Source organism: Dasypus novemcinctus, chromosome 27 (genome assembly GCF_030445035.2).
Source record: "Dasypus novemcinctus isolate mDasNov1 chromosome 27, mDasNov1.1.hap2, whole genome shotgun sequence".
Classification (NCBI taxonomy): domain Eukaryota; kingdom Metazoa; phylum Chordata; class Mammalia; order Cingulata; family Dasypodidae; genus Dasypus; species Dasypus novemcinctus.
The window spans coordinates 20,729,406-20,790,353 of record NC_080699.1 but is presented as its reverse complement, the minus strand read 5'-3'; the positions used below and the strand labels follow the sequence as shown (position 1 = coordinate 20,790,353).

General features: G+C 38.6%; 1 pseudogene; it reads left to right on the top strand.

Moving 5' to 3' along the window:
- Window positions 1-14,107: 14,107 nt before the first annotated feature.
- Window positions 14,108-34,005, top strand: LOC101421876 (NXPE family member 4-like; annotated as a pseudogene).
- The last annotated feature ends 26,943 nt before the right edge of the window (window positions 34,006-60,948 follow it).

Here is a 60,948-nt window from a genome sequence, read left to right as displayed (position 1 = left end):
CAATACCTCTTTCCCCCTCCCCTTAGGGACAACAGTGACAGTTAATCTTCATTGCTTGAAGGGCCATGTTCAGAGATATTTGCAACAGTGTTGAGGGCTTGACATGCTCAACTGCCCTAATGCACTGGGAGCCACCATTTCTCTTCAGAGATACAGTTCCCTCTCTTTGATGGCATCAGTCCTCTCCAGGATGTGGGTATACCTTCACTCTCATTATATGGGTCTCTATCCAATGGTATAACCCGCTATGGCAAAATGAGCATTCACATATTCCCTAAGAGCCTGTCCTGCATTAGATTATCTGCTTTAAGCATCTTAAACAGATAACTTTCCTTATTATATTTTTTAAAAGGTTTTCTCAGCATTATACTCTCAACCTAATACCTGACAATCTCCTATGTTTGTATGTTGCCCCACCCTCCCCCCAATTTCTTGGACAATATTACCCATCCTCCCAACCCTAACTGCCCTCAAGCCCGCAAAGCCCCAACTAAAGGTAACCCTATGCCCCCATTTTATCCCTTCCTTGTACAAATACTTACCTCCAGCCTATCGTAGATTTCACCCATGTAGGTGTCAGCTTACATCCTTCCTCTATCCCCCAATTTACTGTAAGCCTATCATCCAGTCTCTAGCTCTCTGAGGCAGCTTGGTTTATTTATTTCATGTCATTGAGGTCATGTAGTATTTGTCCTTCAATGCCTGGGTTGCTTCACTCAACATAGGTTCTCAAGATTCATCCATGTTATCATGTGTGTTTGCAGTGTATTCGTTCTTAAAGCTGAGTAGTATTCCATTGTATGTATATACCACATTTTATTTATCCATTCATCTGTTGATGGGCATTTGGGTTGATTCCAACTTTTGGCAATAGTGAAAAATGCTGCTATGAACATTGGTGTGCATATATCAGTTTGTGTCCTTGTTTCCAGTTCTATTGGGTATATACCCAGAAGTGGAATTGCTGGGTCATATGGAAAGTTTATGGCTAGTTTTTTGAGAAACCGCCAAACTGTCCTCCAGAATGGTTGGATCCTTCTGCATTCCCACCAGCAGTGGATGAGTGTTCCCATTGCTCCACATCCTCTCCAGCATTTGTAGTCTTCTGTTTTTTTCATAGCTGCCAATCTTATGGGAATAAGATGGTATCTCATTGTAGTTTTTATTTGCATTTCCCTGATAGCTAGAGATTTGGAGCATTTTTTCATGTGCTTTTTAGCCATTTGTATTTTTTCTTTGAAGAAGTGTCTGTTTAAATCTTTTTCCCATTTTTTAAATGGGTTGTTTGTCTTTTTATTTTCAAGATATAGGAGTTCTTTATTTATGCAGGTTGTAAGTCTCCTATCAGATATATGGTTACCAAATATTTTCTCGCATTGTGTAGGCTCTCTTTTCACTTTCTTGACAAACTCCTTTGAGGTGCAGAAGGCCTTAATTTTGAGGAGGTCCCATTTATCTATTTGTTCTTTTGCTGCTCGTGCTTTTGGTGTGAAGTTCATGAAGCCATTTCCTATGACAAGGTCTTGTATATGCTTCCCTACGCTGCTTTCCAAAGTCTTTATGGTCTTGGCTCTTATATTTAGGTCTTTAATCCATCTTGAGTTGATTTTTGTATAAGGTGTGAGATGGTAATCCTCTTCCACTCTTTTACATATGGATATCCAGTTCTCTAGGCACCATTTGTTGAATAGGCCATTCTCTCCCAGTTGAGAGGATTTGGTGGCTTTATTGAATATTATATGACTATATACATGAGGATCTATATCAGAACTCTCAGTTCGGTTCCATTGGTCTGTGTGTCTCTACTTGTGCCAATACCATGCTGTTTTCACTACTGTAGCTTTATAGGATGTATTGAAGTCAGGTAGTGTGATTCCTCCAATTTTGTTTTTCTTTTTCAATATGTCTTTGGCTATTCAGGGCCTCTTTCCCCTCCAAATAAATTTCATAGCTAGTTTTTCTAGTTCCTTAAAGAATGCTGTGTTGATTTTTATTGGGATTGCATTGAATGTGTAGATCAGTTTTGGTAGGATAGACATCTTAATAATAATTAGTCTTCCTATCCATGAACAGGGAATATTCTTCCATTTATTTAGGTCTTCTTTGATTTCCTTGAACTGTCTTGTGTAGTTCTCTGTCTATAGGAATTTTACACCTTTAATTAAATTTATTCCTAGGTATTTAATTTTTTTATTTACTATTTTAAATGGTATTTGTTTCTTGATTTCTTCCTGAGTTTGCTCATTATTGGTGTACAGAAATGCTACTGATTTTTGCGCATTGATCTTATAACCTGCGAATTTACTAAACTCATTTATGAGTTCTAGAAGCTTTGTTGTAGACCTCTCAGGGTTTTCTAGGTATAGGATCATGTCATCTGCAAATAATGAAATTTTGACTTCTTCCTTTCCAATTTGAATGCCTTTTGTATCTGGTTCTTGCCTCAGTGCTCTAGCAAGTACTTCTAAGACAATGTTAAATAGAAGAGGTGAGAGTGGGCATCCTTGTCTTGTTCCTGATCTTAGAGGGAAGGATTTTAGGATTTCACCATTGTAAATGATGTAGGCTGTGGGTTTTTCATATATACTCTTTATCATGTGCAAAAATTTCCTTGTATTCCAATCTTTTGCAGTGTTTTTATCAAGAAAAGGTGCTGTATTTTGTCAAATGCTTTTTCTGCATCTATAGATATAATCATGTGATTTTTTTTTCCTTCAATCTGTTCATATGATGTATTACATTGATTGATTTTCTTATGTTGAACCATCCTTGCATACCCAGAATGAATCCCACTTGATCATGGTGTATAATTCATTTAATGTGATGTTGAATATGGTTAGCAAGCATTTTGTTGAGGATTTTTGCGTCTAGGTTCTTTAGTTAAATTTATTCCTAGGTATTTGATTTTTTCATTGACTATTGTAAATGGTATTTGTTTTTTGATATCCTTCTGAGCTTTCTCATTGTTGGTGTACAGACATGCTACTGATTGTGCATTGATCTTATAACCTGCGACTTTACTAAACTCATTTATGAGTTCTAGAAGCTTTGTTGTAGACCTCTCAGGGTTTTCTATGTATAGGATCATGTCATCTGCAAATAATGAAATTTTTACTTCTTCCTTTCCAATCTGAATGCCTTTTATATCTGGTTCTTGCCTCAGTGCTCGAGCAAGTACTTCTAAGACAATGTTAAATAGAAGAGGTGAGAGTGGGCATCCTTGTCTTGTTCCTGATCTTAGAGGGAAGGATTTTAGGATTTCACCATTGTAAACGATGTTGGCTGTGGATTTTTCATATATACTCTTTATCATGTTCAGAAAATTTCCTTGTATTCCAACCTTTTGCCGTGTTTTTATCAAGAAAGGGTGCTGTATTTTGTCAAATGTTTTTTCTGCATCTATAGATACAATCATGTGATTTTTTCCCTTCAATCTCTTTATATGGTGTATTACATTGATTGATTTTCTTATGTTGAACCATCCTTGCATACCCAGAATGAATCCCACTTGGTCATGGTGTATAATTCATTTAATGTTTTGTTAAATACGGTTAGCAAGTATTTTGTTGAGGATTTTTGCATCTAGGCTCATTAGAGAAATTGGTCTGTAATTTTCCTTTCTTGTGGTGTCTTTGTTTGGCTTTGGTACTAGGGTAATGTTGGCATCATAGAATGAGTTAGGTAATGTTCCTTCTGTTTCAATTTTTTGGAAGAGTTTCAGCAGGATTGGTGTTAATTCTTTCCAGAATGTTTTGTAGAATTCACCTGTGAAGCCATCTGGCCTTGGGCTCTTCTTAGTTGGGAGGTTTTTAATGACTGATTCTATCTCTTTACTTGTGATTGGTTTGTTGAGATCATCAGTTTCTTATATTGTCAATATAGGCTGCTTATGTGTTTCTAGGAATTTGTCCATTTCCACTGAATTGTCATTTTTGTTGGAATATACTTTTTCAAAGTATATTCTTATGATAGTTTTTATTTCTGTGGGGTCAGAGGTGATATCTCCTTTCTCATTTCTTATTTTGTGTATTTACATCTTCTCTCTTTTTTTCTTTGTTAGTCTCGCTAAGGGTTTGTCAATTTTATTGAGCTTCTCAAAGAATCATCTCTTGGTTTTGTTTATCTTTTCAAGTGCTTTCGTATTTTCTATTTCATTTAGTTCTGCTCTTATCTTTGTTATTTTTTTCTGTGGGGATACTTTTTTGTTTTATTACTTCATCCTGTGGGGATACTTTTTTGTTTTATTACTAATTCCTCCAAATGTGCAGTTAGTTCTTCAATATTTGCTCTTTCTTCTTTTTTGATGTATGAATTTATGGCCATAAATTTCCCTCTCAGTACTGCTTTTGCCACATGCCATAAATTTTGGTATGTTGTGTTATCATTTTCATTATTTTCAAGGTAGTTATTAATTTCTTTTGAGCTTTCCTCTTTGACCCACTGTTTTTCTAAGAGTGTGCTGTTTAATTTCCATATCTTGGTGTGAAATCTGGGCCTCTGGCCCTTGCAGATTTCCAGCTTCACTCCACTGTGGTCAGAGATATTATTTTGTATGATTTCAATTTTTCTGAATTCATTGAGCCTTTCTTTGTGGCCTAGCATATGGTCTATCTTGGAGAGTGATCCATGTGCACTTGTGAAAAATGTATATCCTGCTGTATTCAGGTGCAATGATCTGTATATGTCTATTACATCCAGCTCCTCTAATCTACTGTTCAAAGTTTTTTTTTCTTTAGTGATCCTCTTTTGAGATGTGTTGTCCAAAATTGATAGTGGTGTATTAAAATCTCCCACTATAATTGTAGAAGCATCTATTCCTTCACTTAGTTTTTCCAATGTTTGCCTCACATACTTGCAGGCACCCTTGTTAGGAGCATAAGTATTTTTGATTGTTTGTTCTTCTTGAGAGATTGTCCCTTTCACTAATATGTAGTATCCTTCTTTGTCTCTCACAATTGTTTCACATTTAAAGTCTATTTTGTCTGATATTAATATAGCTCCTCCTGTCTTTTTTTGGTTATTGTTTGCTTGTAAGATTGTTTTCCAACCATTCACTTTCAACCTCAATGAATCCCTGGGTCTAATATGTGTTTCTTGTAGACAGCATATAGATGGGTCATATTTCCTTATCCAATGTCCCAGTCTGAATCTTTTGATAGGTGAGTTTAATCCGTTGACATTCAGTGTTATTACTTTCAAGAAATTATTTATGTTAGCCATATTTAGATTGGAATTGTGTTTGTCATACTTTGTTTTTTTCCTACTCATTTTGTCTTTTTTGTTGCTCTTACACTCTCCTCCAACTCTGCCTCTCCTTTTTTTTCCTTTCTTCCTGCAGAACTCCCTTTAGTATTTCTTGAAGGGCAGTGTTCTTGTTGGCATACCCTTTCAATTTCTGTTTATCTGTGAATATTTTGAACTCTCCATCATTTTCAAATGCTAGTTTAGCTGGGTAGAGTATTCTTGGTTGGAAATTTTTTTCTTTTAGTACCTTGACTATATCATACCACTGCCTTCTTGCCTCCATGGTTTCAGATGAGAAATCAGCACTTATTCTATGGAGCCTCCCTTGTATGTGATGGATTTCTTTTCTCTTGCTGATTTTCTCTTTGTCTTGAGCATTGGATAATTAGGCAAGTATATGTCTTGGGGTGGGCCTGTTGAGATTTATGATTTTTGGGTTGTGTTGTGCTGCCTGAACAGGTACATCCATCTCTCTCAGTAGATTTGGGAAGTTTTCAGCCATTATTTCCTCCAAAACCCCTTCTGTCCCCTTTCCCTTATCTTCTCCTTCTGGGATGCCTATAATACGTATGTTTGGGCATTTTGCATTGTCATTCAGGTCTCTAAGTCCTAGCTGGATTTTTTCTATCTTTTATCAATCAGTTCTACCATCCGTTTGATTTCAGATGTACTGTCATCCACGTCGCTAATTTTCTCCCCTGCCTCTTCTAATCTTCTGTTATTTGCTGAGAGTGTATTTTTTTTCTTTCTTGAGCTGTGGTGTTCATCCCCATCATATCTGTTATCTTTTTGCGTATGTCTGCAGTTTCCTCTCCAAGTGTTTTCTTCATATTGTTAATCTCTTCCTTTACTTCATTAAGTTGTTCACTAATATACGTTTTGAGATCTCTAATTACTTGTCCAATGGTCTGCTCCCCTTCTTGGCTTTTAGTTTGTTCATTGGATTCAGCCATGTTTTCCTGATTATTGGTTTGGTTTGTAGTCTTTTGTTGCTGTCTGGTCATCATTTTATCTTGACGGGTTTAATCAGTTCCTTAGCTTCTTTGTCTAGTCTTGGGGATTAATTAGTTTTTGTTCTTGCATAAGTATAATGTCTTCTCTTTGTCACTTTGTTCTTCTTACTCTATTTTCTTGTTGCTGGCTAAGTTCAATTTGAAGGAAAATATTAGGGCCAGGGAAAGCAAAATTTTATTCACTGTTGGTGGGAATATAGAATGGCACAACCACTATCAAAGTCTGTTTGGCGGTTCCTAAGGAAGTTAGATATAGATCTAACTATATCTATATCTCAGAAGAACTGAGAGCAGTGACACAAACAGACATCTGTACACCAGTGTTCATAGCAGCGTTACTCACAATTGCCAAAAGATGGAAAGAACCCAGGTGTCCATCAACTGACAAATGGGTAACCTGTGATATATGCACATGATGAAATAATATTCAGCTATAAGAAGAAATCATGTGAAGCATATGACAATGTGGATGAATCTGGAGGACATTATGTTGAGTGAAGCAAACCAGGCACAAAAGGACAAATTTTGTATGATTTTTCTGTTATAAGCTAAATATAATGAACAAACTCATGGAGTTAATAGCCAGAACATAAGTCACCAGAGAAGAGGATGTGGTTAGAGGATAGAAAGCTGAGGTTTATTCGTAAAAAGTTGTTTGAAAATCAATAGAAATGGTGAAAGCACATCATAGGATTTGTAATTAGTAGCACTAACATATGGGTATGATAGGGGTCTGTTTTTTGTTTTCTTTTTTTTGAGTAATGAAAATGCTCTAATATTGATTGACTTTATATATACACAACTCAGTGATTATACCAAATTCCATTGGTTGTACACTTTAGATAAATTGTATGGTTTATGAACAAAAAAAAAATAGGGTGAGTTGGGGGGAAACTACACTAAATGTAAGATGTGGATGATAGTATTAATACCTTGATGATGCTCTTTCATAATTTGTTACAAATGATTCACAACAATGCAAGTTATTTGTGATGGGGTGATGTATGGGAGCCTTTTATGATGTTATGCCTGTTTGGTTTGTAAATTCACAACTTTTACTATACACTATGTATGTTCATGTATGAATGATATACTTCAATAAGTTGTTTTTAAAGTGAAAAAATGAATACATCCTTCAAGACTTCACTCGGAGTTCCTCTCTACTTTACAAAAGTAGATGTTGTCTCTTGTTTAGGAAAGCTGGAATACCTGATTTTCCAGAGGCAGGTGGGAAAGAAAGCAAAATAAAAGCAGTCCTAACAGGAATAGGGAAGGCAATATAGAGTAAGAGCAACAAAGGTTAAAATAATGTTAAAGTTGCCATAAATGAGTATCTACTTGTAGATATTATTTTTCCTTCTAGAATCATAAAAATGTAGTCAGAAGAGAAATAGCGAGGAAAATTAAATCGTCTGTTTCCTGCATAGCAAGATAGTCAAGCTTAGAGGGAAAAATAAAGGTAGCATAAGCTAACTGACAAAACTGCTGCTTCCTTAATCAACCCTGCCTGGAATTTAGCCCTATATAATATGTTTATGATGTTTAAGTTTCTTCTTACATTTCTAATCTTAGATTGTTAAATATAGGAACAGGAACATTATGTTTTAAATTTCCTTTCTCTAAACTTTTTTTTAGGCGGTACCAGGGATTGAAACTGGGACCTCAAACATGGGAAGCAAGTGCTTAACCACTGAGCTACACCCACTCCCATCTCCAAGCACTTTTATAAGTTAGTGTGGGTATATGTACTTCATAGAAACTTTTTTTCAAAATTCCAATCTTTCAACCAGCATTTAATGAAGGCCTAAAATGTGTAAGTCACCATGGGATGATGAATTATACAGCAGTTGAATCTGACACATAGGTTGTAAATTCGCACCTCAGTTATATTTTGTTTACTTAAGATGTTTTTAACTAGAATTTGTCACCAATATTAAAAATTCAGGTTCCACAAAAAGTTAAACATAGAATGACTGCATGGCCTAGCAGTTCTTCTTTTGGTATATCCCCAGAAGAGTTTGATTTAGAAACAAACATTAAACAAATAAACAGCTCAAAAAACTTTCAGGAGATTTCACATAATAATCTGAATTCTGGCTTCTATTGAAAAAATGATGAATTGGCCCTACTGGGCTGCATTCCCAAATGGAATGGGCTGGAGCTGAATGGGATGCCTCTTACAGACCAGGTGTGTTACAGACCAGGCACATGCTTTCCAGTTCACCATGGGTACCACCACTCTGCCAATCTCAGTCTCAAAATTTAGAGCCATTTTTTACTCTTCTTTCTCATACTTTATATTCCATCAGTCAACAAGTCAACTCAGTCTCTACAATAACCTTCACTTCCATCTCCTCTTTTCCTTTCTAACGTCAACTATGATTCCACAGCTTAATTACCTCCTGATGACCTCACAACAGAGCATTGAGACCTATTCCATCATAATCCTCATCTTACAGTTGAGAAAAATGAAGCACTAAAAGCTTAACACACCTGCCCAAGGTTGCACAGTCTACAAGTGGTGGAGTCTGAGTCTACAGACGGTAATCTTACCCTACCAATCATAGCCTCTATAGTTTCAAACTTGGATACAAATAGCTCTAGTGCCCATGAAACCTTTTCAAGTTGAAAGGAATAGATCGTTTTAAGGGACTAATTTCCCACTCTAAATCCTCAACTTCTATAAATCTTCTTTCATAAAACGGATCTCTTGCTAATTCAGCTGAGGTCTAGGAGAATCCCTTATTATTAATTCCCTTCTCTCACCACTTACCCTCACCCATTTTGGTTATTACAATGGGGTATTGCCACAGGGTAAAAACACAGGCAGTGACTATTTGAGACTATGTGAAATATTGATGCAAGTGTTGAGAAAATGAATGATTCTATCCATTGCGTAGCAAAACCTTTTGAAATTCAATTCAGATCCAACTGCCACTTCAACCTGAGATGCAGAAAGGTGGAGTGTCACTGCTACCCTAGCAATCCCCTAATTTTTATTTATTTATTTTTTTGCTATTATTATTTCCAGTGTATCACAAACTTTAATTAGGATAGGGACTGAGATGTGAGTTGGTTTCCCCTCGGTGTTCCTACTTCTTCCTCAGCTCTCAGCCCTTTCTGCAGATCACCAGTCTCCTCCTCCATCAGCAGTAGACTGCTGTTGTTACTTGGTGCTGGGCTGGAGGGGCGGGGGGTGGGGAAGACGTTCTCTGTTTTCCTAGTCCCTCCTCTGAGATAGGCAGGTCCTCTGTGCCTCACAGGAGGCTTTCTCAGAGTTCCTGCTCCACCTTCCCCTGGCAGTCTCCCCTTACCCTGTGTCCATAGTGGGTCTTGGGTGGGAATTGCCTGCCTGCCCCTCTCTATAGTAGCAGACCTCTCCTCAGTATCAGTGTAGAATCATGGATTTCAGGTGGTTTCCTGCCCCTCCCTTATTGGTAGAGGGGTTATCCATTTACCTCTTTCCTTTGCCTGGGCCCTGGGAATGAGAGTGTTTGCTACCCCTCCTCCAGCAATTTAAGGATTTTGTTTAAGGGTAAAGGGAAGGAAGGCCACTGGGCTTTATGCCCAACCCTTAACTGTGGCCAATAGCCTCCTCAAGTCTTCACCAAGCAGGGTGCCCCATTCAGTCTCCTGAACACAAGTAGAGAACACTGGTAACAAACTTCTTAGTGACTGGGAACTCACCCTTTCTCACACCCCAACTGCTCCAAACTGGGACAGTCATCCACATCCAACCTTTAATAACTTTAACATTTTTGCTGGTTTGTTCTTTTCTTTAGCACTTTTCTATAGTGCTCTCTTGCTCCTGTGTTTTGCTAAAGATGAAATGGTTTATGTATTTTTTCTCTTCTTGGAAGGGCCTGTCCCTCTTCAGAATTCAGGTTATTTGGTTGTCTTGTAACTTCAGGTCTCTAAAGTGTTCAAGACATTTAGGCTTTTGTATACTATCTGGGGGAATTGTGGGAAGATGGGCATTGGAGTAGGCAGGCAGGGCCCAACGGGAGGCAGGGCCCAACTCTCTCACAAAAACAATAGAGAAAGAGCCAAAACCTGTCTGAGGGACCTGCTTTATGGGTCAGCAGACCAGGAAATTGCTACACAACTCCCAGGAGGGTGAGGGACAGTGAGACAAAGAACCTGAAACAACAAATATGAGCTACCAAACACCTGAAGCAGCCAGGAAGTCTCCCCTCTCTCACCATCGAGATATTAATATTACACTGGTGTAAACAAAAGAAAACAGAGAAAGAAAGAAAAAAGCTGGTGTAAAACTCCTGGTTCGCTGCAGCTGACTGAGGGGAAAAAACATCTTCCTCCCTGTCAGCTGTTACAAGGGAAAAGGGAGGGGGAGTCGGGAGGCTTCTCTTCATTGAATTTGGGCAGCAGAGCCCACTTTAAATCTTGGCTCTGATGAGACCACAACACAGGAAAGCAGAGACTGAAACACTTCTGTAGAAAGGTGTGCCAACGAGCGCCATCTGCTGGCAAGTCTGGAAATTGCATGGACAAAAACTGCTTTTGGTTCTCTCTGTATCCTAGGAGAAAATCTGCACCTCATTAGTGAGTCCCTAGCCTGATTTTGATAACTTAAGCTGGGCAGTTTTAAAGACTTAGAATAAGTTGAACCAAATATCAAAGAAGAGCTATGAAAAAAACAAACAATAGGCAACAGAGAAATTGGCCATCAGAATAACGTCACCCAAGTATTCAGATGCCTAGACATCAGCAAAAGTTACAAGCCATACTAGGAAACAAGAGGAAATAGCTCAGCCAAAGAAACAAACCAAATATCCTGAAGAGATACAGGATTTAAGATAATTAATCAGTGATAATCACACAACTCTCCTAAATCAATTCAAAGAATTGAAAGAAAATATGACTAAAGAGTTAAAGGATATTAAGAAGACACTGGATGAGCATAAAGGACAGTTTGAAAGCCTGAAAAGAAAAATAACAGAGCTTATGAGAATGAAAGATACAATAGATGGGATTAAGAATATGTTAGAGGGAAGTGGCTGTGGCTCAAGCAATTGAGCTCCCATTTACCATATGGGGGACCCTGGTTTGATCCCTGGGACCTCCTGGTAGAAAAGAGAAAGGAGGGGAGGGGAGGGGAGGGAAGATGTCCCAGGCCTGCGTGGAGAGGTACAGGCCCCGCACAGCAAAGCAAAGCACCAAAAAGATGATAACACAACCAGATAGGAAAAAAAAAAATACATTAGAGGAAGCAGATTCAGCTCAGTGGTTGGGCAGCCCTAAATGCTTATCAGAACATAAATTCTCAGTGGCAGGGGCCCCACCCCCAGGGTGGGTAGAACCACACTCAAGCAGTATAAATTTGTTTCTCTTCTCTGGTGCAAAGTGGGACATGCAAACCTGCCATCCATGGACCCCACCCACAGCAATTTTCAGCCACCCCAGGAGACCAGCTGATGGGACTTCATCCCCTGATCTTCGGACATTATATGCTATATATAAAGGAGATTTACCCTTTCTGGACTCTATTCTGTTCAATAAAGGGATCATATGCTGAAAGTTTCTGTTGTGCCCTGAACCTATGTTCCCATGAGGCACCACTGTAACCACTCATTCCACAACAGGATTATTAGTTCTGTTTAAACAGTCAAAAGTTTTTTAAAGAAACACATTTATCCTTTCTTGTGTTCTTTATTCCTTCCTGCAGATGTAGTATTCATGTGGTATCATATGGCATTATATGGTATCATATTGTATTGTTTCTCTTCTAAAGAACTTCTTTTAGTATTTCTTGGTGTGAGTATCTGCTGGAGATGAATTCTCTCAGCCTTTAGCTGTAAACGGTATAAGCTTTAAGAATATATTTACTAATTATAGACTCCTAGGTTGATAGGTTTTGTTTTCTTTTGCTTTTTGGGTTTTGGGGGGGCTTTTTTGTTTTTGTTTTTGGCGTTTTACAAATGTCATTCCTTTGCCCACTTGCCTCCATTCTTTTTTGTTTTTGTGTGTTTGTTTGTTTGTTTGTTTTCTGATGAGATGTCAAGCATTCATGTCTCAGGGTATTTCTTTGTATTTTAGTATGTCTTTTTTCCTTGGCCTATTTTTAAGATTTCTAATCTGTGTCTGTGATATAGTGACTTGTAGAAGTCTTTGTATTTATTGTTCTAGAGTTCATTGAGCTTTTTAGCCCTTTAGTTGATGTCTTTTATCAATTTTGGGAAATTCCCAATCATGATCTTTTCAAATATATCTTCTGCCTCTCTTTTTTAGCCTCCAATTATTTGTATGCTAGACCAATAGCCATTGTCCTACAAAAATTCTGTTCTTGTTTTTTTTTTTTCACTTTTCTTTTTTGGTTTTGTTTGGATAATTGCTATTAACCTTTTGTCAAGTTTGCTGTTCTTTTCTTTTTCTAGGTCTAGTCTTCCTTGAACCCATTAAATTAATTTTTCATGTCTGCATCATTACTTTTTCCCTTCCTGAATTTCCATTTTGGTTCTTTGTAATAATTTCAATCTCTGCTGAAATTCCCCATCCACATTGTCCAATTTTTCCACTACATCCATTAACATATTTATCACAGTGATTTTAAGGGCTCTGTCTAATAATTTCAACAACTATTCCTTCTACCCAACTTACTTATTCAATTTTTTATTTTTATCTGCATGGAATTATGATTATTTGTTTTATCCTATCGGATATATTCTAAAAATATTATTTATTTTATAGTTCAAATTGTTCCAACCTTGGCTATTGGACCCTTTCAGGTGAGCTTCTATATCATTTTGACATGTTCTTAGCCCATTTTTTAGCGATTCCTAACACCAAAAGGTGCCACAGAATCATCTTGTATTTCACCTTGCCAAAACACTAAAATCAGCCATTTCTCGAAAGAGCTCTTGTTCCTTATAGAGGAGAATGATATTTAGAAACCAACATCTGGGCACTAGTATCATTAATTCTAGGGTCTTTTGGTGGATAGCACTTAGAAATAATATATATGTGTATATATTATTTATATATACTATTGCATTTTTATTTCCACACCTATCTATCTGTATATCTATTAAAAAACAAGAACATGAGTTTCAACTGGTAATTCCATTCCAGTCAAACACAACAAGATTCATTCTACTATTCCCATTTTGTTATTTGTAATTTCTTTTTCCTAAAATACTTGCTATCTGCCTCCTTACAGAAAAGATTGACCCCTAGTTTAGACCATTCAGATTTCATGTGACTTTTCATATATTTAGATTAAAATCTATCTTGATAGCTGTTTTATATTTGTTCCATTTCTTTTTTCTTAACTCTTTCTGTGCCTTTTGTTGGAATAATTGAGCATTTTTATGATTCCACTTAATATTCACTATTTCTTTATGATTTATGCCTCTTTTCAAAGGAATGTTTAGCAGTTGCACTAAAGGGATACATCTTTAATTAATCAGAGTTTATAATCAAATAATATTATACAACTTTACATACAGTGTAATTGTTCAAGTTCCTCCCTTCCACTCTTTGTGCTATTATTGTTAACATTTTACTTTAACATATACTCTAAATACACAATTTAGTTCTAGTAAACTACAATATAGTTCTACTTTTTAGAGCAATTAAAAATATGGTAAATGAATTTTATTATACCTTTGTTTATCATACCTTCATTTATTCCATTTCAGCACTCTATATTTCTTTGTGAGGACCCAAGTTTGTCTCTGGTATATTTCCTTTTGCCTGAAGAACTTCCTTTACTATTTCTTTGAGTGTAGCTCTGCTGTGCTGGTAATGAATTCTCTGTTTTTGTTTATCTAAAAGAATATTTCTACCTCATTTTTCAAATGTATTTTCTCTGGGATAGAATTCTGGATTTGCAGAGATTTTTATTTTTCCTTTTAGGACTTCATGAATTTCACTCCATTGTCTTCTCTTTCCATGGCTTCTGATGAATAGTCTGCTATAATTCTTATTACAGGTAAGTGTCCTTCATCTCTGGCCACCTTCGGGATTTTTCTCTTTTGTCTTTTCAACAGCTTGAATGTGACATGCTTCTGCGTGTGTGTTTATGCATATAAATAGATATAGATGTAGAAGCAGATTAGATTACAGGTAGATATACATGTAGATACAGATATAGATTATAGATATATGTGTAGCTATAGATATAGATGTAGGTTATAGATGGATGTCAATGTAATATAGAGAGATAGAGAGAGAGAGAGAGTATATGTTATTTATTCTGTTAAGTGTTCCCTGAGCTTTTTGAGTCTATAGTTTGATATGTGTCACTGATGTTGGAAAATTCTCAGCCATTATTTCTTTAAATATTACTTCAGATCTGCTCTCTCTCTACTCTTCTTCTGGTATTCCAATTACAAATGTTGGATGATTTGATATTTTCCCATAGTACTTGGGTTGTTTGTTCTGTTTATTCCTCACTCATTTTTTCTCTTTGGGTTTCATATTTTGTCATTTATATTGGCCTATCTTTGAGTTCACTGATTTCTTACCATAACTGTATCTAGTCTCCTGATGAGCCTCCCTAAGGTATTCTTCTCTGTCATTGTGTTTTTCCTTTCTGTCATTTCCATTTTATTCTTCCTCATCCACCACTCTGCTGAAATTACCTATCTGATCTTACATGGTATCCACCCTTTTCGTTAGAACATTTGCCATATTAACCATAGTTATGTTTAAATCTCTGTTAGATAATTCTAATACATGTGTCATGTCTAAGTCTAGTTCTGTTGATTTCCTACCTCATAGAAGCACACCATCTTTTTCTGCCTTTGAGTATGCCTCATAATTTCAAGTTAAAATTTTTTTTTTTTTTTTTTTTAGAGATGTTAGAACTTTTTTTTTTTTATCCACTTCACATCGTATTCTTTTTGTTAGGTGAAATTAACATAACATAAAATTAACAATTTTAACAGTACATTCTGTGGCATTTAGTATATTCACTATGTTGTGCATCAAATTTATCTAGTTTCAGAACATTTTTATCCACTCCAAAGGAACTCTCATAGAACCAAAGGGAGTTACTCCACCTTCCCCACTCCCCTCAACCCCTCCCAGCCATTAATCATCTTTCTGTCTCTCTGTATTTGCATATTATGGTGGGGGTGGAGTATGGAAACCTCTTATATTTTTTTTTTTAATTTTTTAATTTTTTATTGACTTTGTAATAATATTACATTAAAAATATATATGTGAGGTCCCATTCAACCCCACCCCCCCACCCCCCCTCTCCCCCCCCCCAACAACACTCGTTCCCATCATCATGACACATCCATTGGATTTGGTAAGTACATCTTTGGGCACCTCTGCACCTCATATACATTGGTTCACATCATGGCCCATACTCTCCTCTATTCCATCATGTAGGCCCTGTGAGGATTTACAATGTCCGGTGATTACCTCTGAAGCACCATCCAGGGCAGCTCCATGTCCCGAAGACGCCTCCACCTCTCATCTCTTCCTGCCTTTCCCCATACCCTTTGTCCATTATGTCCACTTTTCCCAATCCAATGCCACCTCTTCTATGTGGACACTGGATTGGTTGTGTCCATTGCACCTTTATGTCAAGAGGAGGCTCAGATTCCACCTGGATGCTGGATGCAATCCTCCCATTTTCAGTTGTAATCACTCTAGGCTCCATGGTGTGGTGGTTGTCCTTCTTCACCTCCATCTTAGCTGAGTGTGGTAAGTCCAATAAATCAGATTGTAGGTGCTGGAGTCTGTTGAGGCTCAGGATTCAAGTTAAAATTTTAATATCTTGTGTATAACAGCAAGATCAAGGCAAATATTTTAATGCTTTTCAATAGGAATAGTTTTCCTTTCTTTCTGCTAGACCAATTGGGATAGACATGAAATTTGTTGTTGCTTTGGTTGTCCTCAATATATCAAAAGCTTCAAATTCACGTAGCAATATCTCATGTTTGGAGTGGGACCTGATGTATCATAGGATTTTTCTCAATGTCTATTCCAACCTGAACTTTAGATCTTCCCTTTGTACAGCATCTCATCGAGGGTCTGACTCTTTCACCTTTTTCTGTGGTATTCCATTGTTATTCATTACTCAATTCCTGTTAGCCTGCTAGTAATGGTGGGTATCTAGAGGTGGCTTCTGCTGTTCTGGATAAGTCTCAGGTAAGTTTCATTCCATTTTGCCCTATCTCAAGCACAACTGAATTCTTTGCTTTCAATTTTCCAAGCACAGCTGAGACAAAGCTGTAAATTTCATCTACCATCAGTTCAGAGATAACAGAATGGAATACAAAATGAAAAAATAATTTCTAAATTCTATTAAATGTTGCTATGCTCAAAGACCCTAAGCCCAAAGTAGACTTGTTGCATCCATCACTATCATTCCTAGGAACAACTTATTCTCCAAAATAATGAGATCGCAAGATTCTTCTTAACTTTAACTCCAGGTCAAAGTGACACATAGGGTCCCAGGGAGGTAAGAAAATTACCTACCTCCAAATTCATAATGCCATATTAGTTCTCAGTTCTTATTTTAGAAGTGCTCTCTTTCTAGGATAAATGACAATGGGACATACTCCCATGTAAAATCCAAACCCCATCAACAGGAATCTTAGTTTGTCCCCTGGCTCTTAAGAGGTAATTACACAATGATCTATCTTTAATACATTTCCAATTACTGCTTTATTCAGTAGCAAATAATACCAAGTCATGGCATTCAAGAGCCCAATCTCGTTTCTGCTGAGTCAAAACTAATCCAGTCTTCAAGTCTCTGTTGTGGCCAGAAATGAATGGGGAACCAGGCCTGCATGTCTCTCTTCTGATCATCAAGATCTCTATTCACAATCAACTGTGAACAATTGCTTAAATGAGAACAGAAACAACCCAAAAAGGCAAGCAGTAATTTATGTGCATGGAGCCATTCAACAACATATTGAGAGGTAAGATTACCCCCCAAAGAAATAAGAAGTCCTGTAGAGAAATGATGCAGTTTAATGTCACATCTATTTATTTATGAAATGGAATGCTTTTTCTGAAATATCTGCATTTAGGTTGTTCAACTTCATTCATGTTTTCCTGAAGAACAAGGGATGTATTCTTGCTTTATAATTGTATATCTAAAAAATCTTTGGTGGTAGGGGAATTCCAGATAGTCAACCTTGAAGTGCAAGACCGCTTGCAATTTTAAAGTAAGTTTTTCTTCATTATATGTTTGGAGATAAAGTCTGAGCCAGGCAAAACTGTTACATAGAGTTTGACCAAAAATTTATTGGGATGGATTTATGCTTCATTAATATGTATCAATAAAATTGATTTGTTAAAAAAAAATTGAATGGATGACCAGATGCCCATATTCTCCTGTCAAAGTTGTGCAAATCCAATAAAACTGTTCTGGAAACCAACCACAACCTGTTTAAACAATCATGCTCATTCATCTAAGAAAACACCAGACACCTATTGTTAGCTTTAAGGTGTCAAAATCACATGTGTTTGAACAGATGGTCATGGATTTCTTGTGTTTTATTTTTCTTCTTGATGGATGCTGTTTTGTGCTGGGGTGAACAAAAATGCAGTGACTTATGCTTACAGTTTTTGTAGCTGGGTTCATGGAATGTCAACAGTTTTTCTCATTTTAAAATCCTATATGAAAATTTGGGGATAGATAAAATTCTTCCTCCTACATTCTACAATCCTCCAATGCCTCACGAAGATCTTAAATATTGCTGAAAAACCGGAAGGGTCTATAGGACATGAAGCTGCTCTAGTGATGGGTTTGAGAGCACTTCAAGCAGCAAGCATGAGTCATTGCTGTGCTCCACCACTGCAGGACTCAACCACTTTCTGCCTCTGCTTCTCATACTTTCTCTCTTAACATCTAACTAATCTATACTGTCTCTCTACTTCATAGCTGCATTTACTCTTTTCCTTGTCAGATATTTATTGTAGACTTACCAGAATTAGACTAATAAAAGACCTTAAAATCTTCTAATCTAATACACAGAAGCACTTCTCCTTCCTATTCTGTTTGAACTATTAGCTATGGTTTGTGATCCAGGTCCCTCCTTAAGGTGCAGCTGGCTCAGCTGACATTTTGACCTTAGTTGACACAAGAATAAGGTTATGAAGCTCAGCTAAAAATATCCAGACTGCAGTTTACAGCTCTGATTTGTCTTGGTACAGAGGGCAGGAAAACCAGTCGCATACTTGGCTTCCTAACAAAGCTGCAACACCAGCCTACCATACTTCCTTTGTATGGGATTGAACAAAGACTTTAAATTAGAGGTATGAAAAATTGTAAATTGGGCAGATGGGGGAAGGGGTAACATTTATTCTTGGATTCAGAAACATAAAATACCTGTATATAAGCAGTGGATCCAGGGTAGAAGGTGTTTCTAGGATAGATAAACTTTGAGGGATGGAATGTTTAGAAGGGCAGTAGTCAAGCAGTTTGATTTTTAAAGATAGCTTGAAATCCCAGGACAAAGACCAAAAGTAAGATGTAGACAGAGAAAAAGATTGACAAAGCCTGGAAATTTTATTTTATAAAAAGAAATGTGAGGGAAGCGGCTCAATTGATTGGGCTCCTGTCTACCATATGGGAGGCCCTGGGTTCATGTCCCAGGGCCTCCTTGTGAAGGCTAGCTGGCCTCGCCCACGAAGAGCTGACAGCCCATGCCTGTGGAGAGCTGGTGCAGCAAGATGACGCAACAAAGGGAGACAAGCAGACGCAGAAGAACGCGCAGTGAATGGACAGAGAGAGCAAACAGCAAGCCACAAGGCTGTGGGGGGATAAATAAATAAAAAATAAATCATTAAAAAAAAAGAAATACAAGTTTTAAAATAATTTTTTTCAACCTTGAGGAGTGCTAGAAAGGCTCCACACATTAGGAGACTTTCAAGGAGGAAGCTGGAAAATGGATTTACATTGGAAAAACACTGTCACACTGTGGTTCTCAGTGAAATTATCTGCTGCAAGGTTTTCTGCCTTCTTTTTGTGTTGGAGGGAGGCATAGGTCACATGGAGCCTGGAGATCTCACCGAGACATCCTTGAGCACTCAGCTGCTCAGTTTCTTAGAGCCCACCATGTCTCCATGGCTCGGGCCTCCCTCTTCTGCAGAATGTACAAGCTGGTAGCCAAAAGATGGCCAGAAGATGAGGTTAAAAGAAAAAGGAGGCATAAAATTTTCTTGCTGATAATGACAATTTAAAAAAAAATAGCTCCTGGGTTTTCTCAGAACCAATGCAAAAGCTGGAATCTCTGAGCTAGCGTGGAATCATGCCACAAGCATCCTTTCTGGGAAGTCCCTATCTAGGCGCTCGACCCAGAAAAGCCAAGGAAGCCTCTGGTTAAGCACGTCCAGCCCAATTAAAAATAAACCCCTGCTTACCCTTATCCCACCCCTACAAAACTAACAGGTCCCTGCTCCAATCAACAGATCTTAGCTCATTTCCTTCCCATTTATAGAACTGCCCATACTCTGGAAGCTGCTTTCACTTTTGCAAGTGAATGGTTTCCTTGCTGTAGCAAACTTGGTGTCCCTACTAAAACACTGCAAACTGCAACTTGACTCCAACTTGTCTTTCGGTGGTGTGACCCTGTGTATGTTTTTTTTTTCTGTTTTGTCCTGTTGTGCTGTGTGTTTATTTTTGTCTTGTCTTTTGTAGGATCCTCATCATGAAAATAAGTGCAGCAAATCGCAGAATACTGCTGGTCCTCTTGTTTATACTAGCCTCCTGGATCATTTTTACAGTTTTTCAAAACTCCACAGAGGTAAGAACTGCTTTCCTTCAGTGTTTTATAAAAACCTAGCCTCGCTTGATCTCTCACCTGTTCAACATACAAGACCTGTATATTGTAGGAGGGATGCCAACAGCTGATGCAGGCTTTAAGAGCCAAAGTACCTGTGCATCACTGAAAGCAAATGGGAAAGGGTAATGTTTTATGTGCGTGTAAACACAGGCCTCACAGCTTCCTTTGCCACGTGCACATGTGTTGTAATTATTCTCTCCTAATTTTTAGCTTGGCTTTTCACTTTCTTTAAGGGAGCTTCAGACAAAGCTTTTTCACTTTTATCTAGTAAAATTTTTTTGTCTTTTTATAATTAATGCTTTTTGAGTATTGTTTAAGAAAACATTCCGATCCTTCCCTACTCCAACGTCTGGTTAATTACTGAAATATTTTACAACAACTTTTAAAGTTTGCTTTTGATATATAAAGCTTTCATATATCTGGATTGGGGGAGTTTGGTGGTTTTTCTTTTATTTCGACATGGATAATCACTTTTTCAGGTCATTTTATTTTATAGTCCCTTCTTTCCAAGCTGATTTGCCATGGCACTTGTGCGATATAGTAAACTTCAAATAAACCTGACTCACTTTCTGGGCTCTTTGTTCTAGTCCACTGGTCGATTTGTCTTTCCACTGCCAATACCACATGGCTGCAATTAATATAGTTCTATAATTGGTTCTGAAAACTGACAGATCAAGTTACCATTGCTTATTCTACTTCAGAAGTTTCTTAGGCATTTTACATTTTAGAGTCAGGCTATCAAATTTGATGAAGAGCTCCAGTTAGATTATATGTGCCTTAACTTAACTTTGTATTAATAGATCAAATTGGAAAAATTGATAAGTTTATAGTATTGTTTTTCTCCTTAGCAACCTAAAATTTCCTCTTGCTAAGAAATTGTATGGTCTTTCAATAAATTTCACAATTTTTTTTTGCTATGGGTCTTATGTATCTTTTGTTAAATATATATCTTAGTACTTTTATAGTCTATGTTGCTATTGTAATTGATATAAATGTTGTTGTTTTTTAAATTACATTTTCTGATTGCCCGTTGTTGGTGTAGTGGGATGCAATTGACTTTTGCATATTAAACAGCCAAAATTTAACTTTCCAGGATTTCTAATTCATTATTTAATGGATACAATAACTTCAAGTATCTCTCTGCGATTAGAAAGTATACTTATTCAAAGTTCTATTTTGTCTTCTCTATTAGTTCTGTTCCCTTGGGTGTCTTCTCTTTATTGAAATTGATACCTCTCTTTCATGAATTGGCTTTCATAAAAATTGGTCTAATTCTTGATTGTGTGCACCCCTATATTTGAGATTCCTTTGTAGCCTGTCTGTGAATTCTGTTATCTACTCATTCCAGCTTCTTTGTAATATAGTACAAAAAGCCCTTTGAGGCAATAAATGTTCCCCATATGTCTTATGTGTTGCCCTATCCCACCTCTCCAACCTAAATACTTGTAGGTATTACTCCCATCTTTTACCAATTGCCTTGTCCTGGGCAGGTAAGAAAATAGGGAAGCAACAACCTGCCTGGCTTGTCCTGTGGACTGTCCCTTCACCCAGTCTTGCTCCAGTTATCTGCTTCCTTTAGGCTTGTAGCATTCCTGGAGAGGCTTCTGTCTTCTACAGAACCCTCATCTATCTGTGTTTAGAGTTGTGCTTTTCATTCTTGATCTAATCTCAGCTGTCTTTCATTTTTGAGTGGTCCAATTAAGGTATCTCTTCCTGTTTCCCAGAAAAGTTCAAGATTTTTAAAGTTCTTTCCTGTTTTATTTTGTTTTTTTAAAGATTTATTTATTTATTTATTTATTTATTTATTTATTTCTCTCCCCTTCCCTCCCCCCGCAGTTGTCTGTTCTCTGTGTCTATTTGCTGAGTCTTCTTTTGTCCACTTCTGTTGTTGTCAGCGGCACAGGAATCTGTTTCTTTTTGTTGTGTCATCTTGTTGTGTCAGCTCTCCATGTGTGTGACACCATTCCTGGGCAGGCTGCACTTTCTTTGCGCTGGGCAGCTCTCCTTTCGGGGCGCACTCCTTGCGCATGGGGCTCCCCTATGCGGGGACAGCCCTGCATGACAGGGCACTCCTTGCGCGCATCAGCGCTGCGCATGGGCCAGCTGCACACGGGTCAAGGAGGCCCAGGGTTTGAACTGCGGACCTCCTATGTGGTAGATGGAAGCCCTAACAACTGGGCTAAGTCCGCCGCCTCTTTCCTTTTTGCGACGGCTTGCTCGGTCGGTAGAGGTGGGGTCTGGCTGCGGACGAGGGGTCGGTCCAGCTCAGGATGAGGGGTCGGTCCCACTTGGGACGAGGGGTCGGTCCGGCAGCAGACAAGGGGTCGGTCTCACAGGGGTTGCGCGGTTTGGCTGACGGGGTCGCCCGGCGAAGCCGGCGACCAAGGGGTCGCCCGGAGAAGCAGGCGACGAACTGGGGACAAGGGAGGCCAGGCCCTTGTCGGGGGCTCTCAGGACTGGAGGGCACACGGCAGAAGAACTACCGCGGACACAAGGTAAACACGCAAGTCCACTTTATTGAGGGAGAGGCAACAGTTTTATAGGGGCTGGGGAAGGCTGATTGGTCAAAGCCACGCCCTGTTCTGATTGGTTGCCGGTGAAAGGTCAGTGGGCGGTACTGGACGGGGGAGGGGTGGTGGTTAGGGATTGGCTGTCGCTGTTGCTGGGGAAAGGGGCAGGGTTTAGGGATTGGTGGCTGCTGTTGCTGGGGTGGAGGGCAGACTTGAGTTTCCCGCCCACGCCTGGCTGTTGCTGCTGTGGGGGGGGGGGGGGAAGGGCAGACTGGATTTTTCCGCCCACGCCTGGCTGTTGCTGCTGTCGGGGGAGGGGAAAAGGGCAGACTGGAATTTTCCGCCCTGCGCCTGCGCAGGGAGAAAGAAGAAGAAGGGTGCCGCCCCACAGGCATCGTGTGGCGCCATCCGGGAGGAGGGGCGGCCGCGGAAGCATGGCTGCCGAGAAGGGGAGACCCGAGGGCACTCTGCGCCCATGCCGAGCTTCCTTCAGGGGTGGCGGTGAGTCCGACCAGCCACCCTATTATGGGGGCATCGGAATTAGGCCTACCGCGGCTGCTCCCCCGCCAGGCCAGCAAACCACACTTCAGCCCGAGGGGTGACCGCACCTTTTTTTATAGGATTTGGTGGTGGGAATTTGAGGCTGCAATATGTGCTTAGTCCTCCTTTGGGAGTCAAATTTTTCCTATTATATTTCTATTAAGAATTTTTTGCTGAGAAAATTAATCTTACATTCTAAAAATTATTTAAAATTTTCATTTAATGTTGTAGAAATTGAGAAAACTGGCATTGTAGTGTGGTGTAATAGCTAAAGGTCAATGCTATAAAAGTGTTGTTCAATCCTCTAAGTCCTTCCTGATTTTTCTCTCTAGTTACTGTAGTAACTACTGAAAGAAGAGTTTTTAAATATCCATTGGTAATGGTGGATTTTTTTATTTCTCCCTTTAATTATGCCAAATTTTGCTTCATACATAAGTATATGTGTATGTGGTCACATACACATATGACTGCTGTATTTTCTGACAATTTCATCCTTTCACCATTATGAAATGATCATCTTTATTTCTGGTGATATTCTTTGTGTTAAAATCTAGTTTAAAATTAATATTAGTTTCTTTGTGCTTACATGGTATATCATTTTCTATCCATTTACTTTCAATTTATCTGAATCTCTATACTTAAACTGCATTCCTTATAGACAGAAAATAGTTGGGTCCTACTTTTAAATATCTGCCTTTTAATAAAGAATTCAACCTACTTACATTTAATGTAATTTTTTTTTAATTTATTTTTTATTTATTTAATTCCCCCCCCCTCCCCCAGTTGTCTGTTCTCTGTGTCTATTTGCTGCGTCTTGTTTCTTTGTCCGCTTCTGTTGTCAGCGGCACAGGAAGTGTGGGCGGCACCATTCCTGGGCAGGCTGCACTTTCTTTCATGCTGGGTGGCTCTCCCTACGGGCGCACTCCTTGCACGTGGGGCTCCCCTACGCGTGGGGGACACCTCTGCATGGCGCGGCACTCCTTGCGCACATCAGCACTGCACATGGGCCAGCTCCACACGGGTCAAGGAGGCCCGGGGTTTGAACCGCGGGCCTCCCATGTGGTAGACGGACGCCCTAACCACTGGGCCAAGTCCGTTTCCCAATGTAATTTTTAATATGTGTGGTTTTAGGTTCACCACTTTGTTTTATGTTTGTCTCCTCTGCTTTTTGTTCCTCTGCTCCTCTCCTGCTTTCTTCCGAGTTAATTGAATATTTTTAGAATTTCTTTTTTTTAGCTACAGCTTCTTTTTTAAAAAGTGGTTTCTCCTGAAATTATGACACACATCTGTAAGTTTTAGAGTTAATGTTGTACCCTTTCAAGTAATGTGCAAGAATCCTTCAACCATATAGTTCCATTTACTCCTGACCCCATTCTTTAAGCAATAGTGGTCATATAATTTCAAAATTATAATTATACTTTAAATAATTATATATATTTTTTCAAAAGATTTATTTTCTTTCTTTCTTTCTACCCACTCATTGCTTGCACTCGCTATGTCCATTTGTCTTCTGTGTTTCCTTAGGAAGAACCAGGAATCGAACCCAGGACCTCTAATATGGGAGAGAGGCACTTAATCACTTAAGCCACCTCCACTCCCTGCTTTGCTGTGTCTCTCATTAAGTTTTCCTTCTGTCTCTTGTTGTGTCATCTTGTCGCATCAGCTCTCTGCGTCTGCCCATCACACCAACTCCCTGTCTTCTTTAGGAGGCACTAGGAACTGAACCAGGGACCGCCCATATGGTAGGTGGGAGCCCAATCACTGGAGCCACATCTGCTTCCCCCTAATTATATGCATTTTAAAGAAATTAAAAGTAAAAACAGATAGGCTTTTATATTTATCCAGATATTTACTATTTTCAGTGCTTTATACTCCTTCCTGAAGATCTGTGTTTCCATCTGGAGTAATTTCCTTCAGCCTAGAGAACATTTATTAGCCCTTCTTACAATGAAGCCTATTGCTGGTTCCTCTTCCAGGCAGAGATTCTCTCCAGTTTTTGTCTGCTTTTGATCACTCTCCAGTGCTTTTAGAGCATTGTTTATTAAATTCTTGTCTGGAATTGATCATTATTATCTGCAGGAGAATTGGTCCAATACAAGCTATTCTATCTTTAACAGAAATTCTGAGATATTATTGTGAATAATATTACTATTTGATGATTTGACATATTAAAATATTTTAATGAAAGCACTTATTTATCAAATAATAGAGATAATAAAAAACTCTGAGTATGTGTTAGGTACCATTCTAAATGTTTTTCATATGTTAACCCATTAATCCTCACAATAATTATATGAGGTGTTTATTTTTATGATCCCAAGTTGTATTTGATAAAACTGGGTCATGAGAAGTTAAGAAATTTGACCAAGGTCAAATTTGACCAGGGTAACAGGGCCAGATTTCAATTCCAGGTAGATAATTTTTGAAAATGAGCAACCCAGTGTTGCAAACATACACTATGATTAGGATTCTCATTCAATGCTGGTTTAGTGTAAATTGCCACTACATTTCTAGAAAATAATTTCATATTATATATCAAGGCCTTTGACAATGTTATCACAATTTACAAATAATTCTGTCTTGATCTTCTCAATAAATAATATGAACTACAAAGAAAGATTTATACCAAAAATGTTCTTTATAGGAAAAGCAGAGAGCAATAATATCCAAAAAGATCAGGACAAGTAAATTATTCAGCTATAGGGTGGCAATTATCTGAATCTTTAAAATAAGGTGGAGAGTTTTTAATGACACCATTTAAAAAATCAAACTTCAGTAATAAATATGCAACTTATTCACAATCAAGTAAAATTTAAAAATATATCAACAGTAGTTATCAATGGTTGGTGTGATTATGGGTGTTTAATTTCCTATTATTTTCACCATTTTTATTAATAAAGCAGTGTTCTTTCATTAGAATATAAATAAATACCTTAATAAACATAGCTTCTGCATCTCTTAAGTTTATAAAATCAATCGACAAATTCCAATTTAATTTTATAGAATTTTTAAGCAATGTATAAAGATAAAACTGAAAAAAATAGATGATTCATAGTTCACATAAAGTCTCATGCATTTAAACACTTTCTTAAGGATTTCTTTAAATGACTGAATTTGAGTTTTATGGTAAAAAAAATAATAGAACAATAAATATTGCTTCTATGCTATGCAGTGAAAACATGTTTTCTCAAATGGTCTTCACAATTACCCTGTAAGGTAGATTTTATCACCACCATTTTAAGGAAGAAGATCCTAAGGTTTTTTGAGATTAAATGGTTTGGCCAAAACAAATTAACAGGTGGGAAGTAAAGTTCCATCACCAGAATTTCTCAGAAAAATCATTTTGTCTATGAAACATATATGATCATAAAATCTCAATATCATTTTATTGTATTTTTGTACCTGCCATTTTTCTATAAAAGAAGGAAGATGGCTAACCCTCCAAAAATTAAATAAGAACATTTACTATACCTTCTATTCCTTATCATATCAGTTTTGGACTGCCCTCAAGTTGCCCATCTCCCTCCATCAGTGGAATTTCATCCTAAGTCCCCATGTCCTAAAGCACCACTGAGACCAGTGATATCACCAGGAGAGACTGACCTGAGAATAAAGGAGATCACGCAGAAGCTAGACCAGCTGATCCCGCCCAGACCTTTCGCCCACCTCAACTCCACCACCAGTGCAGTGCACAGCAAAGCCTCCATCCTCAACCCCCGAGACCCCTACTGCAGGGGGGAGCAGCTCGACGTCCTGCTGGAGGTGAGGGACCACTTGGGACGCAGGAAGGACTACGGCGGGGATTTCCTTAGGGCCAGGATGTCTTCCCCAGCCCTGCAGGCAGGCGCTTCAGGAAAGGTGACAGACTTCAACAACGGCACCTACCTGGTCAGCTTCACTCTGTTCTGGGAGGGCCGGGTCTCTCTGTCTGTCCTGCTCATCCACCCCAGCGAAGGGGCGTCAGCCCTCTGGAGGGCAAGGAACCAAGGCTATGACAGGGTCATCTTCACAGGCCAGTTTGCCAGTGGCTCCTCTCATGTCAATATTGATTGTGCCCTGGTCTTAAACACAAGTGCTGAGCTGTGCCAGTACCTAGATGCTCAAGACCAAGAAGCCTTCTACTGCGTGAGGCCTCGGCACACGTCCTGTGCTGCACTGACCCACATGTACTCCAAGAACAAAGAAGTTTCTTATCTTACCAAACAAGAGAGGAGCCTCTTTGAAAGGTAACTATTTCTGGAGACCCAGTGGGCAAATATGGTAGTGATTTGACCTACAAGTCCTTTGAGTATACCAACTTTGGTTGGTATATCCCCAGCCTTTTTGGATATTTAACCCTTATTACTGAAACAAAAAGTATACACAGAAGGAAGACTTTAAAAAGAATAAAAATATATGAGCATGTTTGTGCTCTAATATTATTCTTTCTGCATTTCAATAATACATCTTGCAAACCTGGGTATCTGTATCCTGAATACTAGTAAGTAAAGAAATGAAAATTTAGTAAATGGCCTGAAACTTTGGGCATAGTGGTCAACTTTTCACCAACAAATAACTAAAGCACTGGATAATCTGGTTTCTTACTTTTCCTGGTCTTTTGGGCCACCTGCAGACTAATTTCTGTATTTGTTTATTTAAGGTCAAATGTGGGTGTAGAAATTGTGGAAAACTTCAACACCATTAACGTCTCCACATGCAACAGTAAGTTCTCTTTGTGTCTGATGGGTGGTGCTTGGTACAGGACCTCCTCAAGGGGTTTCGCCTTTCTGCTGGGCTTGTTCACTATTATCAGTCCCACAGGCTCCAGGCCAATATAGCAAGATACAGTTATGTAAGTGAGGGAATGGTTAGAATCATAAGGATATCTTCAATCTGTGTTACTGACTGTGAGTCTCATCATCGATCTATGTATCAGGCAACAGATTATTTACCCATCTAACACAATATCTTTCAAATATTGAAACTCTTTCTCAGTTCTTTGCCTAGTTTCCTACCTACCCACACTGCAGTCATCCCTCGGGCTGAAGTGTGGTTTGCTGGCCTGACGGGGGAGCAGCCGCGGCAGGCCAAGCCGCTGCCCCCATAATAGGGTGGCTGGTCGGACTCACCGCCACCCCTGAAGGAAGCTCGGCATGGGCGCAGAGTGCCCTCGGGTCTCCCCTTCTCGGCAGCCATGCTTCCGCGGCTGCCCCTCCTCCCGGATGGCACCACACGATGCCTGTAGGGCGGCACCCTTCTTCTTCTTTCTCCCTGCGCAGGCGCAGGGCGGAAAATTCCAGTCTGCCCTTTTCCCCTCCCCCGACAGCAGCAACAGCCAGGCGTGGGTGGAAAAATCCAGTCTGCCCTTTTCCCTCCCCCCGACAGCAGCAACAGCCAGGCGTGGGCGGGAAACTCAAGTCTGCCCTCCACCCCAGCAACAGCAGCCACCAATCCCTAAACCCTGCCCCTTCCCCCAGCAACAGCGACAGCCAATCCCTAACCACCACCCCTCCCCCGTCCAGTACCGCCCACTGACCTTTCGCCGGCAACCAATCAGAACAGGGCGTGGCTTCGACCAATCAGCCTTCCCCAGCGCCTATAAAACTGTTGCCTCTCCCTCAATAAAGTGGACTTGCATGTTTACCTTGTCTCCGCAGTAGTTCTTCTGCCGTGCGCCCTCCAGTCCTGAGAGCCCCCGACAAGGGCCTGGCCTCCCTTGTCCCCAGTTTGTCGCCTGCTTCTCCGGGCGACCCCTCGTCGCCGGCTTTGCCGGGCGACCCCGTCAGCCGAACCGCGCAACCCCTGTGAGACCGATCCCTCGTCTGCTGCCGGACCGACCCCTCGTCCCAAGCGGGACCGATCCCTCGTCCCAAGCGGGACCGACCCCTCGTCCTGAGCTGGACCGACCCTTCGTCTGCAGCCAGACCCCACCTCTACCGACCGAGCAAACCGTCGCACCACACCACCACTGCTCGCATTACTAACTCCACCACCACTATCATCACTTCCTCACCATCCCTCCCCACACCATATCAACACCATCACCACTTCCCACATCACTATTGGGCCAAGAATCACCATCTAGAGGCTTCCAATCTGCCATCCAGGAGTTGAGTCATTAAACTTTTCTCCTCGTAGACTTTGCCTACTTTCAGTTTTAACGTACAAAATAGCACTACCACAGTTAAGTTTACAAATTTCTCTTCAATATCTTTGATTCCAAACAGCCCTGGAATTACCCACCTAACATGATTTAAGGTAAGATTTTTTATGACTCTTTTATTTCACCTCTAAATCTTGCTAATCACTAATATTGTCTTCACACTAAACTGTAAATATGAACCTAGAGGTGGAAATGACTTGTTTTCATAAAGAATACATGGGCACACTCATACCAATTGGAAAAATAGTAAACTTGCCTTTGTTTGTCCAAGCTCCCCAAGGGCTCCTTACCATCCTGTCCACATCAGCCCCTTAGAATCTGAAAATCCTCTTAAACCAGTGATACTCAGTTAACACCAGGCACATGTTGGACCTCCAAGACCCTGCTTCAGCCAACAGTCATATCCATGAGAATTGGCCAGTTCCCAAGCCAACTAGTTGTTAATATTTTTTAATATCACCCTGAGTATAACTCAGAAGATTTAGTTTGATGATGGCATTTAAGTGTGGCAGTGTAACAACTTGGGAGTAGAATGGACTAAAATGATAAGATAATTGAGCTTTCATTTCTCTGCAAGAATGGATAACTTGACTTTCATAGGAAGGCGACCAAATATTTTAAATTTGCCCAGGTCTTTTTTTTCTTGGAGAAAACATCTGTTCTTATTAATGGAAACTATTTAGAAAATTAACTTTAGAGGATAATATTACTAAATAATAGGTATTCCATTAAGAGGATGCTTCAATAAGACTTTTCTACCACTGTTATCATCCTCGCCTCCCTATTAAGAGTTACTTATAAAAGACAGTAGGTTCTTAATAACTGTTTTTGGTTAATTTGATGTTTTAGAAGATCCTTCTTGCTTTTTCTTTGGCAGAACAAACAGTTCGAATGAAGAAAAAATGCAAGCTTGGAATGACATCCAAAATACCAAGTGGGCATGTCTGGGAGGACAGCTGGATTCCCACATTCTGTAGTTTAATTCCAATCGAAATGAAAAAGTGCCTGAGTGGAAAGTTCATATATCTAATGGGAGATTCCATGATCCGCCAGTGGATGGAATACTTCATAAAGAATATCAACAGTATGCCTCAGTCTAAACTATTATTTTCGTCCTTTTCAGAAACTTTTTCATTCAAAAAGAAGAAAGAAATAAGGGGAAGTCCTCTTCTTTTTCATATTCTTTAACTGGAACTCACTGAAACTTTTCATGAGACATTCTTATCTTTCTAACAATGCATTTATCTGACTGAGAGGGAGCCAGAGTAGCAAAAGGTTTATCACAACCCTCTCACCACAGAGTCCACATTTCAGTTTTTACCCACCATGCTCAGGAAATCATTGAAATAGCTGAAGGTAATTTAAGAGTTACCAACCCTCTTTAGCTAATTTTTTAAGTTGTGTGTAAGGAAACAACTGTTTTACTTCTTGTCAAAAGTCAAATTCTATGGCAAGTGTGTGTCTCATAGAAGAGAACTGAATTTGGAAGCAGCATGAAGAAAATAGCCCTGCCATTTTCCTCCTCCCTCTCTTGTCCCTTCCATATTCAAGGCTCACTGGGTTAGGATTTCAAATGTAGCCCTTTAATTCTAGAGGGTACGTGCTAGAAAGCATTATTAATCCTTTCCTAAATATCTTCCTCAGAAGTTGTAGCTACAAAGGAGCTGCCCTTGATATTTCTTTAAGAGTCTAATTAGTACAATGAAAAATGGAAGCATTTCATTTTATGCTATTCATTTCATGCTTCTTTTCAGAAGTGTTAACATCTGGTAGACTATTTTCACAAGAATTGGAAAGAACTTCAAGTTAAAATGCTGGTTCTGTCACTTACTAGATGTGTAGTGTTGGGCAGGTCATTTCCTCTTTTGTTTCTCTGTTCTATACCATGCCAATGATGTAATACAATGCTATAGTATAGTAATAATATAGTAATATATATATATATGTAAAAGTAAATCTGTGTGTGTTTCTGTGTGGTATATATATACATACATATATACATATATATGGAGCTTTGAGGTGCTCGTCAAATAAATGCTTTGTCAACTGTGAAATACTTCTCAAATGAATAGTAATACCATTATTATTTTAGGTGATATATTCAGTACCATTCCAGGTACGGGAGTAGCAAATGCAGAAGTATAGAATGTAATCTCACTCATAAGGTGATTTACAGAGTGGTTGGGGAAATAGGCTTACTTGTTTTGATGAATGTAAAGATTTAGCCTCAAAATCGCTTAGTCTACAGTTAGGAATATGTACAAAAATAATACCTGTACACCTGACCTTATCAGCCCTCAATGAAGTTCCCTCAATGACTAGCTTATTCAACTATAAGCTACAAATCTTCTCCTCTATCTTCATGACCAGTCAATCTTTGTAACTCTATTCTCTTTTCATTTTGGGGTTGCACATCCATCATCAACACTGAAGTCAGTGGATCTGCATGAATCTGGAAAACTTTGACACCAACTTGCTGTGGACTTGGATAGGAATATCAACATTCAGTGGCAAAAGCATGGCTATCCCTTGATTGGATCACTGACCTATTCAGTCAAAGAGATTGAGTACATCACCCGAGTCATTGACAGAACTGCAGGGGAAAAAAATACCATCATTGTTATTTCTCTGGGCCAGCATTTCAGACCCTTTCCCATTGATGTTTTCATCCGAAGGGTCCTCAATGTCCACAAAGCTGTTCAACGTCTTATTCTGAGAAGTCCAGATACTGTGGTTATCATCAAGGCAGAAAACACCAGGGAGATGTACAATGATGCAGAGAGATTTAGTGACTTCTATCAGTATATTCAAAATCTCATCATGAAGGACATTTTCCACGATCTTAGAGTGGGCATCATCGATGCCTGGGACATGACAATTGCACATGGCACAAATGCTGTGCACCCACCTCAATCTGTTGTCAGAAATCAGATAAATACACTGTTAAACTACATTTGCTAGATAATGCACATCTCTACAAATCATTCACTTAATTAAAAGCATTTATTGTGTCTGCTAGCATGTCAGATGCAGAGTTTGGCTCTGAATTCCCAATTAGCATTAGGGGATAATCTGATCCATGAGCCACTAAATCAGCCAAATCAGTTCTTTCTAATCTGAGCTTCCACTTAAAAACGAAAATGAAAATATTTGTGAAAAGGACCTTTCCTTCTTGACCAGAGCCATGCATCTTCACACAAATGGGAAATTAAACAATTTAAATTAAACATTCTCCACTCTGATGCACAGAAAGTCACAGCAATAAAGAAATTGCAAGATTAATACTTGGAGAAAGCAGTCCCATTTCCTTACCTTTTCCACTAAATCTAAACTCAAGATCATTTCCAAGTGAGAAGAGGTGGAGCCTTGTGAGGCCATTCTCCAGAGTCCACAGGCTGGAGGTGGGGGTAGGGGCTGCAGAGTTCCAGGCAAGGCCACCTGGGTCCTGGAATGCTCTGACTCTTCTGCCCTTTTATGAGCTCAACTGCTAAGAGCTAATCTGATCCTATAGCACTTATCCTTCAAGAATTTAGGATAACACAAGTGAAAGTACATTTTACCAGAAGTTGGGGGGAGCTAGGCTTTATTCCTCCTCTGTGAGCAATTTTAAGATTTTGGGTAAGTCACGTCAGCAAACTGTGCCTCAGCTTCCCAAATGAAGTGGTTGGTAAAAGATTGTTGATTTTCAAACCTTGCTCCGTGCAATTCTGGATGCCTTAGGTAGGACTTGAGATACTGACTTGGGGCACAGGAGTGAAAATCAGTGCCTTGTGGGCAGGGTACAGGTGCCCCTACCACACCTTCATTCAGAGTATCAGCCACTTTCCCTTATCTGTGTACTGGACTTCTGGGTGAAATTTTATATTATTTAATTTTAAAAGCTTATATTTTCAAATAGTATAAACATTCTGCAATTACTTCATGAAAGATTCATGTGAAATAGCTATGATAAGTAATATATTATTGTTAGTTAGGGAAACAGAGGGACAGGAAATGACTGTCTCTCAGGAGTAAAACAAAACACTGTACTATCTTGGCTATTTCCTGTGAATCTGTACTTATTTTAAAAGAGTTAAAAAAATATCTCAATTGATGCCCAAAGCACCATAATTATGGAGAACATGTAGCTGACTAATTAGTATTTATACAATAATCTAAGTACCATTCAGGAATAAAAGGAAGAAAAAAATAACATCTTATGTGGATTGCATATTGGGGAAAGATTCTTACAGATACCTATGGCCCATAGATCCTTGTCTTTTATTTCTACCAACCAATGACCCCTGCCAGATACATATCCTTAGAACTCAGGACAACTGGAAAAAATAAAGTTCTTGGGGTGTAAGGCAAGTTTGGTTCATCTTGTCCAGCATCACACATTTTCTGTCTTCTGAGATAAGGTTTGTGTGCACAGTTTCAATATCTAGTGTCTCCTTTACCTGAAATATGATCATTTTCTATAATTTAATATACTATTCATGTGAACTGATACATTTGTTTCCTTATTTCATATAAAAATAATGCTGGGTATTTAGATTTTTGTACCTGTTGTAGATACTTTCAATACCTGTTAGTAACCCTAGTTCTGACAGTATTCTGATATTTTACTCATTAGATGTTTTAGTGTTTTTAGTATTTGCAGCTAAACGCATGAGATAAATGATTGGAACTAAATAAATGAATGAATAAGTTAATAAGTATCCTGTGACTGATGTGGGGAGGAAGTAAAATTTCAGAAAAGTGAACTGACAGATAAAGAGAAAAGTAAAGGATTAAAGCTTGAAGATGCAATCATTATTTTATCTCTTCACTTTATTGCCTCTTGTATTGTACATCTTTGGATTTGTCCTGCCCAATACGCCATCTGGTAACAGAGCCCCTCTTTTCCTGGAGAACTGCACCTTTCCCGTTTTGTTTCATACTAGTCTTAGTCCCAATCACGTGACCCTGCCTCTCTCCTTGGTTCCTACTTTTTATCAAAGCACTCTTCATCCACAAAGTGATGGGTCCGAGGAGAATCATTTGGGAGGTGTTTTTTTTTCTGTGATTTAATACGAATTCTGAGAGGAAATTGTCCTTTCTCATTCTGACATCTTAAAAACTAAAAAACATATACAGTTTAAGCTCCTTGGGACTGTCTTTGCTGAAGTATGAAGAGGATCAGCCTGAAGGTGAATCCAAGAAAAGAGGTCATTGGGAGCCTAAGGACTTAGAGATGAAGTTAGATTACATTATTTGAACCCCTAGATTCAGTCTTACCTAAAGCTAGAGCAACACCTAAGACTTCCCATTCAGATGAATCTTAAGTTCCCTTTTCCTTTAGTCGATATGATTTGGACACTACAACTGAAAAAAGGCTTGGATAATGACCTAAAGTCACTTTTAACTTAGCTCTGTGTAGTAATAATAGGAGTGAGAGATTACAGGTTACATATGTACTTGTGAAAGTAATTACAGACCATAGGAAATTAGCAGAATTAAGCAATCCCAGGACTTATGATTGATACCAAAAAGAACTTTCTGAATACCCTGAAGGGAAATATTTTAAATGATAATATTTCTGTCAATCATTTGCTATGAATCTTACTTAGATCAGTAAAGGTGGACACAAAGCCAGTTTGTATGGAAAATGAATGACTTTATCTCACAGATTCCACCTGAAAGAAAGACTGAGAGAAACAGATTAAAGAACTATTAAGCAGAATTCTGGCTGACCAAGATGGCAGTTAAGAGGCTCCAGGGTGCCATTCCTCCAAAGAATCTTAGAACAACTAGCAAAAACTGGTGAAACCATCTTCTCAAAACTCCAGAAAATAGTTAAAAGGTTGCAGTAACTACACAAGTGTCAAATCAAGAAAATACAGCTATACAAACAGTAGGAAACGCTCATAGCACTGTTGCTGGCCCCTCCCTCAGCCCTTACCCAGTGTGATGTGGAACCAGACTGCACTCCCATTGTGGGTCCCTGGCCCTAAACCGGAGGGAGCAGAGTAACCCCTATGTGCATAGTAGGGCAACTGTATGTTGGTCCTAATCTATCGGGTAGCAAAAGGAAAGACTGAACTATGACACCCAACTCTGGCTCACCAACTCAGAACTGGCCCAGTAGGCATAAACCGCTTGTAGACAGCTAAAGCAGTGGAAGAAACAATTAAGCAGCTAGGTCAAAGGATTATTGATTGTAACACATAAAATAAAACATCTGAGGGTGGTGGGCAATCTATCCCATAGGGAGTACAAGGGATATTCAATTCCTGTAAATGAGGGGATTCCTAAAGCTATGAGTAAGCACAAGCCCAGGAAAAGACACATGCTCAAAGGAAAAAAAAAAGAAAAAAAGATGGAGAAACTACGTACTTCACTTTCAGCTAAGCTGAACTTCTTGGTAGGAGGGCTAAATTCAGAAGGAAAGCAAAGACTGTGAAAGCTGTTTTTTGCATTGGTTTCTTTTGTTAGTTCCTAGCACTCAAGAAAATCTCTGTTATATCAATAATTTTTTACAAACTTAAGGAGCAGAAGCTCAAGGACTAAATCCCTGAGTTAATCTATTAAAATATTAAAATGTACTGCGTGCAACCAAAGACTACAAGACAAACAAACAAAAACCAATAAAATATTGGCCCCACAAAAGGAACTAGACAAAACTTCAGAAACCAATAATATGCACAAGGCCATAAAGGAAATCATGGAGAAAACCAAAGGATATGAGGAAAACAATGAATGAATAATGAGAATCTCATAAACAGAGAGAAATTTTTTAAAAGTTTAAATTTAAAAAGCAACCAAAAAGAACTATTAGAGTTGAAGATTAGAACAACTGAAATGAAAAACTCCCAGGAGGTTTACAAAAGCAGATTGGAGCTGGCAGAAGAAAGAATCAGTGAACATGGAGACAAGACAATTGAAATTATTTAGGTTGAGGAATAGGGGAAAAAAGAATGGAAAAGGGAGCAGAGACTAAGTGAGCTGTGGAAGACCATCAAGTGTACCAATATACACATTAAGGGAATCCTAGAAGCAAAAGAAAAAGAGAAAGGAATATTCAAAGAAACTATGGCAGAAAACTTCCTAACCTTAATGAGAGAAATAAATATGCACTTTCAAGAAGCTTGGCAAACTCCAAACAGGATAAAATTGAAGACAGCCATTCTACGATGCATAATCATCAAACTGTTGAATTCCAAGGACAAGGAGAGAGTTCTGAAAGCTGTGAGAGAAAAGCAATGTTAGCCACAAGGGAACTCCATTAAGATTAAGCTCTGATTTCATATTGGAAACCATGGTGGCGAGAAGGCAGTAGGATGAAATAGTTAAAGTGCTGAAAGAAAATAATTGCCAAGCAAGAATTTTATATCCAGCAACACTGTCCTTCAAAAATGAGTGAGAAATTGAGACATTCCCAGATAAACAAAGAAGGGGGCATCTGTTACCACTAGAACTGCCCAACAAGCAATGCTAAAGATTGTTCTTCAGACTGAAAAAAAAGGAGATAACATATTGGATCAAAACAGCATACTTCCTGTAAAGGTAACCATATGGGTAATTATTTATATAAATACCAGTTCTACTATATTGTATTTGTGCTATATAACTCCACTTTAAAATTACAGGTTCTAAAATACAAATGCATACAAAGTAATGAGAAATACATGCTTTTGGACATAGAAGGTATAAAGGTATCATTAGTAACATTTACAACAAAAAGGTGAGGGGATTGAGGGGTGTAGTGAAGGTGTTCATTATTGAAGTTAAGTTGGTAGAAAATCAAATGTCATTGTTATAGATTCAGGATGCTAAATTTAAGTGCCATGGTAAATACAAAGAAAATATACATGCAGAAGGAAATCAGAAGGAAATCAAGATGGTACACTACAAAAAATCAAATAAACATGAACATAGGTATAAATGGAAGAATTGAGGGACAAAAAAGGTATATGACTTATACAAACAAAACAGCAAAATGCAGAAGAAAGTCCTGCATTAAATGGATTAAGCTCTTCAGTCAAAAGGCAAGGACTGACAGACAGATAAAAAGCATAACTCAACTGTATTCTGTTTACAAGAGACTCACCTTAAAATCAAAAACACAAATAGTTTGAAAGCAAAATGGCAGGAAAACATATACCATGCAAATAGTAACAAAAATAGAACTGGGATAACTATACTAATACCACACAAAATAGACGTTAGGGACAAATAATGTCACTATACACTGATAAAGGGGTCAATTCAACAAGGAAATATAATGATTATAAATATATGTGCACCTAATGGCAGAGCCCTAAAATACATGACAAAAATATTGACAGATTTGAAGGGAGGCATGCACTATTCCACATTAATGGTAGGAGATCTCAATACACTACCTTCAGTAATGTATATGGAACATCTAGACAGATCAATAAGGAAAGAGAACATTTGAATGGTACTACAAACCAACTAGACCTAAGAAGCTTCGATAGAACACTTCATCCAACAGCAACATTCTGTTGAATCTAGTTGGTTTAGAGTATCATTTCATTTACAATAGCAACTGAAAAATCAAGTATGTAGGAATAAACTTAACCAAGGATGTAAAAGACATATACATTGGACACTACAAAACATTGTTTAGGAGAATCAAAGACCTAAATAAATGGAAAGACATTTCTTGTTTATGGAGAAGACTAAATATCATTAAGATGTTAATTCTACTCCAAACAATTTACAGTTTCAAAGCAACCCCAATCAAAATTCCAATACTCTTCTTTGTTGAAATAGAAAAATCAATCATCAAATTTATATGAAAAAAAATTTTATATGGAGAGAAAATGAGCCCCAAATATCCCACACCATCTTAAAAAAGAACAAAGTTGGAGGACTCACACTCTCCAATTTTAAAACTTGTTACAAAATCTCAGAAATGAAAACAACATGGTACTGGTGTAAGGATAGATTGATAGATCAACTGAGATTTCAGAAATAAACCTCACATATATGGCCAGTTAAAATTTTTGACAAAGGTGCCAAGTCCACTTAATTGGAAATGAATAGTCTCTTCAACAAATGCTGAGAAAACTAGACATACATTTGCAAAAGAATGAAGGTGGATCCCTACCTCACAACATATATAAAAAAGTAACTCAAAATGAATCAAACCCCTAAATATTAGAAGCAAAACTATAAAACTCCTAGAAGGACACATAGGGAAGAACCTTCAATACTTTGTATTAGGCAATTGTTTCTTAGACTTTATACCAAAAACAGAGGTAACAAAAGAAAAATATATAAATTGGAATTCATTAAAATTAAAAACTTTTATTCATGAAAGGACTTCGTGATGAAAATAAACAGCCTATGGAACGGGAGAAAATATTTGGAAACCACCTATCCAGTGAGGGTTTATTATCTAAATATGTAAAGAAATACTATAACTCAACAACAAAAAAGACAAAACAATCCTATTAAAGTGGGCAATAAACTTGAATACACATTTCTCCAAAGAGGATATACTAATGGCCAATACACATAAAAAGATGCTCAACATCATTAGCCATTAGGGAAATATAAATTAAATCCACAAAATCCATTTCACACTCATGAGAATGGCTACTGGTGGGGGGTATATGGGGACCTCATATTTTTTTAATGTAATATTAAAAAAATAAATAAAGACAAGTAAAATAAAATAAAATCACATGAGTTGCCAAGGATGTGGTGCATTCTTTGTTGGTGGGAATGTAGAATGGTACAGCCTCTCTGGAAAACAGTTTGGTAGTTCCTCAAAAGTTAAGTATACAACTATCATAGGACCAGGCAATTCCACTACTACATATATACCCAGAAGAAATCAAGGCAGGGATGAAAACAGACATTTGCACCCTGATGTTCATAGCAGGCATTATTCACAATTGTCAAAAGATGGAAGGGGTACAAGTGTCTATCAACCAATGAATAAATAAGCAAAATGTGGTATATATACACAATGGAATAATATTTGGCAGTAGAAAGAAGTTTTGATACATGTGACACCATGGTTGAACCTGAAAAACATCATATTGAATGAAATAAGCCAGCCCCAAAGGAATAGATATTGTATGATCTCAATGATATGAAATAATTAGAATAAGAAAATTCAAAGAGTTAGAAATCAGAATACCAATTACCATGGAGCAGGGTAAGGGTAGGGAATGGGGCATTAATGCTTGTTACAGAGTTTGCGTTTGACATGATGGAAAAGTTTTGGTAATGGATGATGATGCTAGCGAAATATTTAGAATGTAATTACCACTGAATTATATGTTTGAATGTAGTTAAAAGGGGAAATTTTAGGTTGTGTACATTACTAGAATACATTTTTAAAGTACTGTGCAACACAATTATTAAACCCTAAAGTAAACTATATACTATAGTCTATAGTATACATATAATAAAATCGTTTCATTATTTGTAACAAAGGTACCACACTAATGCAAAGAGTTGAAAATAGAAACTATGGGAAGGACGGCAACATTTTATGCAAATTCTGTATTTCCTGCATGATTTTTCTATAAGCATACAACTTCTCTTAATTAAAAATAAATGAGTTATTTCTCTGAGGAGATCAATAAAATTTACATATCTATTTAATCTGATCAGGAAAATAGAAGATACCAAGTACCAACATCAGAAAAGAGAGATGCAACAACATACGAATTCTAGAGATATTTAAAGGATAACAAAAGAATGTTCTGAACACCAGTATGCCAATAAATTCCACAGCCTTAGATAAAATGAATAAATTGCTTGAAGGACCCAAATTAACAAAGTTCACTCAAAAAAGAAATAAATAAACCAAGTAGCCCTGTACATATTACAAAAACCTGATATTCTTTGTCTGAAATTTTTTCCCACATAGAAAACTACAGTCTCAGATGGTTTCTACCAAAAATAAAAAGAAGTAATAATATCAATTATACATAAAATATGTCCCAAATTTTAAGATAAGGGGATATTGACATTTGAATTACCAATGTTATAGCAACATTACTTACAATTGTTGAAATATGGAAACAACCCAAATGCCCTTCAACCAATGAATGGATAAACAAAATGTGGTATATACATACAATGGAATAATTTTCAGCTGTAAGAAGAAATGAAATAGGAAGCATAAGACAACATGGGTGAACCTTGAGGACATTATGTCAAGTGAAATAAACCACTAATATGAACTAAATAGGATGAGTAAACTCAGAGATAAACTCTATAGTATAAGTTACTAGGATATAAAATGTTGATTGAGAATGGGAGCTGATGCTTAATATATATAGAATTTTTAATAAGGTTTACTATAAAAGTATGGAAATGAATAGATTGATGGTAACACATTACAGTGAGTATAACTATTATATCACTGCTGATTTATAAAAGTAATTGTGGTTGAAAAGGTTGGTCTAAGAATGTAAATATCAATTGAAAGGAAGCTGGAGGATAATCTAGGGACTGTATAACAGTGATTTCACTGGTGGATAAGATTGTGGTTAATAGTATAAATATAAAAATGCTCTTTGACAGAGTACTAAGAATATGGTGATACATGGGAAAATTATAACTAATATAACTTCTGGATCATAAATAGCAGTAATATCATAATATTTTTGCAGCAGTGACAAAGAAGAAATTATATCAATCCTAAAGAACAATAGTGAATATATTAGTCAGGGGTCTCTAGCAAAACAGAATTAACAGGAGATATCTGTAACTGGTAAGAGATTTTATAGAAATCTCTCATGTGACCATTGGGATGCACAAGTCCAAATTCTGCAGGCAGGCTGCAGCCAGGAGCTCTGATGAAGGCCCTAGATGGGTCTCCAGGATATGTGGGCTGTCCAAAGTCAAGCTGGAAAATTCACTCTGAATGCTGAAATCACTTTCCTTTTTTTTTTCCCCCACTCTAATCTATATTTTATTCCTCCATCCTCAGGGCCCTGGGATGGTGATGTCTACTCTACCTCTAAATCAAGAGGGGGCTTAGATCCCACATGATGGATGGGATTTTCCTGCCTGCAGTTGTAGACTCTCTCAGTTCCCTGGTGTGGTGGTTGACCATCCTCACCTCCCTGTTAGCTGATCTGGGTAAGTTTAGTGAACCGGAGAGTAGATGCTGCAACTCTGCTGAGGCTCAGGGCACAGCTGGCACATGGACCGTCCAGAGATCTAAGTCTCCTGAGCGTACACCAACCCCAGCTCCAACCAGAAGAGGCATGTGTAGAAAGGTCACATCTGAGTCCAACTCCATCACACTCAGGACCACAGGTTCCAAAGTAGGGGGCCACCTGGCAAGGCATGAATTCCAGAGCCTTCTCTCATGACTGTAGGACCTGGGCGTTTCCATAGCCCTAAGGAGGACCACATCCTGGGGTTGTATCTACTTTGGATGTCTCTGAGATCCTGCTGAGATGTGCATAAGCATGGCCCTTCTGATGACCTCCGACTCATTTTGAAGTCTCTTAGCCATATAAACTCATGCATCTTTACCATTTCCCCCTTTTATTCGAGGTCTTTTTCAACTTTCCCTTTTAAGGTATGCAACTGATTGAATAAAATGTCACTCATTGCTGACAACAATCTCCTTCGTTGACTATAGATGTAATCAGCCATCTATGCAGTAAACTCACTGATGAATAAAGTCCATAAATGTCCGTGAATTAAAATTAGCCCAGTGCTTCCTTGACCAAAAACCTGGGCGCAATTACCTAGCTGAGTTGACACATTAGCTCAACAATGACAGTCCAACCTTTGTCAATTTGGCAGCCATACAGTCACCTTAAACCATAATTCATCTCTAAATAAAAACAGTAACAGACATGAGTATATATATTCCCACCTAACAATATTCAACTGTCCTGCACACAACAGGAAATGCATTAATTCCCTACAGTATAGGGTGCAAGTTCTTGGGTAATAGTCACTCTTAAACTTGACATCATCAAATATTATGACATGAAACTAATCCAAATTCTCATATGATAAGGGAAAAGGTTAGAGAAGAAATGAAAGGCATTTGTTTTATGTATGTACACAATCACACTCATAACAAAGCAAGGAAAAAAGATTCATGAAAATTACAATACTCTTTCTGTAACTGGTCATGTCGTCAAAGTTGATATTTATCACTACCTTCTTCCGCTACCCAGTCCATGCTTCCTTTACCCTCACCAAGCACCTCAGCTGGCCATGGTTCTTTGCCTGGTGGGGTGACTCAGACTTTCATTCCTAAAGATTCTGGGTCATTGTTAGTCTTAGGTGGATTGGGTTGTTGCAATTTTCCCATTGACTTTAATCACGGGGCATAGCAGTACAGGAGATGCCCTAGAGGATCTCCTCTATTCCAGGCAAACTCTTTTTTATCCCTGTTATGAAGATGCAGTCCTATTTCCCCTTGATAGTTAGGATCAGTTACCCCAGCCAAGACAGTAATTCCCTTCTTTGCCTGTTGATTCAGAAGCATTAGGAGACCAAGGTGACCAGGTGGCAGTCTGAACTTCCAGTTCCATGGAATCATTGTTGAGTTCCCTGCTGGAAGCACTCCTCCTTTTGGAACTAAAGCCAGCAAAACTTAAGGTTGCAGGGACAGGAAACAAAAATTTTCCTAGTAGAACACTAGGGGTAATAGTGAGTAGTGCCAATCCCATTTCCACCCTTGATTCCTGGACCCACGCATCCTGATTATGGGAGAAACACCGCCATAGAGTGGATGCTGATTTAGAGCATACACAGCTTTGGAGAACATTGTCACAGCCCTGCAAGGTATTGTGTCCTAGTTCCTGTTGTATTTGAGTCTTCAAAAGGTCATTTCACTGTTCTATCAATCAACGTGCTTCAGAATGATAGGGAACATGGTAAGACCAGTGACCTCCATGGGCACATGCCCATTCCCACATATCATTTGCTGTGAAATGGGTTCCTTGATCAGAAGCAATGCTGTGTGGAAGACTATGGCAGTGGACAAGGCATTCGATAAGTCCAGGGATGGTTGTTTTGGAAGAAGCATTGCATATGGGGACAGAAAACCCATATCTGGAATATGTATCTATTCCAGTTAAAAGAAATTGCTAGCCTTTTCATGAGGAAGTGGTCCAATGTAATCAGTCTGCCACCAGGTAGCAGGCTGATCACCTTGGGGAATGGTGCCATATAGGGGACTGAGTGTGGGTCTTTGCTGCTGGCAGACTGGGCACTCAGTAGCCAAGACAGCCTTAGTGAAGGGAAGTTCATGTTGCTGAGTCCATGCATAACCTCCATCCCTACCTCCATGGCCACTTTATTTATGAGCCATTTGGGCAATGACAGGAGTGGCTGGGGAAAGAGGCTGAGCATTAGCCACAGATGGGGTCACCTTATTCCCTTAATTATTAAAATCTTCCTCTGCTGAAGTCACCCTCTGGTAAGCACTCATGTGGGACACAAATGTTTTCATAATTTTTGTTGACTCAGAAATGTCTATCAACATAGCTCTTCCCCAGACCTGTTTGTCACCAATTTTCCTATCCTGTTCCTTCCAAGTCCCTGACCATCCAGCCAAACCATCGTCAACACACAATGAATCAGGGTACAAACACACATCCAGCCATTTTTTTTCACAAGTAAAATGAACAACCAGGTGTGTGCTCAAAGTTCTGCCTACTGGGAGAATTTGCTTTCACCACTATCCTTCAGGCATGTCCCAGAAAGGGACTGTGGTCTTGCAGCTGTCTGCTTTTGGGTGGTACCTGCATATCATGCAGAACCATCTGTAAACCAGGCCTGAGTTTCTTCTTCCTCAATAAACTCATTGTAAGGAGCTCCCCAAGAGGCCAAAGCTATGGGCTGGGAAAGGAGAAGGTAACATGGCAGGGGATAACCACGGGTGTTTGGACTACATCCCATGTAACTTACTTGTGACTTCAGGACACGTTCAAGCCCTCTCTTGTTGATGTGATGTGGGGGCATTTTCGGGACTTGGAGTTGTCCTGGATGGTTCTGCAGGGACAGTTATCAGACATTGTATGTCCTCCCATGGCCCACTGGGTGGACTGTGGGAGAGTGTAGGCTATGATGTGGACCATCGACCATGAGGTGCAGTGGTGCTCCGAGATGTATACACCAAATGATGATTGAGGAGGTTGTTGTGGGGGGAGGAGTGGGGGAAGGGAGATGAGGGGTATATGGGGATCTCATATTTTTTTAATATAACATTAAAAAAATAAAGACAATAAAATAAAAAAGCCCTCTCTTTTATATACCACTTCTACTTTATTATGGTGTGCTGTTGTGCATGGCCAACTTTATGGTTTGATGGGTCAGACAACCCCCAGTTCATGGCAAGCAAGTCAGGTCTCATGGTAACTTGATGGCCCATGTTTAAGCTTTCAGTCTCTACTAAGGCACAGTAGTAGGCCAAAAGCTGTTTTTCAAAAAGAGAGTTGTTAACTGAATAGAATGGCAAGGCTTTCCTCCAAAATCTTAAGGGACTGCATTGTGATTCTCCCTTAGGGGCCTGTCAAAGTCTCTAGATGGTATCTTTATTTGCCACTGAAACTTTCAGCACCCTTGGATTGCTGGATCATATGGCCCAAGTGATAGTGCAGCTTGCACAGCACCTGGACCTGCCACAGGGCCTCCTCTTTTTCTGGTCCCCAATCAGAACTGGCAGCTTTCCTGGTCACTCAATAGATGGGCTGGAATAGCACGTTGAAATGAGGAATGTGTTATCTCAAAATATGAAGACACAACTAAGCATTGTACTTCTTTTTTGGTCATAGGAGGGGCCAGATGCAGTAGCTTGTCCTTCACTTTAGAAGTGATATCTTGATATGCCCCACACTCCTGGACACCTAGAAATACACCAAGGTTGAAGGCCCCTGTATGTTTATTGGATTTGTCTTCCATCCTCTCTCATGCAAATGCCTTACCAATAAATATAGAGGCATTGCTACTTCTTGCTCACTAGGTCGTATCAACATGATACCATCAATATAATGGACCAGTGTGATGTCTTGTGGGAGGCAGAGGCAATCAAGGCCCCTGCAGATGATATTATGACAAAGGGCTGGAGAGTTGATATATCCCTGAGGCAGGATAGTGAAGGTATATTGCTGGCCTTGCCAGCTGAAAGCAAACTGTTTCTCGTGGTCCTTACTAATGGCAATTGAGAAAAAGCATTTTCCAGATCAATAGCTGTGTACCAGTTACCAGGAAATATGCTGATTTGCTCAAGCAATGATACCACACCTGGGGCAGCAGCTGTGATTGGAGTCACCACCTGCTTAAGTTTACAATAATCTACTATCACCCTGCAAAGATCCATCTGTTTTCTGCACAGGCCAAATAGAAGAGTTGAAAGGGGAGGTGGTGGGAATCACCATTCCTGCATTCTTCAAATCCTTGATGGTGGCACTAATCTCTGCCATCCCTCCAGGAACCTGGTATTGCTTTTGGTTTACTATTTTGCTAGGTGGGGAAGTTGTAGTGGCTTCCACTTGGCCTTTCCAACCATAATAATCCTCACTCCACAAGTCAGGGATCCAATGTGGGGATTCTGCCAGTTACTGAGTATGTATATTCCAATTATGTATTCTGGAACTAGGGAAATTACCACAGAATGCTTTCAGGGACACACTGGACCCACTGTGAGCCAAACCTGAGATAAATCTCCATCAATCAAATGACCTCCATTAGCCCCTACACTGATGGTGGACCACAGTAAAGTTTTGGGTCTCCTGGGATTAATGTCACTTCTGAGCCAGTATCTAGTAATTCCCAAAATATCTGTTCATGTCCTTTTCCCCAGTGCACAGTTACTCTGGTAAAAGACTGTAGGTCTCCTTGAGGAAAGCTGGGAGGAAGATTAAAAGAAAAATTTTTGGCAGTGTAATAAAATCGTTCCCCAAGGGACCTGGCCTTCTCTTCAAGGGGCTATGGGTCTGTAAAGTGTCTCAAATGTGTGATTAAGGGGCCACGAATCTCTGTATCTGTAATTCAAGTTAGGGTTTTGTTCACTTCACCTAGAATTCTTCTGCTTATAAAGATCAAGAAAGAATTTAGTAGACTGCCCATCTATTTCACTTCTAGGTACCCCATGATCTATTATCCAATGCCATTAATCTACATGACTCAGACTCTAGATTGCTGCTTTGAGTCTGTCTTTCATTGCAGTAGCCACACCTACCTTGTCTTTGGCGATTAACTAACAATATTCAACTTTCACTGGTCCAAGATCTGATCATCCTCATAATGTTTAAAGACTCTAGTTCCATCACAGCAGTTCCAACAGTAATACCTAGACTACAGAGAAGAACAACCACAGAGCTCTTCAGGAAGATGGAGTTAGTCTTATAATTTTATTCCTCACTGTTAAAGGTGTGTCCTCTGGATGTCCCTGGGGTGCATAGCCAGGTCTTAAATGGTAAATTCTTTCTAGCATTCCAATGTCTCTAAACATTTGCATTCTCTTTTCTACTCTGTGCCAGGGTAAACTGGGCATCTCAACCTCAGACAAGCTAAGCCATCTTTTGGTCCATGATTCAGTCAGCCACCAAAACAAACTATTAGAGCCCTTTCTGACCCCTCAAGCTACAGCATTGAAGCCAGAATTCTGCTTAGTGGGGCCATATCAATAAATTCAGCCTGAACCAAATTTATATTCCTTCCACCATTATCCAGTACCCTTAGTATCCATTCCCACACATATTCCCCTTTTGTGATTTTAGTGTAGTAATATGTTTCCAAGAGCAGAAGTGTGGTGGGGGTGGATAAGGAGAAGGATTAGACATTCTTGCAAAATACTGACCTCAGGGCATTCCTTTGCATTTTCATCTGGTGAGGCAAGGTTAATCTCTTCAGGCAGGGGTTAGAAAGCAGATTCCTCATGGCAGGGTGGAGTCTGGGCAGTGCAGGATTTAGTCTGTCTGGTACCTGCTTCAGGTCTGGGAGGAGGTCTAGACTCCCTGGGGCAGGCTGGAGGCTGGTGATACAAGGTTGAAGTTACACGGTCTCCACAGAGCTGGCCATTGCGGGTTTGTCTGGCAAAACTTCATTAGAATTTGGGGTTCCAGTATCCCCACCATTATCACCATCATTCCATATGTCCCCATCCCAATCCTCAGGGTTCCACTCCTTGTCATTCGATGCCTTCACTTTAACAACAGACACCCTGCAAGGTTGAGATTGTAGTTTTCTTTGTAACTCTGCTACTCATACAATGAGACTCTGAGTCTGGTTTTCAGATTTCTCGAGTCTGGGGCTGCATGAAACAAGATTTTCTTTCAGAGAACATATAGAAATTTTCACATCATTCATGTGGCATTTGAGTTGCAAATTTGAAGACTTTAGCTCATCCCTTTCTTTTGTAACTGTATCCAGACCACCTAGGAGGAGCCAGCCAACATCATTTTACCTTTTGATTTCACAAAACTCTGTTAGGTGTTGAAAACACTCTCACCCAGATCCTTGCAGGATGATATTTTGCACATCTCCACTGCCAACTCACACCATGGACTGTTAGTGGCCTCTTGATTATTAGAAAGGGAGTTATTAGTAAACTTGAGGCCAATTAGAGTACAGAGCCAATTACAAAACTCCCAGAACCACTTCAGAAATCCCATATTTAAATTCTGTTTCTCAAGAACCAGTCCTTATACAAAGCTGTATTAGTCAGTGTTCTCTAGAGAAACAGAATCACCAGGAGATATCTGTAAGTAGTATGAGATTTTATAAAATTCTCTCACATGACCTGGTAATGCACAAGTCCAAATTATGTGGGAAGGCTGCAAACCAGGGCCTCTGGTGAAGGTCCCTGATGAGTTCCCAGGAGATATTGGCTGTCCAAAGTCAAGCTGCAAAATTCTCTCTGAATACTGAAATCACTTTCCCTTTTTAAGGCATTCAGCTGATTGCATAAAATGTCATTCATTTGTTAGGGCAAACTCCTTTGTTGACTGTAGCTGTTATCAGCCATCTATGCAATAAACTCACAGATGACTGAAGTCCATACATGTCTTTGTATTATAATTAACCCAGTATTTGCCTGACCAAAAAACTCGGCACAGTTACCTGGCCAATTTGACACATTAGCATAACCATCACAGAGGGGTATAAGGGGGTATGGGATTTTCACCTTGGGAGTAATGACATTGTACTAAAATTGACTGAGTTGATGAGAGCACAACTCTGTAATGATAATGAGCCACTGATTGTACACTTATTTGGACTGTACAAGGTATGGGACTGTATAACACAGTGACTCTTATGGTGGAAAATAAACTGTGGTTAACAGAACAAATATGAGAGTGATCTCTCATGAACTATAAATATATATATATCACTAATATAGGTTGTTAATAATAAGGTGGGTTGGGAGAAAAATATACCAAATATAAGATATGGGCTATTGTCAGGGGTGAGATTTTGATGATGCTCTTTCATAATTTGTAGCAATTGTTTTACAACAATGCATGGTATGGATGGTGAAGAAATGTATGGGAGCCATGTATGATGATATGCATGTTTGTTTTGTAAGTTCACAACTTTTACTATACACTTATTGTTTATATATATTCATGTATGAGTGATATAATTCAATACAAAATTTTAAATTAAAAAAGATGAGGAGATGCTTCTCAACTTATTCTATAAACAAGCGTCACCCTGTGACCCAGTTATCAATTACTGTGTAATTGTCTCTCTCTTTCAAATTCACTGTTTTTTGACTGTTATGTGGAAATGGGTATGGGCCCTTTAAATATTATTCCTTTCTCAGCTGGCACTAAAGTTTTGTTAATAGAGAGACATTACTGGAAGAAAGTAGTTCTATTTCCTGGCTCCTTGTGCAAGGAGGCCAGCAGCTTCCAGTGGGCACTCTTGCAGCACAGTGCCTTTGGTACAACATACCCCAATGAACAGCATTACCCAGCAGCATCCTGGAGGACAGATTTCAGCAAGTTCCTCCTGTGTGGCATCACAGTGATTTCTTTGCCAATCAATGAATTAGTGCTGTGGCATCTCCAAAAAGCCTGGATCCTTGCCATGGTGTGGGTTTTAGGGGCTCTTTCTTGGGAGCTCTTATCAGCTCTAGGGTTAGTGACTGATTTTTATATCTTATTCCTACAATATGCACTTCTTACTAGCCAATCCCTCATTACTGTAGTTCCCATTACAGTTAATAATTCTTCATATTAAACTTTCACTGCTCAAGTTACTGTATGGTTTCTTTCTCCTGTCTGGACCTCGATTGACACACCAGGGTATCTCAGCCAGACAAAGGCACTTCAGGGAGGGGGGAAAGAAAAAACAAAAATACATCCCTCATGAACATAGATGAATAAATTCTAAATAAAATGTTGGCAATCAAATGCAGCATTATGTTTTAAAAACACACACACATCATGACTGATGGGATTTTAACCTAGTAATGCAGAGTTGGTTCTACCCTCAAATCTCAACTCACCATATTAACCAACTGAAAAAGAAAAACCATATAATCATTTAACAATACTTAACATTCATTCCTGATTTTTAAAAAAAACTCTCAGCAAACTAAGAAAAGAAGAAAACTTTTCCATCTAAGAAAACCCTACAGCTAACATCATACTCAGTGATGAAAGACAAATTAATTCAAAATGAATCATAAACCTAAATGTAAAATCTAAAACAATAAAACTTCTAAAAGGAAAAGTTAGAGGTGCTGTGGTGTTCCCAGGCCCTGTGTTAACCAGATGCGTGGTTCTCAGGTCTGTGTCCCCTAAACCCTGGTGACCCACACTCCAGAGACTCACACACCCTGAGTCTGCAATATCACAGATTTCCCATTCCCGAATACACCGTGCCCTGAGGTCTGTCTGAGGACCTTGATTACCCTAGTCCTCAGCGTTTTGTTTTGTTGGTTTTTTTTCTTCTCTCTCTCTCTCCTTGAACTTGGAGGAGTGTGCCAGCTGACTTGGGGAGAGTTTGGGAAGAAAGGAGAGGTGAATTTGCTGAGAAAGCCCAATTTACCTAAACGTCCTGGTATAGGAAACTTGGTCTGGGAGAAGGTGGAGTCAGAAAATCAATTAGACTTCTCCTAGCACACCTAAGGGGGAGGGACTGTAGGAGGTGCTATCCAAGCTTCCAATAACATATTTGGGGTTTCTGGTGAAGTGTAGGTGCACTCACGCTGGAATTAAAGAGTCATAGTCTTCTGTGTTGAGTTGGTTCAACAAGGACCTACTTGAATTTCCTACTGGACCTCTCAGGCAGATTTCCTGCTGCCCTGGGAGAGAGAGAAGTGAGGAAAGGAGAAAGGGGAAAGGTCAGATCCCTAAGTGTATTATTTAACTGCAAAGAGGATTCCTAGCTTGAGACGTTGGTTCTTTTTTTTTTTTTTTTTTTTTTTTGGCATGGTTGCTAATATTGCATTGTTTCCTGTTTTATCTCCCAAGGTCCTTTTTCATTTATTTAGTTTTTTTTTTCTTTTTTTTTCTTTTTTGTCCCCCCCCCCTTTTATTTACCTCCCATTTTCTCTTCTCTTTTTTTTTCTTTTCTCTCTTTTTCTTCTTTATTTATTTTATTTTCTTTATGTAATAGGTGCTGCAGGGAGCACTTCACACTTGCTGTGTTTCCTCATCCTCCATTTCCTCTTTTTTGTGTGTATTGATTTTGGCCATCTACACTATCCCCTTCCCCCCCACAACTTTCTATCCTCCATCATCTGCTGTTTCTCTTATATTCTACCTCCCTTTCTTTGGTCCCCAAATTGTCTGACTTTTTATTTCTAATACCTTTGTTCTGTTTTCTGTCTTTTATCCACTCTTGATATTATTGTCTTTCTTTTCTCTTTCCCTCTCATGAACACACTGGCTTTTAAATTCATACTATATTCCTACCCATATTCAGTTGACTGTCTCATTATAGGTACTCTACTTATTGCCATAACTCTACACAACTTACATGAGTCTAATATCCATTCTCCCAGATCTCACATTGTTGCTCTGTTAACATTTATTACCAATACTACTTTATACATTTTCTTTTCTTACTCATTTTGCTTTCCCTGGCCCTAATATTTTCTTTCAAAGTGAACTTAGCCAACAACAAGAAAATAGAGTAAGAAGAACAAAGTGACAAAGAGAAGACATAACACTTATGCATAAACAGCAACTAGTTAATGCCCAAGACTAGACAAAGAAGCTAAGAACTGATTAAACCTGTCAAGATAAAATGATGACCAGACAGCAACAAAAAAATACAAACCAAACAATAATCAGGAAAACATGGCCAAATCCGATGAACAAACTAAAAACCAGAAAGAGAAGCAGAACATTGGACAAGTAATTAAAGATCTCAAAATATATATCAGAGACCAACTTAATGAAGTAAAGGAAGAGATTAACAATATGAAGAAAACAATTGGAGAGGAAATTGCAGACATATGCAAAAAGATAACATATATGATGGTGATGAACGCCACAATTCAAGAAATTAAAAATACACTCTCAGCAAATAGCAGCAGATTAGAAGAGACAGAGGAGAGAATTAGCAATGTGGAAGACAGTACATCTGAAATCAAACAGATAGTAGAACTGATCAATAAAAAGATAGAAAATATCTAGCTAAGATGTAGGGACCTGAATGACAATGTAAAATGCACAAACATACATATTATAAGCATCCCAGAAGGAGAAGAGAAGGGAAAGGGGACAGAAGTGGTGTTGCAGTAAATAATGGCTGAAAACTTCCCAAATCTACTGAGAGAGATGGATGTACATATCCAAGAAGCACAATGCACCCCAAACACCATAAATCCCAACAGGCCGACCCCAAGACATATACTTGTCAAATTATCCAATGCTCAAAACCAAGAGAAAATTCTAAGAGCAGCAAGAGAAAAGAGAACCATCACATACAAGGGAAGCTCCATAAGATTAGGTGCTGATTTCTCATCTGAAACCATGGAGGCAAGAAGGTAGTGATATGACATAGTCAAGGTATTAAAGAAAAAAATTTCCAACCAACAATACTCTACCCAGCTAAACTAGCATTTTAAAATGATGGACAGTTCAAAATGTTCACAGATAAACAGAAATTGAAAGAGTATGCCAACAAGAACCCTGACCTTCAAGAAATACTAAAGGGAGTTCTGCAGGAAGAAAGAAAAAAACAGGAGAGGCAGAGCTGGAAGAGAGTGTAAGAGCAACAAAAAAGACAAAAAGAGAAGGAAAAATAAACAAATAAAATATGACAAACACAAGTCCAGTCAAAATATGCCTAACATAAATAATTCCTTGAAAGTAATAACACTGAATGTCATTGGTTTAAACTCACCTGTCAAAAGATTCAGACTGGAAGTTTGGATAAGGAAATATGACCCATCTATATGCTGTCTACAAGAAACACATCTTAGACCCAGGGATTCATGGAGGCTGAAAGTGAATGGTTGGAAAACAATCTTACAAGCAAACAATAACCAAAAAAAGGCAGGAGTAGCTATATTAATATCAGACAGAATAGACTTTAAGCGCAAAACAATTGTGAGAGACAAAGATGGACACTACATATTAGTGAAAAGGATAATCTTTCAAGAAGAATGAACAATCATAAATATTTATGCTCCTAACAAGGGTGCCTCCAAATACGTGAGGTAAACACAGGAAAAACTAAGTGAAAGAATAGTTGCCTCTACAATTACAGTGGGAGACTTTAATACACCACTATCAACTTTGGACATAACATCTCAAAAGAGAATCACTAAAGAAAAAAAACTTTGAACAGTATATTAGAGGAGCTGGATCTAATAGACATATACAGATCATTACACCCGAATACAGCAGGATATACATTTTTCTCAAGTGCATATGGATCATTCTCCAAGATAGACCATATGCTAGGCCACAAAGAAAGGCTCAATGAATTCAGAAAGATCAAAATCATACAAAATAATATCTCTAACCACAGTGGAATGAAGCTGGAAATCTGCAAGGGCCGGAGGCCCAGATTTCACACCAAGATATGGAAATTAAACAGCACACTCTTAGAAAAACAGTGGGTCAAAGAGGAAATCTTAAAAGAAATTAATAACTACCTTGAAACTAATGAAAATGACAACACAACATACCAAAATTTATGGGATAAAGCAATAGCAGTACTGAGAGGGAAATTTATAGCAATAAATTCATACATCAAAAAAGAAGAAAGAGCAAAAATTGAAGAACTAACTACACATTTGGAGGAATTAGTAAAAAAACAACAAAGTAACCCCACAGGAAACAGAAAGAAAGAAATAACAAAGATAAGAGCAGAACTAAATGAAATAGAAAATAAGAAAGCACTTGAAAAGATAAACAAAACCAAGAGATGGTTCTTTGAGAAGCTCAGTAAAATTGACAAACCCTTAGCGAGACTAACAAAGAAAAAAAGAGAGAAGATGTAAATACACAAAATAAGAAATGAGAAAGGAGATATCACCTCTGACCCCACAGAAATAAAAACTATCATAAGAATATACTTTGAAAAAGTATATTCCAACAAAAATGACAATTCAGTGGAAATGGACAAATTCCTAGAAACACATAAGCAGCCTATATTGACAATATAAGAAACTGATGATCTCAACAAACCAATCACAAGTAAAGAGATAGAATCAGTCATTAAAAACCTCCCAACTAAGAAGAGCCCAAGGCCAGATGGCTTCACAGGTGAATTCTACAAAACATTCTGGAAAGAATTAACACCAATCCTGCTGAAACTCTTCCAAAAAATTGAAACAGAAGGAACATTACCTAACTCATTCTATGATGCCAACATTACCCTAGTACCAAAGCCAAACAAAGACACCACAAGAAAGGAAAATTACAGACCAATTTCTCTAATGAGCCTAGATGCAAAAATCCTCAACAAAATACTTGCTAACCGTATTTAACAAAACATTAAATGAATTATACACCATGACCAAGTGGGATTCATTCTGGGTATGCAAGGATGGTTCAACATAAGAAAATCAATCAATGTAATACACCATATAAAGAGATTGAAGGGAAAAAATCACATGATTGTATCTATAGATGCAGAAAAAACATTTGACAAAATACAGCACCCTTTCTTGATAAAAACACGGCAAAAGGTTGGAATACAAGGAAATTTTCTGAACATGATAAAGAGTATATATGAAAAATCCACAGCCAACATCGTTTACAATGGTGAAATCCTAAAATCCTTCCCTCTAAGATCAGGAACAAGACAAGGATGCCCACTCTCACCTCTTCTATTTAACATTGTCTTAGAAGTACTTGCTCGAGCACTGAGGCAAGAACCAGATATAAAAGGCATTCAGATTGGAAAGGAAGAAGTAAAAATTTCATTATTTGCAGATGACATGATCCTATACATAGAAAACCCTGAGAGGTCTACAACAAAGCTTCTAGAACTCATAAATGAGTTTAGTAAAGTCGCAGGTTATAAGATCAATGCACAATCAGTAGCATGTCTGTACACCAACAATGAGAAAGCTCAGAAGGATATCAAAAAACAAATACCATTTACAATAGTCAATGAAAAAATCAAATACCTAGGAATAAATTTAACTAAAGATGTAAAAAACTTATACACAGAGAACTACACAACACTGTTAAAGGAAATCAAAGAAGACTTAAATAAATGGAAGAATATTCCCTGTTCATGGATAGGAAGACTAAATATTATTAAGATGTCTATCCTACCAAAACTGATCTACACATTCAATGCAATCCCAATAAAAATCAACACAGCCTTCTTTATGAAAAACTAGCTATGAAATTTATTTGGAAAGGAAAGAGGCTCCAAATAGCCAAAGACATATTGAAAAAGAAAAACAAAATTGGAGGAATCACACTACCTAACTTCAAAACATACGACAAAGCTACAATAGTGAAACAGCATGGTATTGGCACAAGGAGAGACACACTGACCAATGGAACTGAATTGAGAGTTCTGATATAGATCCTCATATATATAGTCATATAATATTAGATAAAGCTATGAAACCCTCTCAACTGGGAGAGAATGGCCTATTCAATAAATGGTGCCTGGAGAACTGGATATCCATATGTAAAAGAAAAAAAGAGGATTACCATCTCACACCTTATGCAAAAATCAACTCTAGATGGATCAAAGACCTAAATATAAGAGCCAAGACCATAAAGACTTTGGAAAGCAGTATAGGGAACCATATACAAGACCTTGTAATAGGAAATGGCTTCATGAGCTTCACACCCAAAGCATGAGCAGCAAAAGAACAAATGGATAAATGGAACTTCCTCAAAATTAAAGCCTTCTGCACCTCAAAGGAGTTTGTCAAGAAAGTGAAAAGAGAGCCTACACAATGGGAGAAAATATTTGGTAAACATATATCAGATAGGAGACTTATAACCTGCATATATAAAGAACTCCTATATCTTGAAAATAAAAAGATAAACAACCCATTTAAAAAATGGGAAAAAGATTTAAACAGACACTTCTCCGAAGAAGAAATACAAATGGCTAAAAAGCACATGAAAAAATGCTCCAAATCTCTAGCTATCAGGGAAATGCAAATCAAAACTACAATGAGATACCATCTTTCTCCCATAAGATTGGCAGCTATGAAAAAAAGAGAAGACAACAAATGCTGGAGAGGATGTGGAGGAATGGGAACACTCATCCACTGTTGGTGGGAATGCAGAAGGATCCAGCCATTCTGGAGGACAGTTTGGCGGTTTCTAAAAAACCTGGCTATAGATTTGCCATATGACCCAGCAATTCCACTGCTGGGTATATACCCAGTAGAACTGAAAACAAAGACACAAACTGATATATGCACATCTGTGGTCATAGCAGCATTGCTCACTATTGCCAAAAGTTGAAATCAACCCAAATGCCCATCAACAGATGAATGGATAAATAAAATGTGGTATATACATACAATGGAATACTACTCAGCTTTAAGAGCAAATACACTACAAACACACATGATAACATGGATGAATCTTGAGAACCTTATGTTGAGTGAAGCAACCCAGGCATTGAAGGACAAATACTACATGACCTCAGTGATAAGAAATAAGTAAACCAAGCTGAATCAGAGAGCTAGAGACTGGATGATAGGCTTAAAGGAAAATGGGGGTTGGAGGAATGATGTAAGCTGACACCTACATGAGTGAAATCTATGATAAACTGGAGGTAAATATTTGTACAAGGAAGGGATAAAATGGGGGAATAGGATTACCTTTGGGTGGGGCTTTGCAGGCTTGAGGGGACTAGGGATGGGAGGGTGGGTAATATTGTCCAAGAAATTGGGGGGAGGGTGGGGCAACATATGAACATAGGAGATTGTCAGGTATTTGGCTGAGAGTATAATGCTGAGAAAACTTTTCAAAAATATAATAAGGAAGGTTACCTGTTTAAGAGGCTTAAAGGGGATAATCCGATGCAGGACAGGATCCTAGGGAGTATGTGAATGCTCATTTTGCCATAGTGGGTTATATCATTGGATAGAGGCGCATATAATGAGAGTGAAGGTATACCCGCATCCTGGGGAGGCCTGATGTCCTCAAATAGAGGGAATTGTATCTCTCGAGAAAAATGGTGGCTCCCAGTGCATTAGGGCAGTTGAGCATGTCAAACCCTCAACACTGTTGTAAGTATCTCCGAACATGGCCCTTCAAGCAATGAAGATTGACTGTCACTGTGGGCCCTAAGGGGAGGGGAAAGAGGTAATGAATAGATGGAACCAATGTAACTGTGTGGGCAATAGAAGTGTTGCACAAGATTACGCAAGGATGGATATAAGACATTTTAATTTACACCAAAAATACATAGGGGCTGATAGGCTAAAATGTAAATCATGGTATAAAACATAAGATAACTAAAAATTTATAAAATTGTATAGTCTAAAATATAAACCACAATGTAAACCCAAATGTTACCTTATTTGAAAGCTCTTGTCTCAATATCTGTACATCAGTTTCAGTAAATATAGTATGAATGTGTAAAAAGATTATTGCTGTGAAAGGGAAAAGGGTTTTATGTTGGATATGTGGGAGTACTGTATATTGTATATATGAAGTACTGTGATCTAAAACTTTTGTGAAGATAAGCTTAATAATTAGGGGAAAAAAAGAAAAAGATAGGACGTAGACACTGAGGAAAAGATGGAAGTAGTTGCCTTGCCAATTTGCACACAGGACAACACTTATTGCAGGGATGGAAGGCAAAATATCAGAAACAAAGCTTTCGCATTTTAAAATGTTTTGATACCCCAATTTATTTTTACCTTAATTTTTCTAAATTAATAGACATTCTATATCTAACCTTTAAACTCATCACTACATTCCACTTTACTATTAATGGCACCTGGTAATATATTGGGCTTCACTTTTGAAGAAGCTTTGGATCACAGAGAGGTTCAACAATGGTGGGGAAGGAATATTGGTGTGGGATGTTATGACAGGGGACACATGGTTGGCAGGGAGTTCTCCAGGGCATATATCCAGGGTACATAAAAATGTTTGGATATTTTCATAGTGGTTACAATTAAAAACAACAACTGAGGGATACTGAGTTCCTAGCCAGGGGAGCTCTATCACAGTCCCTAAAGGAACAGCAACAATCCCCCAAGTGCAACGGTAAAGACCAAAAAAGAAGGAAGGTCCAACAATGAGCCCTTGATTCTAATGACTATGCTTGTGAGCCTGTGCACCTGAAATAAGAACAAGGCCTAGAGTTGCAGGGTGCCTAAGAGTTACCTCCTGAGATCCTCCGTGTTGCTCAAATGTGGCCAGTCTCGAAGCCAAACTCAGCATGTAAATGTGTTGCCTTCCCCCCAGCGTGGGACATGACCCCTGGGGATGAGCCTCTTTGGTGTCGAGGGATTACTACCAAGTACCAGCTGATGATGTAACTAGAAAATGACCTTGAATAAAAGGGTCAACTCGGACCAGCAGAATATCTCAATCTACGTATAATACCAGGAGTTAAAAATGCTTTTGACCTGAATGAAAGGGGGAAATGGAAAGGACAAATGAGTTTATATGGCTATGAGTCTCCAAAAAGAGCCAGGAGGTTATCAGAGGGGTTGCCCTTATGCACACCTCAGCAGAGTCCCAGAGACAGATAAAGTAGATACAACTCCAGGTATTGGTTCTTCTGAAGGCTACAGAGACCCACAGGTTCTATGGTCATGGCAGATGGAATTCAGTGTCATCTCAGTTGGCCTACTTTGGAGTTTGTGTTTCTGTATGATGGAGCTGGACTTAGATATGATCTTTGTCCACAAGTCTCCCCTGTTACTCTTACCATAACTATAGTTGTTGCTGGGGTTTAATATATAACCATGGGACCTGAATCTCTGGACTGACCATGTGATAGCCAGGCCCTGAGCCTCAACAGACTTGCAACTCCTACACTCTGTGTTTATTGGACTTACCCCACTCAAATAACATGGAGGTGAAGAAGGTTAACCACCACACCAGGGAGCGAAGAGTACCTACAACTGAAAGCAGGAGAATTGCATCCAGCATCCATGTGGAATCTAAGCCCCCTCTTGATATAGATGCGGAGTGGACACAACCATTCTAAGGTCCACAGGATGGAGCAATAGAGTAAGGATTAGGGTGGACTTACTGATAATCTATTCATGAACTATTATGATTAGTAATCGAAGAAAATGTGGCATTGGTGTGGAGAAAATAGCCATGGTGGCTGCTGGGGGTAGGGAGTGGGAGGAAGAGATGTAATGTGGGGGCATTTTTGGGACTTGGAGTTGTCCTGGGTGGTGCTGCAGGGACAGTTACCAGACATTGTATGTCCTCCCAATTCTCACTGGGTAGACTGTGGGAGAATGTGGGCTATGATGTGGACCATTGACCATGAGGTGCAGCGGTGCTCAGAGATGTATTTACCAAATGCAGTGAAAGTCTCATGATGATTGAGGAGGTTGTTGTTATGGGGGGAGGAGTAGGGTGAGGGGGGTGGGGGGTATATGGGGACCTCATTTTTTTAATGTAACATTTAAAAAAAAGAGACAAAATTAAAAAAAGGAAACATTGGAGAAAATCTCTGTGACACTGGGTTAGGCAAAGATTTCTTAATTATGACATTAAAAGCACAGTCTGTAAAAGAACAAATTAATATTGGATTTCATTAGAATTAAAAATTCCTGGCCTTCAGAAGATACTTCTTAAAAATGGAATGGTATGGCATATATTGGGATAAAATATTTGCAAAGCACATAACTGATAAAGAAGTTTACTCCAGCATATATAAAGAACTCTCAAAACTGAATAAGAAAATAAGGAACTCAATTGAAAAATAAGTAAAAAATTTGAAACAAACACTTCACCAAAGAAGGTGTATGCCAATATAAATACACACCTGCAAAGATGTTCAACATTATTATTAGTAATTTGGGAAAAAAGATTGTACTACATACATGTTACAATGTCTAAAATTAGAAATACTGACCATACCGAGTGCTGCGGAGGATGTAGAGGAGCTGAGACTGTCATACACTGCTAGTGGAAATGTAAAATCTATAACTATTTTTAAAAATGGCTTGGTAGTTTCTTAAAACGTTAAACATACATATTCCATGTCATCCAGTCATATATATCTATACAAAAGGACAAAAATTGTACACAATTGTTTGCAGGCAGCTTCATTGTTAATAGCCAAAAGCTGAAAACAACCTACATCTCTATCACAGAGAATTACATAAGCAAGCTGTGGTATATCCACATAAACGAATACTATACAGAAATTTAAAGGAATAAACTATTGGAATATCACAACATGGATGAATCTCCAAATAATTATGCTGAGGGAAAGAAACTAGATCAATAAACACATACAGTATCATTCTATTTACATAAAAGTCTAAAAATGCCAACTAATCTAGTGACAGCAAGTATATCAGTTATTTCTTTGGGATGGGAGTCAGGGAGGGTTGGAAAAGATGAGTAACAAAGAAGCACAAGGAAACACTTAGAGATGATATTTATATTCATTCTCTTGATTATAGTGGTAATTCCATGGGTTTTTACATGTGTCAACATGTATCAAATTGTAAATTTTAAATATGTGTAGTTAATTGTAGATTATACCTCAGTAAATCTGCTTTTTAAAAGAATTACTAGGGAAGCAGATGTGGCTCAAGTGATTAGGCTCCCATCTACCATATGGGAGGTCCAGGTTTCAATTCCTGGGGCCCCCAGTGAAGGCGAGCCAGCCTGCACAGCAAGATGACGCAACAAAAAGAGACACAGAGGAGAGACAATAAGAGACAATAAAAGAGTTCCTTTCTCCCACTGCGGAAGGTCCCAGGATTGGTTCCCAGTGCCACTGAAAAGAGAAGACAAGCAGACACAGAAAAAACACACAGTGCAAGGACACAGAGATGAGACAATGAAAGAGGGGAGGAGGGAGGAAATAAACACATCCTTTTTTTAAAAAAAGAACTACTAAAGGATATATATATATTTCAGGAGAAGGAAATTCAATCCAGAAGGAAGGAGTGGCAAAGAAGCAAAGGTGAACAAAGAAATTGTTAAACTTGTGGGTAAATCTAAAGAAACATGGTCCACTGCTTCCCTCTCACTTCTCTTGCCTCATTTCTGTGATCCTTCCACTCACACCACTCTAGCCACACTGACCTCCCTGCTTTTCTTTGATCACACCAGGCATATTTCTACATTAGAATCGTGTACACTTTACTCTCTTCTTGGAATTAATTCTCCCAGATATCT